At 50.5% G+C, this 60948-nt stretch overlaps 3 protein-coding genes across 8 annotated transcripts; 2 read left to right on the plus strand and 1 right to left on the minus strand.

Moving 5' to 3' along the window:
• The first annotated feature begins 16620 nt into the window (after positions 1-16620).
• Positions 16621-21902, plus strand: LOC100660618 (tubulin alpha-3 chain). Its single transcript, XM_010598886.3, has 4 exons — positions 16621-17266; positions 18160-18308; positions 18631-19311; positions 21170-21902. The coding sequence occupies exons 1-4, from the start codon at positions 16930-16932 to the stop codon at positions 21464-21466; spliced, it is 1464 nt and encodes a 487-aa protein (XP_010597188.2). The 5' UTR covers positions 16621-16929; the 3' UTR covers positions 21467-21902.
• A 929-nt stretch (positions 21903-22831) lies between these two features.
• On the minus strand, positions 22832-33897 carry LOC100657763 (mitotic-spindle organizing protein 2B). 2 transcript variants are annotated; one of them, XM_023559385.2, is made up of 4 exons: positions 33704-33897; positions 33388-33536; positions 32431-32595; positions 22832-23100 (listed from the first exon to the last, which is right to left on the minus strand). In XM_023559385.2, exons 1-4 carry the CDS (start codon positions 33865-33867, stop codon positions 22943-22945), a joined length of 636 nt encoding a protein of 211 aa, XP_023415153.2. In that variant the 5' UTR covers positions 33868-33897; the 3' UTR covers positions 22832-22942. The 2 variants fall into 2 exon arrangements, with proteins under 2 accessions (XP_023415153.2, XP_064128447.1); XM_064272377.1 differs by lacking the exon at positions 32431-32595 and having other exon boundaries at positions 33704-33890.
• Positions 33898-34347: 450 nt separating this feature from the next.
• On the plus strand, positions 34348-60676 carry SMPD4 (sphingomyelin phosphodiesterase 4). Of its 5 annotated transcripts, XM_064272372.1 has the most exons (20): positions 34348-34553; positions 36471-36554; positions 38161-38247; positions 39110-39252; positions 39397-39472; positions 40035-40143; positions 40328-40380; positions 41105-41256; positions 44185-44317; positions 45067-45138; positions 48258-48344; positions 50807-50952; positions 51558-51648; positions 52153-52253; positions 53453-53616; positions 54297-54502; positions 55722-55955; positions 56216-56347; positions 56516-56644; positions 56819-60676. In XM_064272372.1, the coding sequence occupies exons 1-20, from the start codon at positions 34479-34481 to the stop codon at positions 57146-57148; spliced, it is 2604 nt and encodes an 867-aa protein (XP_064128442.1). In that variant the 5' UTR covers positions 34348-34478; the 3' UTR covers positions 57149-60676. The 5 variants fall into 5 exon arrangements, with proteins under 5 accessions (XP_064128442.1, XP_064128443.1, XP_064128444.1 ...); XM_064272373.1 differs by lacking the exon at positions 48258-48344 and having other exon boundaries at positions 34349-34553; XM_064272374.1 differs by lacking the exons at positions 48258-48344; positions 50807-50952; positions 51558-51648 and having other exon boundaries at positions 34350-34553.
• Positions 60677-60948: the final 272 nt, after the last annotated feature.

Consider the following 60948-nt stretch of genomic DNA (forward strand, 5'->3'; position numbering starts at 1 on the left):
AGCTTAGTAATGAAGTCATTCTTGAGGTTCACCCTTCAGCCAAAGATTCGACAGGCCCATAAAACAAAATGAGACTAACGGGGGACAGCAGCCCAGGGGCAAGGACTAGAAGGCAGGAGGGAATGGGAAAGCTGGTAATACGGAACCTAGGGTCAAGAAGGGAGAGTGTTGATATATCGTGGGCTTGAGAAGCTAGTTTGTTCTGTAAACCTTCATCTAAAGTACAATAAAAAAAAATGGTGCTGGAAAAAATTGGATTTCCACGTGCAAAAAAATGAATCCGGATCCATGCCTCACACCACACACACAAAAAATTCAAAATGGATTAAAAACCTAAATGTGAAAACTAAAACCATAAAAGTCTTAGAAGAAAATGCAGGGGCAAGGCTATCAGCCCTAGCTTTAACAATGGATTATCTAGTATAATAACAAAAGCAGGAACAGCAAAAGACAAAATAAATAAGTGGGACCTCATAAAAATTAAAAACTTTTGTTCATCAAAAAGACTTTACCAAAAAATTGAGAAGACAAGCTACCAGTGGGAGAATATCTTTGGAAGCCATATATCTGACAAGAATCTAAAAACCAAAATATATATAAAACTTTGACAACTTAACAACAAAAGACAAATAACTCTATCAAAAAATGGACAAAGGACTTGAATAGACATTTCACCAAAGAGAGTTCAAATGGCCACCAAACGCACGAAAAGATGCCCAGCATCATTAGCCACCAGGGAGATGCAAATCAAAACCACAATGAGATATGGTTTCACTCTCACTAGGAGGGCTAAGATCAAAAAACAAAAACAAATAAACAACAAAAACCCAGAAAATAAATGTTGGTGAAGATATGGGGAAATTGGAATCCTTATCCATTGCTGGTAGGAATGTGCAATGGTATAGCTGTTGTTGAAAACTGTGGTGATTCCTCAAAACACAAAAAATAAACTACCATATAACCCAGAAATTCCACTCCTAGGTATATAACCAAAGACTTGAACGCAGAGACTCACAGACTGGTACACCAATGTTCATTGCAGCACTATTCACAATAGCCAAAAAGTGAAACAACCTAAATGCCCATAAATGGATAAATGGATGAATGGATAAACAAAATATGGTACACATGTACAATGGAATACTACCCATCCAGTAGGAGAAATGAAATCTTGATAACAAAAACCAAAAAACCAAACCCAATTCTGACTCATAGCGACCCCATAGGACAGAGTAGAACTGCCCCACGGGGTTTCCAAGGAGTGGCTCGTGGATTTCAACTGCTGATCTTTTGGTTAGCAGCTATAGCTCTTAACCACTGTGCCACTAGGGCTCCAGAGTTATTATATGATCCAGCAATTCCACTCCTAGGTATATACTCAAAAGAACTGAAAACATATGCTCACACAAAAACTTCTACATGAATGTTCACAGCAGCCTCGTTCCTCATAGCCAAAAAGTGGAAACAACCCAAATGCCTATCACCTAAAGTTGGATATACTCAGTAAAAGGCAGTATATGCATACAAGGGAATATTATTCAGCTGTAAAAAGGAATAAAATGTCATACCACAATATGGATAGGGCTTGAAGACATTATGCTGAATGAAACAAATCAATCACAAAAGGACAAATATTGCATGACCTCATTCATATAAAAAACAAGAACAAGTAAATATATAGAGACCAAAGGTTATTAGTGGTTACCAGGGGCAGGAGGGAGGGAGAGATGGGGGCGAGGGGGGATTATTGCTCATGGAGCACCGAGTTTCGGTTTACTGTGATGGAAAAATTGCATTGATTAAGGATAGGGTTGCAAAGCCAATTAGTTAAGTGCCGTCAGTAAGCACCTATGAAAAATTAAACTGGTAGAAGTATTTACAACAAGGAGTAGCAGCTGAGGGTGCTTATGTACAGTCAAAAACCTCATGGGATTTGGTTCCTGGCTTTGGAGATGTAGGGTTATGGTATCATGGGACATCCCAGTGAATTGGCTTGTTTAGTGCTTCTGTTCCACCTTCTAGTTTGTTTTGTAGTGCCTGGGGTCTTAAAAGCTTGCAAGTGACTATCCAAGATACAACAGTTGGTCTCTATTCACTTGGAGCAACAGAGGAAGGAGAGTCAGGAAGAGCAGGATGATATAGAATGTGTGGCTATTCACCTCCATGAACAACTGCCCCATCTGCCATGAGACCAGAAGAGCTAAATGGTGCCCGACTATCATTACTAAAAGTTTTGATCAAACAGACTATAGAATAATCCTCATCAAAACAGGGGAAACGCAGAAAGAAATTTCAAATTCTCATGGGCTGCAGATTTTCTGGAGCCACAGGGGCTGGATGAATCCCTGAAACGATTGCTCTGTGATACCCTTTAAACCTTAAGCCACAAATATCCCCTGAAGGCTTTCTTAAAGGAAAAACAGTTCAGCTTAACTAGTAAAGAATGTCTGCCTTGAGCATTGTACTCTTGTAAGATCTATCTCTATGGGATCAAATTGACAACAGCAACTCAAAAGATTAGATCGGAACATTTGAGGGCAGTGAGTTTATACTAACGGAAGAGGAACAATTCAGAAAAGGAGGGTAAGAATGGTTGTACAACTCAAAGAATATGATCAATGGCACTGACCGTACATGCAGAAATTGCTGTATGTTCTGCCGTGTAAATTCTCTACAATGACAAAAGTGACATAAGTAAAAAAAAGAAGTCAGAGACTGTCTTTCCCCAATAGGGCCCCCTCTCTCTTCCGTGCCTCTCGTCAAGGCTCAGAAAACCCTGGTGGTGTAGTGGTTAAGTGCTACAGCTTCTAACCAAAAGGTTGGCAGTTTGAATCCACCAGGAGCTCCTTGGAAACTCTTTGGGGCAGTTCTACTCTGGCCTATAGGGTCACCATGAGTCAGAATTGACTCGACTGCAATAAGTTTTTTTTTGGTCAAGGCATAGCCCCCCAACCTGGAAGCCTGCTTCATTGCCTCCTTCCACGCCTCCAAGTGTGCCCTGCTTCGAGTTATAAAATGATCTCCTGCCTTAAAGACATAAAAGTTTATTTTCTCATTTAAATAAAGACAATTAACAGACACAACTACTCCAATTACTAGATAAATTTAAAATACATTAAAAAAAAAAAAAAAAACCGTTGCCCTCGAGTTGATTCCAACTCATAGCGACCCTATAGAATGGAGTAGAACTGTGCCATAGAGTTTCCAAGGAGCGCCTGGTGGATTCAAACTGCCAACCTTTTGGTTAGCAGCTGTAGCACTTAACTACTGCGGCACCAGTGCCTTTCAATCTTCTTACTTAAAAGGGAATTATCTTTTATCCTAAAACGTATATCAATGAAGTTACATGTACTGAGCCAAAAGGTCAAATTCCTGTCTTCGCAATGTCTTTAGCAGATTGCCTGTGATAAATCACATTCTTGTTTAATGCTTATTCAGTGATGAAATTGTTTTCATTCTTCTTCTACCTTCGTAAATTTTTTTCTTTTTTGTCAATAAAAATTGTATAGTTTTAGTTTCCCCAACACATGCCACATGTGACCCTCGTGTCCTCATGTCCTACCACCTCCTGGCTTTCCCCTTTCTGTTAGTATCCAAATGAGATCTCTCAAGTCAGCTCATGGGGGTTGCAGTGGTCACAAAAGGAGCCTCACATTTCTCCTAAGTCAATCCTTATTGCCATCTTTTTCTCTGTTTTTACTAGTCTCCTAAAATTTCTGTCTTCTCTGTCCCCATTCTGGAACCTCCACCTCAATCTGCTATGCTCCCCAGGGCCAAGAGTACAGCCCAAAGTCTACCAGTCAAAGCCCACCAGTATGTTGCCATGTACTGCTCTCCAAACTCACTCCCACTCCTCCTCACTATAAATTGGCTTCTTAACCCTTGCTTCTTCCTGAGCTCCAACCCTGACAATGGCAGTTACGTCTGTCCCTGCCTAATCCAGCCCTTACCAGGGGTGCAGTCCTTCCCTCAGTTCCTGTCAGCCCCTCTTCCCATGGCTGCCCCAGGCTTCCCTGGGAAAAGTCCCATATCTACCTGTTTTCCAAACACCACTCCCTGGAAGCCCCAGCGACTTGCCTGATGCTTCTAATCCCCAGACCACACTCTTTCTGGAATCTGCCAGAGCCAGGGAAGAGCAGGTAAAAGAAGAGTTGGTCCCTCTGAATCCACTGGGGGAAGGGGTGCTCAAACCCAGACCTTTTACACTGCCATTGTTAATGTTACCCCATGCCTCCGTTGATCTAGCAATGGTAGGAAAAAAAAAAAAACAAAAAACCCAGTTGCCATGGAGTCAGTTCCAACTCCTGGGGACTCCATGTGTTAGAGTAGAGCTGCTCCGTGAGGTTTTCTTTGGTGTAAACTTTATGAAGAGTCCATAGGTGGCACAAACAGTTAAGTACTCGACTACTAGCCTAAAGGTTGGCAGTTCAGAACCACTCGGAGGAGCCTTGGAAGACAGACCTGGTGATCTGCTTCTGAATGATAGCAGCCTTGAAAGCCCTATGGAGCATCGATTCCAACTCATGGGCCTATTCAAGCTGTTTCCCACCCGTATCTCTTACTGGAAAGCCAAACTCCTTGGTTTGGCCGTGGTCACAGGAGCACCGCCTAGCAGCTCTGGCATTAACCACTTCACAGCAGCCCGTGTACCTGGCAGAACTTTTCAGCTCTCAGACCTCCTTGCCCCACACCCCCCCGTCTACCTCACCCACCCTCCTCTCCTGCCCGGCAAATTTCCCACCATTCTTTCTTAGACACCCCTCCACTCCAGGTCTCTAAGTCTCTGGGAGGGCTGAATTAACCCCTCTTCCCACTTTCCATTTGGAATTTATCACAGGGTCTTGCAAGAACCCCTGAAGACAGACCTGGGACTTAACATTCTTACAAACTGGAACACTAACATTAGCACCAGCAAAAGGTTGTTAATCGAATAGCCCCTATATACATGTGCACCATTTTAAGTTTGCAAAGCCCCTTCATAGTTAACTTGTAACTTCTGACATCCCTTAAAGCTCTGTAATATGACAGCATTTTACAGATGAACATATGGTGCTCGGCCAGCATAAGCTACAGCTGCGGCGGGGGGGGGGGGTGCCTTCTTTCGCCAGCTTTGGCCTTTTTGCAGTCCCTTAGCAAGCATCAGTACAACCCCACCGCTTCCTGCCATGGCAGCGTGAGTCTTCTCTGGGGCCACCACTTCCCGCCCAAAGCACCGACCAATCAGAAGGTTGCACTTTACAGGGTGACGAAAAGTGGCCAATCACATTTGGAGTTCCAGGCCCAGGGGTGGGAGCCAATGGCAGCGGAGTGGGCAGTGAGCCAATCAGGGCGTTGCCTGGGCCTGGCGGGCGGGCAGTTGGCTGCTGGGGCGAGAGGCTGAGCAGCGGTGGGAGCCGCACCATGGTGAGCAGGGGTCCTGCGGGATAAGGGATGGCCAGGAGGCACGGGGGTCGTGGGGGGCAGCCCAGGGGGGCCGTGGGTGGGGGGTGTGAGTTGGGGGTGACCAGGGCTGCAGGGAGCCTCGGGAGGCAGGCCTGAGGCGGCAGTGGGTTGTGGGGCGTCTAGGAGGCCTGCGGGGCCATGGGGGTGTGGGCCCCCCGGAGTATCCCCCATGATGCAAAGGCGGGTTCGGACAGGGGCGGACACCAAGTGTTGATCCAAGTGTTGGGTGCTCACTGCCCTTGTTTCGGGGCAGCACCGAGGACCCCTTCTCTACTGTTGCTTTCGGAAGCAACATCCGTCTCTGCACTTAAATCCCTCCTGCTTCCCACTGCTGTGCTGCAAGCTCCTCTAGGACACGTAAAAAAAAAAAAAGTGTGTTTAAAAAAAAAAGGTGCCGAACCTAAAAATAGCAATGATCGAAAACAGTATGTGCTGAAAAATCTTGATTCCTCCATTAGATTTTTTTTTTTTTGGTTACACTCCCATTTTTTTTTTTTTAAAGCAAAAAACCAAGCAAACAAATAGATTAGGCTTAATTCCCCCTTTCTTACGCCAAAAGTAGCACTCGGTATACATTTTGCTTCTTGCATTTTCATTGCGCTCAAAAAAATTTGCATCTCTCCATCAGCAAATAAAGATCTGTATTAGTTTACAGCTGCCTAGTAGGTGTCTCAGTGTGTGTCTGTACCACAGGTTATTCACTGTTTTCTATTGTTGGGCATTTGAGTGGTCTCCAGTCTTTTACATATAAAGCTGCAGCGAGTGACTCGTGCTACACCTTTTCTTACGCGTGTAGGTGTAGCTGGGATGGATGCCAGAAGCGGGACAGCTGTGATTTTGTAGATATTGTCAGGTTCATCTCCATCAGCAATAAATGAGAATTCCCGTCTTTGCATGGCAGGCGAGGCTTCTACCTGTAATCTGTGCATTTTTGTATTGGTACCTATAAGCAATTGTTAAAATAATACATCAATAGTTCACACATCAATGGGGCCCAGCCAGCACCTCTGTTATTGAGCACATGAAAAACAAGGGGTGCACAAGAGACAGCTTTATCTGGAGAAAGGCCAGAATGACGCTTCAGCAGGGTCTTACAAAGTCCAGTTCGAGTTTCACTTGTCCCCAGTTAACTGAGGCAGATGGCCAGCCAGTTATCCCTAAGCCTCAATTTCCTTTCCTGATATCTGAAGTAGCTTCCAAATGTTATAAAGAGTGTATAATTATGTAATGAGTCAAGCCAACCTCTGCATTCTCCCTTTGTAAAGTTGGCTTTGAGGCCTCTCTGATTGGTCATTGCACAGCATAAAATCTATCAAGTCCGTTGTGTGGCCACTGTGTTTTGAGTGCCTTCCAACCTAGGGGGCTCATCTTTCAGCACTGTGTTGTTGTTGTGTGCCTTTGAGTGGATTCCGATTCCTTGTTAGGGTGCCATTGAGTTGATTCTGACTCATAGCCACCCAGTGTATAACAGAACGAAACAGTGCCCAGTCCTGCACCATCTTCATAATTGTTGCTATGCCTGAGCGCATTGTTGCAGCCACTGTGTCAATCCATCCCACTGAAGGTCTTCCTCTCTTTCACTGACCCTCTACCTTACCATGCATGATGTCCTTCTCCAGGGACTGCTCCCTCCTGATAACATGTCCAAAGTATGTGAGACGAAGTCTCGCCATCCTTTCTTCTAAGGAGTATCCTGGCTGTACTTCTTCCAAGACAGATTTGTTCATTCTTCTGACAGTCCACGGTATATTCGGTATTCTTTGCCAACACCGTAATACAAAGGCATAAATTTCTTTGGTCTTCCTTGTTCATTGTCCAGCTTTCATATGCATATGAAGTGATTGAAAATACTGTGGCTCGAGTCAGGTGCACCTTAGTCGTCGAAGTGACACCTTTGCTTTTTAACACTTTGAAGAGGTCTTTTGCAGCAGATTTGCCCACTGCAATGCATTGTTTGATTTCTTGACTGCTACTACAACGGGTGTTCATTGTGGATCCAAGTAAAATGAAATAATGCCCCTACTGCCTTATAGAGTTTCCAAGGATGTAACCTTTATGGGAGCAGATTGCCAGGTCTTTTCTTCCTCAGAGCTGCTGGTGGGTTCGAACTGCTGACCCTTTGGTTAGCAGCCACGTGCTTAACCGTCATGCCACTTGGGCTCCTTTTTCCAGCACTATATTCGACAATATTCTATTCTGATCCATAGGGTGATCCACTGGCTAATTTTCAGAAGTAGATCAACAGGACTCTTTCCTAGTCTGTCTTAGTCTGGAAGCTCTACTGAAACCTGTCCACCATGGGTGACCCTGCTCATATTTGAAATACCAGTGGGATAGATTCCAGCATCATAGCAACACACAAGCTACCACAGTATCACAGACTGACAGACGGGTGCTGAAAATGTTTTCTTAGAGTCAAATTATTCCAAGTGGAAAAAAAAAGGATCTTTTATTATCTTCAGGATTAGAAGAAATGTGTGCATTTCACCATTTTTAGGGGCCATTATTTTTAGCAAAGGCTTTGTCTTAAAAAAAGAAAAAAATACCATGGGATTAATTAATCCTTTCCAAAGAGGTGCGCAGCCACTGTTAGTATGATATGGTCTTGTCAAGTAGAAATTCCTAAATATGATTTTAAAAGTTTATAGTACTTAGTTATAAGGTCACTATGAGTCAGAATCGACCCAATGGCAATAGGTTTTTTTGGTTAGTTGAACTAACTTAATTAGAAATTTTTGTCTGGGGTAAGTGGTGAGGAGTTGATGTGAATATAACCTAAATAGAACTTAACACTGGGAAAATGTCCATTCCAGGTACTTTTCCATTGTGTTAGAAGGGTTTGTCTCTCAAGATGAATTTAATGATAATCCCAACAGCAGAAATTTTTTCTGAAATTGTGGATAATATATACATCAGAAAACATTTACCGTTCCAACATTTTTAACATGTACAATTCAGTGACATCAGTTGTGTTCCCCTTGTTCAATCCTCACTGTTACCCATTTCCAAATAGAAATTATCTTACTTTATGGATCCTGAACTCATCACAAAGTTGATTATCTTCTGATTTGTCCCTGAGGGCAGGCAGCCTCTGCTGAAAACTGAGTGATTTTTTTTCTGGCTCAGTATCCCAGTTTGGCTGGAATCAGAATTAGACTATTAGCGTGACTAAGCCGCTTGGCTTAAGCTTATTAAGGACAAAGCCAAAAGCAGAATTTCTAGGGTTCCAGAATATTGCCCTTCTGAGCTAGGAGGTCACAGTGCTAGGTTAGGAAATTAGAGACAACTCCAAGTTGGTTGGTCTTTCTGAGCTGTGCATTAGTCCCTGAGTGGTGCAAATAGTTAATATGTTTGGCTGCTAACTGAAAAGTTAAGGGTTCCAGTCCACTGAGAGGCATCTTGGAAGAAATACCTGGCAATCTCTTTCCAAAAAATTAGTGATGGCAACTGTTTTTTTTTTTTTTTTGCTTTAATGTGGTCGTCATAGAAAAATAATATCCTTGCTTAAAATCAAATGGATCATAATATACCTCTTTTATATTTGTTCTGTTTATCTCTTCTTGAGTGAGCTTTCGAAGTATGTTTAAGGAATTGGTCTTTTCATCTGTGTTGTTGAGTTTATTAGCATAGAGATGCTCATGACATTCTCTTACCTCTTTAATATTTGTAGGATTGTGATATCCTCTTTACATTGCTGATAGTGGTAATTTGTGTCTTCTCTTTTTACAGTTCCTTCTGGCTAGAGGTCTATCAATTTTATTCTGCCCAGAGGACTAGCTTTTGGTGTCATTGATTTTTCTGTTTTGTTTTCCATTTAGTTTTCTTCTGCTCTTATCTTTATTATTTCATTTCTGCTTAACTTGGACCATATTTGCTCTTCTTTTTCTAGTTTCTTAAGGTGGAAGCTTCTGGATTTTGAAGATTTTAGGAGCGTTTTTGTGTCCATGCTCGTGAGAGGTATTGGTCTATAGTTTGCTTATATGTAAGTCTTTAATTTTGGTGTCAGGGTAATTCCGATCTCACAGAATGAGTCCGAAAGTGTTCCTTAATGTTCTGGAAGAATTCGTATAGAAGGTCAATGGTTTTAGACCTTGTTACTTTTTCTGATATAAGTGTTTTATATTATAAATTTCCCTTAAGTACTGCTTTTAGCTGCACCCCATGCATTTTGGTATGTCGTATTTCATTTTCATTTCATTCAAAATACATTCCATTAATGGGGGAGAAACAGCTCAGAAAAGGAGTGTCTTAGTTACATAGTGCTACTAAAACAGAAAAGGTAAATTTTATTTTAGGTATATTTAACCACAATTAAAAAAAAATTTAAATGGGAAAACAGACTAGGAAAAGATTTGTAGTAATGATGGGGGAGGGAGGAGAAGCAGTTAAGCAATTTTGCTTCCACTCAAGGATTGGATTTATTCTCCTGTCTTAAGCAATGGCTCAGAAAATCAGACAAAATACAAATGTGAAACAACAGTTTTTAGTCATTGAACAGCAGGTAGCAGAAGACAGTGACTCCCCAGAGCAGAGTGGTTAAGAGCTACAGTGAGCTATGGCTCCTAACCAAAAGGTTGGCAGTTCGAACCCACTAGCTGCTCCATGGAAACTCTATGGGGCAGTTCTACTCTGTCCTGTAGGGTCGCTGTGAGTTGGAATTGACTCCACGGCAATGGGTTCTGTGTTTGTTTGTTTTTTTGTCCTGAGTCAATAAGGTCCCTGGGTGGTGCAAGTGGTATGTACTCAACTACTAATTGAAAGGTTGGTGGCTGGAACCCACCCAGCAGAACTGCAGAAGAAAGGCCTGGTTATCTGTTCCATAAAGATTACAACCAAGAAAACCTTATAGAGCTCAGTTCTACTCTGTAACACATGGGGTCACCATGAGTCGGAATTGACTTGATGGCAGTGGGCTTGGTTTTTGTTTTTATTGAGGCAGTAATGCCCTTCTGAGGACTCCATTTAGTGCCTTGTGAGTTAGGAGGTCTTCCTACTCTGGCTGGTGGGAACATGAACTGTTCTCAGCCATACGTGAGCTCCAGGAATTGTTTTGCCTGGGCCTTCCCTGGCCTTGTCAATTCCTTGCATACATGTGCTGATACTGGAGTATCAGTACTTGAGTACTCAGCTGTGGACTCAAGTGGAGCTCTTTACAGATCTCCAGAGAGCTCTTGCTGTGTAGTTGTCTCTTCTCTGGCTCTCCGTGAAGTCTAGCTGCAGTGGCCTCTCAGATCACTGGATCCTGTCTCCTCAACTCAGGGAGATTGCTGGGCTTTATTTGGGTTTCCTCTCTGCTGCAGCCTGGGAACTCCCCAGGCCGTCTGCTGGGGCGACTGTAAGGCTTTCTCAGTTTGTCTCTCTGCTCTGGGGAATCACTGTCTTCTGCTGCCTGTTGTTCAATGACTGAAAACTGTTTCACATTTATTTTGTCTGATTTTCTGAGCCATTGCTTAAGACAGAGAATAAATCCAATCCTTCAGTGGAAGCAAAGTTGCTTAACTGCTTCTTCTCCCTCCCCCATTATTACTACAAATTTTTTTCTAGCCTGTTTTCCCATTTAAATTTTTTAAAAATTGTGGTTAAATATACATAATATAAAATTTACCATTTTAAGTGTACAATTCAGTGGTGTTAAGAACATTCACAATGTTGTATAGCCATTACTACTATCTATTTCCACATCTTTTTATCATCCCAAACAGAAACTCTAAACCCATTCAACAGTAATCCCCATTACTCCTTTCCCTATCCTCTGGTAACCTCTGTTCTACTTTCTATCTCTATGAATTCGCCCATTCTAAGATAACTCATGTAAGTGGATTCACCCATTATTTGTCCTTTTGTGTCTGGTGTATTTCATATAATAAAGTCTTCAAAGTTTATTCATATTGTAGCATGTATCAGAAATTTGTTCCTTTTTATGACTGCATAATATCTCACTGTATGGATATACAACATTTTACTAATCCATTCGTCTGTTCATGGATACTGGGTTGTTTTCATCTTTTGACTATTGAGAATAATGCTGCTATGATAGTATCTGTTTGAATCTCTGCTTTCAAGTCTTTTGGGTATATACCAGAGAGTGAAATTGCTGGGTCATATAGGGTCGCTATGAGTTGGAATCCACTTGACGGCACTGGGTTTTTTTTTTTTTTTAATGGTAATTCTGTTTTTACCTTTTTGAAGAAAGGCCAAACAGTTTTCCATAGTTGCCGCGTCATTTTATATTCCCATCAGCAATGCATGAGAGTTCCATTTTTTCCACATCCTGCCAACACTTATTATTTTCCGGTTTTTGATGATAGCCACCATAGTAGGTAGGAAGTGGTATCTCATTGAGCTTTAGATTTACATTTCCCTCATGGTTAATGATGTTGAGCATCTTTTCATGTGCTTATTGGCTATAGAGAAAAGTCCATTCAAGTTCTTTGCCCATTTTTTAAATTGAGTTGTTCGTTTTTCATTGTTGTTGAATTGTAAGAACTCTTTATATGTTCTGGATATTAAACCCTTATCAGACATATGATTACTGAATATTTTTCTCCCATTCTGTTGGTTTTCTCATCACTTTCTTGGTAAAGCCCTTTGAAGCAGAAATTTAAAAATTTTTGATGAAGTTCAATTTATCTCTTTTGTTTTTTGTTGCTCATGCTTTTGGTGTCATATCTAATAATCCAGTGTCAAAAACTGGACCCTAAAGCATTATCCTGAATTTTTCTTCTGAGAGTTTTATGGTTTTAGTTCTCACACTTAGGTCCTTGGTTCATTTTGAGTTAATTTTTACGTATGATGTGAGGTATGGCTCCATCTTCATTTTTTTGCATGTGGGAATCCAGTTGTCCCAGCACCATTTGTTAAAGAAATTATGCTTTCTCCATTGAATAGTCTTAGCAACCTTGTTGAAAATCAATTGACCATAGATTTATGGGCTTATTTCTGGACTTTGAATTCTATTCCACTGGTCTGTATATCTATCGTTATACCAGTACCAGACTATTTTGACTACTGTAGCTTTGTAGTACATTTTGAAATCAAGAAGTGTGACATCCTACTTTGTTCTTTTTCAAAATTATTTTGGCTACTCAGGGCCCGTTGCAATTCCATATGAATTTGAATTTTTCCATTTCTGCAAAGAGGGCCGTTTGAAGTTTAATAGAAATTGCATTGCATCTGTAGATTGCTTTGGGTAGTATTGCTGTCTTAACAATATTGCATCTTCTAATCCATGAACACAAGTTGTCTTTCCGTTTATTTACAAAAAAAAAAGCCCATTGTCATCAAGTCTATTCCAACTCATAGTGACCCTATGGGACAGAGTAGAACTGCCCCATAGGACTTCCAAGGAGTGGCTGGTGGATTTGAACTGCTAACCTTTTGGTTAGCAGCCAGGCTTTTAACCACTGTGCCACCAAGACTTCTTCCATTTATTTAGGTCTTCTTTAATTTCTTTCAGCAATGTTTTTTTTATTTTTCAGTGCACAAGATTTCTACTTCCTTAGTTAAATTTATTCCTAAGTGTTTTATTCTTTTTGATGCTATTGTAAATGGAATTTTTCCTTAATTTTCTTTTTGGTCTGTTTATTGCTGGTGTACAGAAACACAATTGATTTTTGCCGTGTTAACTTTTATCTTACAGTTTTGCCAAATTTATTAGCTCTAACAGGTTTTTTGTGGATTCTTTAAGGTCTTCTATATATAAGATCAGCCAGAAACCCTGGTGGCATCGTAGTTAAGAGCTGCAGTTACTAACCAAAAGGTTGGCAGTTCAAATCCACCATGCAGTCCTTGGAAACCGTATAGGGCAGTTCTGCTCTGTCCTGTAGCATCGCTATGAGTTGGAATTGACTCGATGGCAATGGGTTTGTTTTGTTTTTGGGGGGTTATATGTAAGATCATGTCATCTGCAAACAGATAATTTTACTTTTTTCTTTCTAATTTGGATGCCTTCTATTTCTTTTTCTTGTCTACCTTCTCTGGCTAGAGCTTTTAGTACTATATTGAAAAGAAGTGGTGAGGGCAGTCATCTTCCTCCTGTTCCTGATCTTAGGGGGAAAATCTTTCAGCCTTTCATCATTGGTTATGTTAGCTGTGGGTTTTTCATATATGGCTTTTATTATGCTGAGGAAGTTTTCTTCTGTTTCTACTTTGTTGAGTGTTTTTACCATGAAATGGTATTGGATTTTGTGAAATGCTTTTTCTGCATCGATTAAAATGATCGTGTGGTTCTTCTTCATTTTATTAATGTGGTGTATTGCACTGATTAATTTTCGTATGTGGAGCCACCCTGCATTCCTGGGATAAATCCTACTTGGTCATGGTGTATAATCTTGTAATATGGTATTGGATTCAGGTGTGCTTTTATTTTGTTGAGGATTTTTATGCCTATATTCATAAGGGATATTGGCCTGTAGTTTCCTTTCTTGTCATGTCTTTGCCTGGCTTTGGTGTCAGGGTAGTGCTGGCCTCATAAAATGGGAGAGGAAGTGTTCCCTCCTGTTTTTTGGAAGAGGTTGAGATGGATTGATGTTAGTTCTAATGTATTTGGTAGAATTCCCTAATGAAATAGCCTGATCCTGGACTTTTCTTTGTTAGGAGGTATTTGATTACTGATTCAGTCTCCTTCCTTGTTTATAGGTCTATTCAGATTCTGTTTCTTCTTTAATCAGTTTTGGTAGTTTGTGTGTTCCTAGGAATTTGTCAATTTCATCTAAGTTGACCAATTTGTTAGTGTACAATTGTTCATATTCTTTTATATTTTTGTAGAATCGGTAGTGATGTCCCCACTTTCATTACTATTTTAATAATTTGAATCTTCTGATTTTTTTTTTTAGTCACTCTAGCTAAAGCTATGAGTTGGAATTGATTCAACAGCAGCAGGTTGTTGGTTGGTAGCTAAAGCTAAAGGTTGATCAATTTTTATCATCTTTTCAAAGAACCAACTTTTGGTTTCACTGATGATCTTTCTATTATTTTTCCACTCTCTATTTCATTTATCTGCACTCTGATCTTTATTATTTCCTTCCGTTAGCTTTGGGTTTATTTTGTTACTCTTTTTATTATTCTTCAATCTGTAACATTAGGCTGTTGATTTGAGATCTTTTATAACTGTAAATTTCCCTCTTAATACTGCTTTCACTGCATCCATAAGTTTTGGTATGCTGTGTTTTCATTTTTATTTGTCTCAAGGTATTTTGTGATTTCCCTTTTGATTTGTTCTTTGACCCATTGGTTAAGAGTGTGTTGCTTAAAACCAGAGACACCATCAGCCTGAGACTGGAAGAACTAGAAGGTGCCCAGCTACCACTGATGACTGCCCTTACAGGAAATGTAACAGAGAATCTCTGATAGAGCAGGAGGGCAGTGGGATGCAGACCTCAAATTCTCGTAAAAAGACCAGACTTAATGGTCTGACTGAGACTAGAGAGACCTCGGAGGTCATGGTCCCTGGACCCTCTGTTAGCCCAAGACTGGAACCATTCTAGAAGGCAACTCTTCAGACAGGGATTGGACTGGGCTATAAGACAGAAAATGATACTATTGGCTCAAGTAGACACATGAGACTATGTGGGCAGCTCCTGCCTGGAGGTGAGATGAGAAGGCAGAGGGGGACAGGAGCTGGTTGAATGGACACAGGGAATACAGTGTGGAGAGGAGGAGTGTGCTGTCTCATTAGAGGGAGAGCAACTAGGAGTACATAGCAAGGTGCGTATAAGCTTTTATATGAGAGACTGACTTGATTTGTAAACTTTCACTTAAAGTACAATAAATTTTAAAAAAAGTGTGTTCCTTAATTTCCATGTATTTGTGAATTTTCCATTTTCCCTTCTGTCATTGGTATCTAGTTTAATTCATTGTGATCAGAGAAGATAATGTTGTATGATTTCAGTCTCTTTAAATTTTTTAAGACTTGTGACTTGTTTTGTAGCCTAGCCTGGAGAATAATGCATGTAAATTGGAGAAGAATGTATATTCTGCTTTCATTGGGTGGAGTGTTCTCTATGTGTCTGTTAAGTCTAATTGATTTATAGTGGTGTTCAAATCCCGCGTTTTCTTAATGATCTTCTGTCTTGTTGTTCCAGGAGTTGGAATCGACTCAGTGGCAACAGGTTTGGTCTGGTTGTTCTGTCCATTACTGAAAGTAGGGTAATGAGATCTCCAGCTATTATTGTGGAACTGTCTGTTTCTCTTCAAATCTGTCCATTTTTGCTTCGTATAGTTTGGGCTTCTGTTGTTAGATGTATATATGTTTATAATTGTTTTATCTTCTTGTTGGAGGGAATCTTTTATTGATATAGAATGTCCTTTCTATAATTTCCCTCTTACATTGATATTTTCATTTTGTTCATACATTGTTTTCCTGACATCCTTTAGTTCTCTGGTTTCCTTGGGCACACTGAGCATATTTAACACAGTTGATTTAACATCTTTGACCAGTAGTTCCTATATCTGATCTTCCTCAGCAGTGGTTTCTGACAAATCCCTTTTTTTTCCCCTGCACATGGGCCGTACTTCCCTGTTTCTTGGTGTGTTCAGTGATTTTTTTGTGTGGCGAGATGGACATTCTGGAGATAAACGTGGCAGCTCAGGAAATCCGATGACCTCACTCCTCAGGCATTGCGGTTACCTGATGAACGCTGCGGTTGTCAGCTTCTTTAGTGACTTTGTCAAACTGTGTTTGTAGAGTGTATGTTCTAATTGCATGTGGTCATTGACGTTTCTGTCCCATTACTTCTGCAGTCAGCCGATGTTGTCCGTTGCCATCGCGTCAACCCTGACTCATGGCAGCTTCATTAGTAGTCCAACGCTTAACCGTTTGTGCCACCCGAAGACTCTGTAGTGAGCCAGTAGCCTGACAGATTTCACAAAAAAGCAAAGGGAAAAAAAAAAAAAAAACAGAAAGGGTACACTGGCCCTTTAAGCTGCTGCTACTGTGAGAGGCAGAAACTGTGGCAGCCTTCTGCACAGGTCCCTCAGGGCACTGCCACACCACCCAACTGTGCCAACAGTGCAGCCCCACAGCCTTGGAGGACAAGGTTCCCACTGCCTGCTCAGCCGTTCTAGGAATATGGGCCATCATGCCCTCCCCGACAAAGGGACTGATGGTGGCGGTTGGCACGTGTTATGTAGGAAAGATCAGCAGCCTGGCTCTTCATCAAACCACGGCCCTGGTTGACTGAAGTGTCGGATCAGGTTCCAGAGTTCCAAAATGGCTTAATTCCAATTGCTCTTTCCAGTGTAATGCTGTTTGGTGGAAAGACCAGCCTCTTTAGCTTCCTACCCTATCACCTTAAATGTCATCCCCTTGACTACTTCTTTGACTTATTAATTTTGAACGTTATTTATTGATCCCTAAGAAGATGAGTTTATAATGGCTGTATTTCTATTCACAATTCATATGTGTCTCTATCCATGGTAGATAGGCAGGTGTTCAGATATAAAAATGGTCAGAAGATCCTGCAACGTCATATCCAAGAAAGCCTTTAGATGCAGAAATGTTTTGCAGATACTGATGTACCCTGTCAGTTTTTATATGCATCTCACATCATTTCGAATTGCCTTGAAGATGAATGGGTTTTCCTTTCGTGTTCTGCTTCACAGCGCGAGTGTATCTCCATCCACGTGGGGCAGGCAGGTGTCCAGATTGGCAATGCCTGCTGGGAGCTGTATTGCCTGGAACACGGAATTCAGCCCGATGGTCAGATGCCAAGTGACAAAACCATCGGCGGTGGGGACGACTCGTTCAACACGTTCTTCAGTGAGACCGGGGCTGGCAAGCACGTGCCCAGGGCAGTGTTTGTGGACCTGGAGCCCACCGTGGTTGGTAGGTCCTCGGGCACGAGATGGCAGCTTGCCTGGGTGGTGGGAGAGCCGCGCTAAAGCCCCTTGTGTTCCCCTTTGAGTCCCTTTGCAGAAAGGACAGGACCCACAGGCATTGTTAGGGGACAAACTGAAAGTGTCAGTGGCTGAAGAGTCCGTGGGACGCAGCCTCTAACTTAGGAAGGCCTACCCCTGGGGAAGGCTGCTGTGCCAGCAGTAGAACGGGCTGATGGGAGAGTCACTCAGGCTGCCTCCTCCCGGGCAGTGGCTTCTGTAGACCCGCCTGCTCAGTGTGGTGGGTGCTGGCTCTGTCCTTCATGCTGTGCACACTCGTGCAACAGTCTGGACCTGGATTTTGGGATTAAAAGTCTAAGTTAGAAGATTCCTTTGGTTTCTCCACATCAGAAGCCCAAGGTGGTTTCCAACAAGAGCTGCCAAGAAAGCAGCTTTCAGGGGCCACCCACAGGTGACAGAATGCCACTTTAAAGCTAGTAGGACCAAGGCCGCATATGGGGCCCTGGTGGGACTGCTTGGCAAAAATCACGCTGACCCAGTGACTGTCTGGTATTTAGGGGATCTTTAAATCCTACCCCTTGATGCAGCTACAGGTGTAAGAGAAGTGTGGGACTTCCCGCGTGCGTGCGTGCGTGAGAGCTGTGTTTCCCTTCACCTGAACGGGTTGAGCCGGCTTTTGTCCTGGGAGTTGACTTCACTGCCCTATAGCCATAAACTGCATCTGTGCTTTGCGAATACACAAGGAACGTTTTCTACATGACACTTAGGCTGTTGACCTATGAGGAATAGCATCTGCTTGTAGACTTGACTAATCTCCAATCTGTCCATCTTGGTGAGCACAATAAGCCTTAGAGGCTCACAGAGCGTGTGGTCTGTTTGCAGATGAAGTGCGCACGGGGACCTACCGGCAGCTCTTCCACCCGGAGCAGCTCATCACCGGCAAGGAAGATGCAGCCAATAACTATGCCAGAGGCCATTACACCATCGGCAAAGAGATCGTCGACCTGGTGCTGGACCGGATCCGCAAACTGGTGAGGAGAGAGTGCTGAGGAGGGCTTCGTACAAGTGTGGTCCTGGACGAGAGGGTAGGCTCGGCCTGTGAGTGGGTGGTCATTTTGGCAACACTTGGGCCGGAATTGTGAGTCCAAGTGCACTTGCAAAGGTCTTCCTTTAAAGTGTGCATTGAATTAGATCCATAGAGCCTCATTGTCTCCTGTTATTTGCTCTGTGTGAATAGCATTGACTGTGGAAGGTTTGAATCTGTGTATACCACAGAGGGAAACAGAGGGACCTGACTAGTGGCGGCTGGTGGTGGCTGTGCAGGCGCTGCTCACGTTGTCTGCTCTCTCTCAGGCGGATCTGTGCACAGGCCTGCAGGGCTTCCTCATCTTCCACAGCTTCGGGGGAGGCACCGGCTCGGGCTTTGCGTCTCTGCTCATGGAGCGGCTCTCGGTGGACTATGGCAAGAAGTCCAAGCTGGAGTTTGCCATTTACCCGGCGCCCCAGGTCTCCACGGCCGTGGTCGAGCCCTACAACTCCATCCTGACCACCCACACGACCCTGGAGCATTCCGACTGTGCCTTCATGGTGGACAATGAAGCCATCTATGACATCTGTCGGCGCAACCTCGACATCGAGCGGCCCACGTACACCAACCTCAACCGTCTGATTGGGCAGATCGTGTCCTCTATCACGGCCTCCCTACGATTCGACGGGGCCCTGAATGTGGACCTGACGGAATTCCAGACCAACCTGGTCCCGTACCCCCGCATCCACTTCCCCCTGGCCACCTACGCCCCGGTCATCTCGGCTGAGAAGGCCTACCACGAGCAGCTCTCTGTGGCTGAGATCACCAATGCCTGCTTTGAGCCGGCCAACCAGATGGTCAAGTGTGACCCTCGCCACGGCAAGTACATGGCCTGCTGCATGCTGTACCGGGGGGACGTGGTCCCCAAAGATGTCAATGCGGCCATTGCCACCATCAAGACCAAGCGCACCATCCAGTTTGTGGACTGGTGCCCAACTGGATTTAAGGTAGGAGTGGGTGGTAGTCGTATCTGGCAGAATGCCTCAGATCCTGTGAGATAATGCTGTCCCTAGAATCGTGCCCTCTAAGGAGATGGTCCCTTGTTCCATAGCCGCCAGGCTCTTGGTCATGAGTTAGTGAACCAGAGTGATAATTTATTCAGTACTGTCTTTTGAGCTTCCTTTCTGACCCATCACCCTATATGTATATCTGTGGTGAGCATTTTCTCTGAACACAACAGGAAATTTCCTGAAGGACTTTTGTGCCCATTTTTGGATGACAGTATTAGTGTAGGAAATGTAGGTGGATCATAGAAAGGTAGGAATTTTCAGGGCATCTTGGAGGATCATGTGGATAGTGGATATGTTTGAAATTGGGATGTCGTATACGTTAGCTGATTGCTGTCACTAAATCCCACTTCGTTTCATATATACAGAGAAGTTAAATCTAAGTGTCATGTGGGGTATTTGACTTAAAGAAAAATTATCATCAATCGTCTGGTGAGGACAATGATGACGTCTTTATTTCCCTCTGGGTAGGCCTAAAAATTCTGACCTGGATTTGCCTAAAACACAAAATTTGCCCCAGCCTCTTATGTGATCCATGGGGGAAACCTTACTGTCATTTTCCAGCTTTTTCTAGTACTTGATTCCTAACCACTATCCCTTGGAAACCCTGGTGGCATAGTGGTTAAGTGCTACAGCTGCTAACTTAAAGGTCAGCAGTTTGAATCCACCAGGCGCTCCTTGGAAACTGTGGGGAAGTCCTACTCTGTCCTACAGCGTCGCTATGAGTTGGAATCGACTCAACGGCAGTGGGTTTGTTTTGTTTTTAACCACTATCACTTATTTTCCTCTTGGAACTGTGCTTCTTTGGGCTTGCTTTTTGTGCCTCCTCCTCTGGTTCAGACCTTCCTTGCTTTGGGGGGATGACTGCAGTAGGTTCTGGTGTTTGCTACTCCAGGGTTCTTTCCCTCTAGTTCCGGGGTCAGCCTGGGTGGTAAGCCAACCGCCTGATTTTGCAGATAACGTTTTATCTGCACACAGCCATGCCTGTTCATTTGTGTGTTTGCTTGCGGCTGCCTTTGTGCTATAGAATCAGAGTTGGAGTAGTTACCACAGAGACCATATGGCCTGCAGAGCCCAGTGTGCAGTCTCGCCCTTCACAGAACACCTGCTGGCCTCTGCTGCATTGGGTCCTCTGTGCTGCTGCAGGTCATCTCTGTAGACCTATGACACTTTCAGTGCCTCCTTCCAATTCCAACCTCAACATGCCACCCACTCCTTCCTCCTGCTTGACCACACACAAAGCACCTCCTGGCTGTGAAAAGAATTCCTTTGCCCTTTGACAGCTGTCTGTCTCCTTTGCACGGGCCTGTTTAAAGGCAGTGGGGTGTGATCTTCTTGGCGATGTCATCACAGGTGTGTACTCTATCTAGGTGGAAAATATCTCAGCCACAGAAATTGATCACCATCATATTGAGGCCTGTGGAGAAAATAATCTAGAAAGAATACAAAGCAGTGTTCACTTTCAGAAGGAAGACAGAGTCCCTTCACATGGGCGTCTATCCACATCACTATTTTCCTGGGACACAGGGCCCGTTGAGCAGCAAGCAGCTTGGCCCGGAGCCAGGTGGCTACTCCAGGCTCTTCTTTCCTCATTGTTTCCTTGTCTGAGGAAGCCATTGGCCCTGCTGTCTGGCGTCCTGCCTGGTGCTAGGAAGGGCTCAGTGAATGTGAGGTAAACTGCAGGTTCTCCCTGGTAGACAAAGGGTACCTACCTGTGTCTTCTGTTTGAGTAAACGTAGCTGCCATTTCTGGATGTGATATAGGTTTCATGGACTGTTTGCTCCCCCTTGTGTGACAGGTGGGCATCAACTACCAGCCCCCCACCGTCGTCCCCGGGGGAGACCTGGCCAAGGTGCAGCGCGCCGTGTGCATGCTGAGCAACACCACGGCCATCGCCGAGGCCTGGGCTCGCCTCGACCACAAGTTCGACCTCATGTATGCCAAGCGCGCCTTTGTGCACTGGTACGTGGGGGAAGGCATGGAGGAAGGCGAGTTCTCGGAGGCCCGGGAGGACCTGGCGGCGCTGGAGAAGGATTATGAAGAGGTGGGCGTGGACTCCGTGGAAGCAGAGGCCGAGGAAGGGGAAGAATACTAGATGGAGTGTGGCTGGCTGGTCCCATCCCGCTCTCACTACCCCCAAAGCTGCCTCCCAGCACAGCTGGTTTCCAGGTGTTCCTGATAAAGCTTTTGTGTGAAGCCTGTCTGTTGTGATGCTTTGCTGGAGCACGCTCGGCTCTCTGCTCCCTGAAGTGTGGGTGGGACCCAGAGGCAGCAGGTCACACGTGGTGAGCTGGGTGGTGTCCGTGCTGCCGTTGTTGGCTGCCGTGGCGTCTGCTCCGACTCGGAGACCCCACGCACAACAGAACAAAATGGTGTCTGTGCCCTGTGGGCATCAGGGCTGGGCACACAGCCGTTACACACTTCTCAGAAGCTGGGGGAAATGCTCATTGTTCCAAATCTAAGGCAAAAAGAGTCCCTAAATTTCAGGAAGACCAAGTTAGGTTTTTAATGGAATTTGCCATTTTTCAGGCTTCCGCATTGATGGGATTTGGCGGACTCAGAATGGAGTGTTTCCATCTGAAGTCCCCGGAAAGGCTTGCTGCTGGTGGACGGTGGGTGGGCACGGAACCCCTAAAACTGTGGGTCCAATTTGTAGTGTCAGGGCATTTTTTCTGGGGAAGATTATCTCTTACTGAATTCTCCTTGGCATTCATGACTCACAGGTTAGAACTCGTAGGTTACAAGGAGTGGCTGGTGGATTTGAACTGCAGACCTTTTGGTTAGCAGCCAAGCTCTTAACCACTGTACTACCAGGGCTCCATCCATTATACTTTGGCACCCTATAAATGGTCTTGGTAGAGAGCCTTGCACCTTTGAATTTAAGCAACATATGTTGATGTCTGTTTGTAAAAGACCTAGCGTTGTTGTTAGCTGCTTTTAAGTCAGCCCTGACTCATGGTGACCCCACGCACAACAGACCAAAATGCTGCCCAGTCTCGCGCCATCCCTGATTGGTTGGGGATCAGACCGTTGTGCTCCATAGGGTTTTTGTTGGTTGATTTTCAGATCATCAGGCTTTTCCTCCTAGTTTCTCTTAGTCTAGAAGTTCCACTGAAACCTGTTCAGCATCATAGCAACATGCAGGCCTCCAAGGACAGGTGGGCGGTAGCTGCACATGAGGTGCACTGGCCAGGGATTGAACTCAGGTCTTCCACCTGGAAGGTGAGAAGGATATCGCTGGCCACCACTGCCCCTGAAAGACCTAATCATTAGTTGCCCTCGAGTTGATTCTGACTCATGGAGACTTTGTCAGACCTGAAAGTGAGGTCTGGGAAGGTGAAGTCTCTGGTATTCACCACCAGTGACCAGACACAGAACTAATTCTAAATCACATGGGCCCTTATTTGCCGTGAGATGACCATTAATCAAAAGGTAACAGAAAACATCTTGAACTGGACTGTCAGTTTTTCGGAAAGGTTTATTATCAACTGAAGGAAACCACCAGTGGCCTGCTCTGAGAATGTTGGTGTGAGAGGCCTCCTCCACCCCAGTGGCGCAGGAAGTACCTGTCTCAGGTGCTCCCCCGAGTGGGGCTCTTCCCAGGCCCACCCCCCTTGGGCAGCCTGGTGGCACTGGGCTGTCGGGGCATCCTCTGGCTGGTTCCCTCCCGGCTGCTCCGTTCTGCCAGGGCCGGGGCTCCACTGAGTACGGCGCTGCCTTTGTTTCTCCCTGAGAACACAAACACAGTTGTTAGGAATCAGGGCAACTCCATGGTCACAGCACACCTACCATACCACGCTCCTTGAACAATATTTGTGTCATTAGTGGTCGGGAGAGCAGAAGCCGCAGGTCAGCTTGGGAGGTGAAGTCTGGGAAGTTCCCCTGGCTGCTCTGCACACCTGTCCCAGTGTGTCACACCTGCCAGGAGCTCATGAGCAGGGCCACCTGGAGCTGTTGCAGGCACTATGCATCTCTCCCTCTCCAGGTGTTCTCATCTCTTTCAGAACGTTCACACCTCAGCCACCCGCACGTACTTCCCTGATGAGACTCGTGGTGATGCAGGAAGCACCTTGGTTATCAGGCATCTGTCAGATTTCTGAATTTGGGTTTTGGAAACTTTTTCATACTTGGTTTCCTACTTTTGCCCATCTTTTCTGTTATGTAAGGAAGAGGTTAGGACCTTCTATTAATTTCCCTAAGTTTCATTCTGCTCTTAGTAATTATCGATCAACAACCGTCAACACTTAAAATTAATTTTAAAGTGCAAATACAAGAAGGTATTTTTGTATCCCAAGCTCTGTTAAGACTGCGTGGTGTCAGCAGGCTCAGTTACCTCAGGCCCATCCCAGCCCTGTCAGCTCTATTGACTCCACTCGGGGCTCAGTCTCCAGCCAGTGTAAGCAGGTCAAGACACAGCCCATTTAGGAGTGTGTCCACATTTGAGCCCATCACACATGAACCCCTTTGGCTCTGTTCCAAATGCTACTTGTTCTCTAAATTGTCGAGGTAAGCCAGTGGATACAGTTCTTCTGCTGCAAGGTAGGAGTCACAGTTGGGCCTCAGGAATTCTGCAGATACACAGCAGTCAGGCCTTACTCTAAGGTCCAGCTACTGGATTTCATGGCCGGATTCCTGCTGAGGCTTGAATGCTTGAGCCTCCCTCTGACCACAAGACCGTCACACACAGATACACGTGGCCGTCACATGCAGACAGATGTGACTGGCTCAGATATGGATCTGTGGTGTACTGCCTTAATTCTCCTCCTTGGCCCCTACTCTTTGGGCTGTTGTGCAGACAGCCAGAAAGATCTGCAACCATGCTGGGGTCGGAGCTTTATTGTAAAGAAGGCTCAGAATTTGGACAGCTTATCAGTGAGACAGAAACCCTGGTGGTGTAGTGGTTAAGTGGTACAGCTGCTAACCAAGAGGTCAGCAGTTCGAATCCACCAGGCGCTCCCTGGAAACTCTGTGGGACAGTTCTACTCTGTCCTATAGGGTCGCTATGAGTCGGAATTGACTCGATGGCAGTGGGTTTATCAGTGAGACTACCAGGACCCAGAGGAGGACAAAGCACACCGGGAGGACCTAGAAGGGTAATAGGCTGCCTATGTGGCCAGTCTCCTTTGAGTGCCCTTCTTCAGGCTCTTTGCTTAGGCCTGGTGGGGGCTGTCCTGTAGGTCAGCTCTAACAGCCCATGTCCCTGGGCTGACCCCCAGCCTCACCTGGCTCCTCCTCTGGCCTCAACATCAAGTGTAGTCCAACAGCCTGCAATGGTTGCACTATTCACAATAGCCAAAAGGTGGGAACAACCCAAATGTCCATCAAGAGGTGAATGGATAAACAAAATGTGGTATATCTGTACAATGGAATACTATTCAGCCAGGAAGAGAAATGAAGTCCTGATACATGCTACAACACGGGTGAACCCTGAAAACATTACGCTGAGTGAAGTAAGTCAATCACGGGAGGACAAATATTGTATGATCCCATTTACGTAAAGTATCTAGAAGGGGTAAACGTGTAGAGACCAGAGTTTATTAGTAGTTACCAGGAGTAGGAAGGTGAGGAAAAAGGGGAGTCATTGTTTAGGAAGCAGTGAGTATCTCTTTATGGTGATGGGAAACTTGGCAATGCACATGGTGATGGTTGTACAACATGGTTAATGTAATTGGCGTTACTACATGGAACATGTGGAAAACACTGGATTGGCAAAGTGTTATATATTTTTTACAACATCGACAACAGAACAGCCTGCAATGGTGAATCATGAGTTCTTGGAGAAAAGATGCAACGAGATGTCTCAGGGGCTCATTAAGTCATTGCTGTTTCACAATTTGTCACCTTTTTGAGCAAGAGGGGCCTCTGTGTTTTCGACACTGCAGATCCTAGCTCCTCCAGGAGGACTCAGGCTCATGTCCCATGGTGTCTAATAGTGATACTAAATTCTTCCCATGATTTTCGTAGGGATAGGATGGCCCTCCTTATGAGAATTTCTGGAAAGTTCTTCCTCAAGGAACCAAGGGGATCTTGCTGCCTAGTGGGGTGAGGAGGGTTACAATCGTCCCGCACCTTCCCTTCCTTTGATTCCCCTGCCTCGCGTCTCTGGGCTTCAGACTTAAGTGCTCACATACATTTGATTCAACAAAGATGTAATAACAGGTTCCACCACCCATCTGTTGGTTTGTCGTACTGTGGTGGCTTGCATGTTGCTGTGATGCTGGAAGCTATAACACCAGTATTTCAAATACCGGCAGGGTCACCCATGGTGCACAGGTTTCAGCAGAGTTTCCAGACTAAGACAGACTAGGAAGCAAGGCCTGATGATCTATTTCAAAAAATTACCCAACGAAAACCCTATGGATCACGACAGGATATCGTCCAATAGAGTTCTGGAAGATGAGCCCTCTAGGTTGAAAGGCACTCAAAATACACAGGGAACGCGATAATGGACTCGAGCACGCCAACAGTCATGGAGATGGCACAGGACTAGGCAACTTTTCCTGTCATACATAAGGTCGTCATGAGGCAGAGCCAACTCAATGGCAACTAAAACAATACATGATCCTGAGCTGAGGAGATAGAGCAGAGGAGTGTGTTGGGGGTGAAGTTGGGCCAAGGCGGCCTCCCAGTGACTCATGAAAAAGACACAGCAGGGAGCATTCCTAAACCATCACCACACATTCCCTTTGGTACAAAGTGCCTGTGTTCTGGTCCCCACCAGCTGGTCGGTGGGCGGGGAGCTTCTGCAGCCAGGCGAGGCACATGAGATCTGTGGCCTGACGCTGGGAGCTTAGGTGCCCCACACCCTCGGCAAAGGACATTTCCTGAGGGAACTATGGCTCAGCGTTAACTCACCCTCAGCAAACAGCAGGGCAGGCCTCAGGTGGGGCCTGCCTTTGCAGCCAGCTTTTCTTCAGCCTGCCACATGACAGAGTTACTATCCAGCCAAGGTCCGAAGTTGCCAGCAAAAAGCGTAACTTACACACAGGCTGTGGAACAACGCTGTACTCATAATAGAGAAGAGACAGAGCAAAGTCAGCCTCAACTGTGGTGCCGGTCCCCCATGGCCAGTGAGTATTCCCCGTAGCCAACACAGAGCTGGTGTTCTGCACAGCCCCCTCTAGAGCCACAGGTGAGGGACACTGTTGTCTCCCTACCAGGAACACATCCTGCAGTGGGGTTGGCCAGGTGCCATACGGTACACAATGCACAAAGCTGAGCAAACGTTGACTGTATCCAGAGCAGGGAGGAGGCTACCTGATAAGGAGCAGAACTCAGAGAGAGAGGCTCAGTTCCCAGCCTGCATTATGAGAGAACATGCTGGGCTCAGGGGTCTGGCTGGGCAGTCCAGGTGGGGTCAGAAGGCTGTGCAATAGACCATTTTCCCCTTTTCCCACCAGTTACTTCCCCTCCTCAACATCACAACCAGATCTCTTTCAGAAACTGAAAACAGAGAAGACAAAAGTAGCAAAGAGCAAAAAATGTTCATCTTTAAATCTGACAGGGCCGATGGAAATAAGGACCAATATAACTTTGAGCCACAGACTTGAAGAAAACCATTTAACGTGAATGTAAGCCCCCTCTATCCAGCTCTGTGTGGTTCTCAGAGCCACGTGCTCTCATGGTCAGCAGGGAGAACCATTCGAGCCTCCTCATCTTATATGGGGAGGCTCAGAGCCAAGGAGGGGGAAAAGTGCGGCTGGAGGCCCAGGAGGATGGTCAGGGCAGCGCCTGGGAGTGGCAGTCCTGCTTTGTGAAGCCTGTCGGGGCCGCTCCCTTGAAGCTGGTCACACTGGCCCCCTGGCCCCCTCCTGGTGGGGTTATCAGGGTTAGATGAAAAGACCACAGGCTGGGGGCAGAGTGGCAGTGGTAAACTGGTGCCCACAGGTGGTTCCTTGAGGCCCTGTCACAGACAAGACAGGGTCATGAGCGTTAATGCAGGCTGAGTTGTTCTTTTCAGTCTATGGTGCTGAAACCAGATTGTGGCCACTCAGTATTTTGTGACCTGATCAAGCAAGGGAGTCCATGGGTGGCACAGTTAAGTGCTCGACTACTAGCGATCTGCTTCTGAAAGGTCATACATAGCCTTGAACACTCTATGGAGCAGTTCTACTCTGTATACATGGGGTCCTCACGAGTCGGAAGTGACTAACAATAAAGAAGCGAGGAGTTCCTGGGTGGTGCAAATGGTTAACGCGCTCGGCCACTCAAAAAGGTTGAAGGTTCAGGGGCCTTAGGAGAAAGGCCTGGCAATCGATTTCTAAAATACCAGCCACAGAAGACCCTATGGAACAGTTATACTCTGACACATATGGGGCTGCCATGAGATGGTGTCAACTCAATGGCAACGGTTTGGTTTTTTGGTTTAATGAAGCAAAACCCCAAAACACACCAGCCTGTCAGCCAGGCAGGGGGTGCCTGAGGCCATCTGGCCATTTGCTTTTTTGGTGGGGCCTACGTGAGCCCCAACTGACCACCCCCTGTACACTGCTGGCAGAGCCGCTGAGGCAGGAGTCCTTATAGAAAGCCCCGAGGTGCACTGTGCTCCTGTTCTGTCCTACCGTCTTCCAGGGAGGACCACTGCATGGTGACATGTGCCAGTGGAGTGCCAGGGCAAAACATCAGACTGACTAGAGTGTCCGCTAGATGCATGTTTGTGTTAGGATGGAAAAGGATGGCAGGAGGGGAGAGCAAGAAAGCACCACAGGGAGGTGAGCATCTAGCAACCCCCAGGGCCACTGCCATGTCCCAGGAGCACGTGGAGTGTCCTAGTGGGGGCCTGTGTGTTGCCCCAGGCAGAATGCACAGCTCTCCCACAAGGCCAGTGGGCCAGGCCCGGTGACCAGAGAGTGATGTCCTGGGTGTCCATCTCTGCTGCTGCAGAGTACGACGGCAGGCCTGCGCTGCCGCCCTCGGGCCATACTCCCAGCACACACGCAAACGTGACAGCAAAGACAGACATGCAAAACGTGTGTGGGGGCCCTTCTAACTTCATTTAGACAATTTCCTGGAAGGGTGTCCCAGTGACCCCTCTCCACACAAGCACACACGGCTCTTATTGGAGCAGCGCTGCCCAGTAGAAATACGATGCAAGCAGCATATGTAATTTCTAATTTTCTAGTAGCCACATTAGAAGCCTGGGTGACACAAGCAGTTTGCAAGCGGCTGCTAACCTAAAGGTCAGCAGTTCAAACCCACCCGGTGGCTCCACGGAAGAAAGGCCTGGCAATTTGCTTCTGTAGGATCACCATGAATCAGAATTGACTCGACAGCAAAAAGTCTGAATTTCGAATTAGTAGTCACATTAAAAAGTAAACAGGTAAAACTAAAGAATGTATTTTAATTAACCCAAGATAACCAATGCTATCATTTCAACATGTTATCAATATTAAAAGGATTAATGAGCGGCCACAGGCTTTTTTTGTGCCAATTCTTTGACACCCATTGTGTGTACTATACTCACAGCCCATCTTGGTTCCGAGAGGCTGTGTGTGGCCCTGCAGCTCCCTTACTGGACAGTGCAGCTCCATGGAAGTTCACGGCTTCCACACCCCAAACTTCGTCCTACGTGTCCTGGGTGGGCATCTTTTTAAACATATAGTTTTCCTATTAACTTAAACAGAACACTCAGCTGAATTTGACTTTTTCCCCCTGACAACTCCAGGCCCCCACCATGACAACCATTGCCTCCCTGTGGTTTGGGGTTTTGCAGTTTTCCCTTTTCTGCTGGGGAGCCGGAAGGGGCATGAGTGAGTTCGTCTGTGAGTCCCTGCAGGCCACTTGGATGGCCAGGGGACAGGAGTCCAAACAACCCTGCGGTGCCTGCTGCAGCTTACTGCACCCACCTGACTCTTCAACCTGAGTGGGCACCAGCTCGTGGCTTGTCGCCCAGAGTAACTCCACACACAAACACACAGTTCTGTAGGAAACTCAGGGTCAGTTAACCTCAGCATCCCCAAATCCTCCTCACCGTCCCAGGCCACCAGGGTCACTCTGACAGCCCCCTCTATTTCTTCCATCCCAGATCCCAGTATGACCAGGGCAGCTGGTAGGTCTGAGAAACAGGTCCTGTGACACATGGGCCTCAGAGGTCTTGATGCTCCCACTGGTGGCTGTGTGTATTGGTCCCAGCATACTCCTGGCATGGCCCCTTATTATGGACTGAATTGTATCCCTGCCCAAAGTATGTACTGGAGTCCTGACCCCAGTACCTGTGGATGTGATCCCGTTTGGGAGTAAGGTTTCTTTGTCATGTTAACGAGGCAATTTCAGGGTACCGTGTGTTCTAAACTCCTGAGTGTTCTCAGGAGCAGCAGAGACACAGAGAAGCAAGTCTGAATATGGGAAGACAGATGCCACATGAAGCTCTCCAAGGAACTGAGGAACACCAAGGCTACAGAAGCTGAGACAAGAACCTTCTCCCAGAATTGACCGAGAGAGAGAGACCCTCCCCCTAGAGCTGGGGCCCTGAATTTGAACTTCTAGCCTCCTAAACTGAGAAAATACATTTCTGTTCTTCAAGGCCACTACTGTGGTATCTCTGTCATAGCAGCACTAGGGAACCAAGACACCCCTCATCTGCCCTGATCCCCCCTCCAGCCCCACTGCCATATAATAAATTACTTAATAAGGCCTTTCTCACTACGATCTAGTAACTCCCACCCAAGTGACTGGGCAGGACTGTGTAATGGGGTAATTGTGGCCCACCAAAGGGACTGGTCAGTTTTGCCATTTCACTGAATTTAAAATGAGCCGCCCCAGAGGTGGGAAAGAGGACCCCACCACCACCAAGGAAGAGCAGCCAGAAGCCAGCACGTCCTTTGGACCCACGATTCCTGTGCTGAAAAGCTCCTGGAAATAGGACAAGGAGAGAGAGACAATGAGCTGTAACTGTGAAGACAGTGAGAAACAGAGGCAGCAGAGACCCGGCAGCCCGAAACGGCTAGGTGGGCTTTGTGGCCCACTGAGAAAGCAGAATGCCTCTGGGAAGAGGCCTAGGGCCAGGGAGAGGTGTGCCTGCCAGCACAGCCGGGGAGAGGCTGTCCTGATGGAGGAACTATCCTGAATATTCCTGAGCCTGGATAGTAACTGTTATTTCTCTAATAAATCCCATAATCATGAGTATTGTCCGTGAGTTCTGTATGGCCACTGCAATGAATGATCGAACGTAGCAGAAAAGTAGAGAGTGCCGTGGAAGGACAGTTGGTGTCAAAATTGGTAAAGATGGCAGGGAGGGAGGTTGTCTGGCCTCTGCCTCATGGGAGTCTGCCTTGTGCTGTTGATCTTGGTTCTCCTTCCCCCTTGTGGGGTTGAAGGAGGTCGGACACCGCCTCCACATCATTTTTTACACCCTCTAAGTCAGCCAGCCCCAGGGTTCCTCCACCCCAACGCAGCCGAACCCACAGAGCACCTCAAGAACTGTGTTCTCGCCAGGGCCCAGCACAGCCTTGAGCATCTAGACCAGGGGTGCACCTCAGGGACTGAGCACTCTGGAGACCCAGCTCTCCATGTTGCTCCTGCTCTCATCCCTGGAGCCCCCACTGTCACATGGCGCTCCCAGTGTTCCCACTCATACAACTGTGCCACACTGGCGGCTGCCACTCTTCACCCTCCCCAAGACAGCTCTCTTCACTGTGACCCTGACCACTGGGAGGGTCCGCTGGCCCCATCTCCCCTCACTCAGACACCCTGCTTATGCCTCCCACTGGGCGTGCCTCCCTACCTCAAATAAAACCAGTGCCTCCCCTTCCCCTTCACTCCACCCCTCCTCCCTAGATCTGGTGGTGGCATCTCCCCTCACCAGCCTCCCAGGTCCCTCCTCTGTTCACATCCCTAGATCCAATGGCCCCCAAGCCTTGCTGACACAACCCCTGATATGCTTCTTGACATTCCACCCTCCTCCTGTCACCCCAGGTCAGGCCTGGCTCCCCCAGAGGCCGGGAGGTGCTGCATTCCCTGCCCTGCCGTCCCACATTTGGCAGGGAGAGTCCCTGGAGGGTTACAGGGTGACATCTGCCACTCCAGCTGGTACTGAAAGCCTGCCTAGTGGCCCTGCTGACCATCCCTCCCCCAGCTTAACCCCTGAACTCCAGCAGAGCTGCCCAGGACTGGACTTGGCCCCACTGCCACCCCTGTCTCTTTGTCCATCCTGCCTCCCTACTGTGCCCAGCACCTAGGTTTACAAAGCATAAGTACTCTGTCTCCTCCAAGAAGTAGGATGCCCTGGCCCAAGGCAATGTTCTGCTCCCTCATCGAAGCCTGGCAATCCACCCACTCCTGCTCCTATCATCGGCCTTCCCTGCACCTCCCTGGACCTGAGCAGTGAGGCACAGGAGGGTGGCTGCTGGTCTGTGGGGAGGGCCTCAAGAAGGGAGGTGTGGGAGACAGCCATGCCCTGAGCTTCCGGTGGCACCTGCAATAGCTAGGTGGGGATGCGGGGAGGGGCATGAGGGAGGCACAACACCAGCACCCTAGGGGACCTCAGGCCCTCACCACCCCCTGGCTCTAGGACCCCAGTCTCATCATACCACCAGGCCTGGAATGTAGCCTGGCTCAGACACCAGGCAGGAAAAGGGACTCGCAAGCACAAGTCAGTCATGCACCACTGCCAGGGAAATTGGGGGACGGACCAGCATCTCCACCTCACCCTCCGGGAGGTTCCCCGAGGCCTAGGAGCCTGTCCAGGTGACAGCTTCCGAGAGGCTGAAGCATGTCCAGGCCAAAGGCTGTGCTTGCCACAGCACCCATGCTGTCCTCAGGCCTCTCCCTGCTTCTCTGCCTGTTGTCATCCCTTGGAGTCTCACCTAGCTAACACCTAGCGGGATTAGCTAGGAGGTGTGGGGGTGCAGGTCCCTCCCCCTAACACCTGTCTGAATGCATGGCCTCCAAGTTCTGCAGGTCATCTCTAACCTTGAGATCGTGCCCTCTGTGTCTACACGGTGACACGGCTGGCTCGTGGTACTGCCCTTGCAGCTTGAGGCTGATCTGGCCGGCTGGGGCCACAGCCATTTCCACGGAAATGAGAGCACCAACCCCCAGAGATAAGCCAATAAACGCAACCTGCAAAAGGAGAGAACAGGCAGCAAGAGAACCGGAGGGAACCAGGGGGCCCCGGAGAGAGAGGCGAGAGCGTGGCAGCCGGGCCGTGGAGCAGAACCGGAGAGGCCGCGGGAAAGGAGGGCCTTGCAGGGGGGCTACTGTTCTTGGCAGAGAGAAGGGAGGCCTCTGGAGGTCGGAGAGAGACACAAAGAGAGCAGACAGAGCATGGTCAGTGTGGAGGCTGGAGCGCACATGCCCAGGGCCTGTTAGGACGGGCGCAGGCACCCAGGGCCCTGCACTCCCACCACCCAGACACCAGCCCCTTCCCAGGACGCCCGTGCAGTGCCCACAGGCCTCTGGGCAGGGAGGAAGCCCTGGACCCCTGTCACTTGCCTGGGAAGTTCTACTGAGTCTCATTGAGTCTCCAATGGCCACGGGGGGCAGAAACGACACACACGGAGGGTGATTTGGAGCAGGCACTGTGGTTCCAGCACCTATGCACCCCACAGTCACCTCTGCATCCCCGCAAGCTGGGAGTGCTGCATGTTCTAGAAAAGCTAGGGGCCACTGTAGGCCCCCACCCTGCAGTCCAGACCCCTAGGAAGGGCCTGGGCTGGAGTGCGGCATGAGCAAGGGGGTGCCAGGAAAGCTTCTGCCTGCCCCACCCCCCGAGGACAGGGACCAAAACCATCTTGTCCCCCGTGTTTGTGAAATGAAGGTATAGAGAAGAGGCGGGAAGAGTGCTGGGGATGCAAAGGGTCCAGAGGAGCGCTGGCCTGCTTGGGCTGCCCTGGGGCACCCTCCCCGAGCACCCCAGATTTGGAGGTGCCCCCTCGAGGGCAGCAGCGATCACGGAGCAAGCCCTTGCAATGGGCCCTGCGGCTCCAGAAGCAAAACCAACAGAAAGGCCTGGCCGCTCCGCGCCAAGCCTCTACGCACGTCCTGCCCTCTCCCTGTGCCGGCGGCCCCAGCTCTGACCTCGAGTATCAGGCACGCTGGCCGCGGGCAGAGGAAGGGCTGCAGGGTCCGCGGGCTCGCTCGCCAGCCTCTGCCCGGCACACATGGACTGGAGCATCTGGAAAACAGCAAGCGGGGCCACGTTCAGCTTCAGCAGGTCGACCAGGATCCTGGCGAGAACAAAAAAGCGGGCGCAGTGAGCCCACTAGCCGGGGCCGGGCCTGCTCGGCGCGCCCGCAGGACCCCATCCCTACAGTGGCCGCCAGTTAAGGGCGGGACTCCTCCAGGCCAGCGGAGCCGGGGTCGGCCGAGCGCCAAGCCTCCCGCACCCGCTCACTTGAAAACGTCGGGGTCGATGGCGCCGCCCGCCGCTTGCGCCAGCTCGTAGAGCTCCATCTCCTCGGCGCTCAGCACCTTCTTTCGCCGCAGCACCAGCTTCTGCAGGGCCGCCTCCAGCCCCGCCGGCGGCCCCTGCCCCGGCCCGGAGCCCGGCGCCGCCATCAGCGCGGCGGGAACTGCGCGCGCACTGGGCGCCCGCGCCTCGGCCCCGCCTCCCGCGCCACAGCGCCCCCTCCTGGCCGTTTCCGCCGCCAAACCTGCGAGGGCAGGGGGGCCGGGACTCCGTCCGTGCCGCCATCCGACCCCGTAGCATTTATTAAGCGCCTATTGTGCATCGGCTAGGGGGTCCCAAGATGAACCGCCCGGATCCGCTCCTGGGCGATTCCGGGCTAGACTGCGTTGGTCGTGCTTGTTCGAGTATCAGCGCTCAGTCCAGTGTCGAGCACATAGTAGGCGCTCAATAAACGCTTGCTGCGTCTTCTGCGCCACATGTAATCGTTAGGTGCCTGTTCACCACTAGGAGGCGCTCCTCGGTGGGCCTAATAAGCGACCTCTGCTTATGCGCACGCGCACTCCTGGCCAGGGAGATGGCGCACGAGCTCCCGCGTATAGGGCGCAAACGCCCCCATTGCGCACGCGCATTTCGTGGCGGACTCCCACAAACTCAGGAGGCCTTACCTCTGCGCACGCGCATTTTAAGTCAGGTTCATGAAGGGGTAGCAGCGCGTTTCCCGCCTGGCCAGGGCTGGGGGTGTAACATCACGCGCAGTTTGATGACGACACTTAGGCGCTGGGTTTCGGAACGGCGGCGTTGGGCCCTGAATCGAACGGCGCTGTGGGCGCCCCAGGTGAGTGGTGGGAGCCGCCCGCGAGACATCCCTGCACCGTGGCGGCTTCCTGACGTCCCTGCCGAGGCCCACCGGGCGTCGCCGCCCCTCCATGAGCCCCAGGACTCGGGCTGGATCCCAGCGTCTCTGCACCGGCCGGGGCGGGCGGGGGCGGCCTAGGGTCGGGGCTGCACCTCTATGTCACTTATTCGGGCGGCTCGCACACCTGTCCCGGTAGGTGCTCGGTTAACATTCGTTTAACGAGTTCAAGGAAGGAGAGCTTCGAGTTAAAGCTGTGCCTTGTGGCTCAGGGAGTGGTGTGGGAGGAAGACTGGGTTTGGGTCTCAGCCCGACCCTTCCTTCCTATGTGACTCGACTGCTCCAAGCTTCAGTTCTCCTCTGCAACATGAGGGCCCGATGCCCACTTCACAGGACAGTTGTGAGCGACAAACGGGAGGATGCCGCTGCTTCGCCTAGGGCGGGAGCAGCTACCGGCCTCAGAACAAACCCCACAGCAGGGTGTGAAGCAGCTCCTGAAGAAAGTGGGTGTTTAAGGGGCGGGATAAAACAAACGCTTGTTGCACAGTCGCGGAGGGGTGTGACTGGGAGGAGCGTGGATGCTGCACGCTGGGAGGACAGAGTGTGCGGGGAAACAGCCTCTTGGAAAGATCTCTGTTTGGGGCTTATTCCTTCAGCTTCCCCTGAGCAGGGTGGTGCTTTCACTTCGTGTGGAAGGCTCTACCCTTTTCAAACAGTCCGGGATTTTATGCTGCCTTGATCGTTTTGGAGTAGTAAACAGTGTTTTCTTGATCAAATGGTTTATGACTGAGGCGTTTTATTTTAATTCATTCTTAAACCTGAAACTGGTAGCTAGCTAGAACTGAGAAACGAAAAAGCCTGGAAGTGTTCATATTGCTAAGACCCCAGCTGCCTACACCGCTTCCTTGTACCCAGCCTCTCTGCCTCCAAAAGCCGTCAAGGGTACTCGGGCAGGCTTCCCCCCTACGCAGTCGAAGTCTGGGTTTTTTTCAGTTTCTGTCCTGGGTGAGTGAGATTTTCTGATGGCTCATTCAAAGGCTACCTTGGCAGAGCTTGCCCTTCCCTCCTTTGGTTTATTCCCGTAAAGCACAGGTAATATAGACAGTGTTTAACTTTGTCTCTGAGAGATTTGGAAGGTCTGTGTATTCGAATCTGTGCTTAGCCATTTACTAGCTGGTGTGGGTAAGTGACTCAACCCCTTTGTCCCTCTGTTTGCTAATCTGTACTGACCTCATACGGTGGTTGTGAGGATGTATTTGCTGCTGCTGTGTGGCAGACTTAGCTTCAAATAGCACCCTTTTAGTATCTCAAAGTTACGTAGTCAGAAGTACAAGTGGGCTTGGCTGGGTTCTCTGCTTAGGGCTTTATAAGACTTTGTTCTTACCTGGAGGCTCTGGGGAAGAATCTGCTTCCAAGCTCATTAGGTTGCTGGCAGAATTCAGTATCTTCCAGTTGTAGAACTACAGTCACCATTTCCTTGCTGGCTGTCAGCTGGAGGCTGCTCTCTGCTCCAAAATCTGCCTGCATTCCTTGTTAGGTGGCTTCCTCCACCTTCAAAGTAGCTATGGCATATCGAATCCTTCTCATGCTTGGAATTTTCTGGCTTCCACTCTGTTACCAGCTGGAGAAAACGCTCTGCTCCGGGATCACGCTCTGCCCACCTGGGTAATCTCTGTATCTAAGGTCAATTGACTTGAGCCTTTACTTACATCTGCAAATTCCCCATGAACTTGGGTCTGAAGCTGGCCACCCTGAACTGCATAAGAATGACATTTCTGTAAAACACGGGATGTGGTGGTGCAGTGTGTGTTGGGTTATACAGACATTCTCATGGGCATTGCGAATGTACATAATCTGTTGTGTAGTAAATGTTGAGATCTCATTTTTGTTTTTTCACAGTGGTTTCCTAAGACGGCCATCTTTGACTCTCCACGGGAACCTGCCATGGCGTTCCCTCACTTGCAGCAGCCCAGTTTCCTACTGGTAAGTATCAACGGCCATGTGAGCGAAGGAACTTAAGTATTCTTTCCATTGACAGGAAGAACTCTCCAGTGGTTGTTTTCTTAGGGCCCAGTGATGGAAATAACACTGGACTCAGAGTTAGAATCTTTAAGCTTGATGCTGTCTGCTGTTGGTGTAGGACCTTGGGGTTCCTCAAACTCTGAGCTCTGGTGTTGATGAATTGATTTAAATTCCTATTCTTCCTGTTCCCTGGGCATGGGGAAGAGTAAGCAAGGAGGATGGACGTCAGAATTTTCATGCCCTTAAATAATTACACAAATATGAGATGGTTTGATAAAGCTAACTATCACCATCGAAGGAGCCTCTGGGTGATGTAAACGGCTAATGCATTCAAATGCTAACCATAAGGTTGGAGGTTCACGGCCACCCAGGGGTGCCTTGGAAGAAAGGCCTGGCCATCTGCTTTCGAAAAATCAGTCATCGAAAACCCTCTGGAGCACAGTTCTAGTCAGACACACATGGGGTAACTGTGAGTCAGAGTCAACTCGATGGCAACTGGTTGGTTGTCAGTGAAAGACGAACCCTGCTGTGCTGGGGGAACTGGAGCTGAGCTTTGAGTATTAAGCGTGATGCCAAGAAGTTGGTGTGAGACAGTACTGGTGATGAAGGGTGAACCCTATTTTCCTATTTTGTTTCTAATTTCAGTTCCCAGGACATACTTTCTGTAAACACTTGTTTGGAAGGGCATTCTTCCCTGGTGACCAAGGCCTAAACAGCCCAGGTTTCCATCTCTGATCGAGGCCCATGGTCCATCCTCTTTTAGAGTTGGATAGGGCTTTAGCTATCCTTGGGTCAAAGGCCTTGTGGTTAAAATCTTGGCTTTCCTTCCTGGTCTCAGTCCATTTGCAGAGAGGCCTTTCCTTCACGCGGTTAAGATGCCACCTGCTCCCCTCATCCCACAACTTTATGTTTAGTTCCTTAGTGCTCGTCCTGAATGTTTTCTGGCTACTACATTGCTTTGGTGGTTAGTGTCGACTGTTGGCTGGAACTGTCTGTAGTTTTAGCCAGTTCTTTACTTAGTTATCTACTATATAATGGATAATGGAGTAAAGAAAGTATCTGCCGATGCCTTCATGTTCTTGGCCATTCTCACCGCTGTCACATTTATGTAAGTTCAAAGGCAGTCAGCCACGTGGGAAATTTCCAATTTGTGTTTACAAACCCTGAATTCTCCAGGGCCTGGGGCGGGGGCAGGGGCTCCATACACAGTAACTGCCCTCTCCTGCCCCTGGAGCTAAGCCTTTTCTTGGGGATCGTGCAGGAGTCAGTTTTGTCCTGATAGTATGCAGTGCCCTGAGGTCACTGGTGATGCCTCAGGGAGGCACTGGGAAGCAAGCCTGAGAGCTGCTGGTCGAGAATGCATCAGGCTGCAGCCTCGCTGCTGGTGGCCTCTTCTAGGCCAGTTGGGCAGCATGACCTGATGAGTGGAGGTATGATGAGCAGGCTGGTGGTTGTGTGTCTAGCTCCTGCCTATTGCTTGGCTTTCTGTTTTGCCTTAAGTCAGAATATCAGCAAAAGCCACAAAGTGAACACACTTATGATTTTTCCCATTTGTTCTGTCTTCCAGGCTAGTCTGAAAGCTGACTGTGTAAATAAGCCCTTTGCACAGCGGTGCCAAGACTTGGTTAAAGTCATTGAGGATTTCCCAGCAAAGGTACAGTGTCCCTCTTGGGACTTGTTTTGCACACTCATTGAAAAGTCTTATTGTTGTCCACGATTCCTACCTCTGAGCACATCTGCCACAGAGGCCTGTCCTGGTACTGTGACTGTTCGGTTATGAGCAACCAGGGGTTCTCCACTGCAGGTGCTTCTGTCTCACAGGAGACACTTGGTAATATCTGGAGATATTCTTGGTTGTCACAGTTTGTGGGGGGAGAGTACTGCTGGCATCTAGTGGGTAGAGGCCGGGGATGCTGCTGAACATCCTACGGTAAACATCCCCTCACAACAAAGAATTATCCAGCCCCAAATGTCAGTTTTGCCAAGGCTGAGAAACTCTGATGTAAATACTTAAAATATGAATTTAAATTACATTCAGAATTGTCAAGTAGTAAGTGTCACTAAAAGCCCAGGAAGCTGACCTGGACGGGGAGTTAATATTAAGTGACAGTAAGTCATAGTTCAGGAGCTCACTCTCAGAAAGGATGTTGCTACTCTTTTTAATAGAGCTCTCATCTGATCAGAATTTTCTGACATTTAAAAACAATCATTTTGCTGTAGGCTGATTATATAGCTGGCCTAGATATAAAGCAGTACTACCTGTGTGCCACGTAACCACAGAGAAAGAGTCCAGTGCTGCCCCTGCGTTGGCACCATTGCACCACAGGCTCTATGGGTACAAGCCTTGGACTGTGGGTCTCTGAATGGGAAGTGACATCCTCAAAATGAGCACAGGGCCACCAGGGCAGGTGGGCAGCACATGGTGCAGGACTGGAGCCGGGCGAGTGGCTCTGTGTGGTGTGCCTGGTCCTGGTCCCCATGAGCCTCCTGGCACCCTCACCAGCACACTGTTCTAGGAGCTGCACACCATTTTCCCATGGCTGGTAGAGAACATTTTCGGCAGTCTGGACGGCGTCCTCATTGGCTGGAACCTCCGCTGCCTACAGGGGCGTGTGAACCCTGTAGAATACAGCATCGCAATGGAGTTTCTAGACCCTGGGTAGGTAGGTGTGTCGCCCGGGAGGTTCTGGGTATTTCCTCATGGTAATCCTGCTTTTAAATCACTCTGTTTCTTAAGAAACAGGTCAAGGTGGTTAGAAATTCACCTGCCTGTTTCTGTTTACCTGTTTAATTTTGCGCTCAGTGGCCCAATGATGAAGTTGGTTTATAAACTGCAAGCTGAAGACTATAAGTTTGATTTTCCAGTCTCCTACCTTCCGGTAAGCATGTGTTCTGTGGTGGCAAGAACGGTGCCTGGGGCAGAGCAGGCTCTGCACGGTGGCTGCAACGAAGTGGGTGTGCAGGGCCTGGAGAGGCTGTGACACTGGGCAAGAGAACATCACTGTGTCTGTTCAGGGCCCAGGAGGCATCGCAAATTAGAACTTAAACAATTGCTTTGATTGTTTTTTAAAGATAATTCCAAACTCTGCAAATGGACTGGCGGGCGGGGCCTGTGACCTGGCTGCTTTGCTCTTCTGAGCCTCCAGTGTATCAGGGCAAGTGGAGGGACGACCTGCTTCATGGCTGTAAGAAGCAAAGCCGGCAGGGCTCATCACGCACCTGGCAGGGCTCAGAGCGAGTGGGCTGCTGCCCTTGCTGGTTTGCGAGCTTTGTGAGGATGATGGGACTCTTAAGCAAGGCTCTTTGCTCAGACACCACCCACAGCAAAGGCATAGCAGGCTCTGTGCTGGTCTCCTCCTCAGCAGCTTCCCAAAGGGCTGTACCTGGGGGAGGGGAGATGTGCCTGGTGCCTGCTCAGGAGCCCCCGCCCCCTCTCTACAGGGCCCCGTGAAGGCGTCCATCCAGGAGCGAGTCCTCCCCGACAGCCCTCTGTACCACAACAAGGTCCAGTTCCCCCCTAGCGGGGGCCTCGGCCTCAACCTGGCACTCAGTATCCTTTGTGTCCTGCAAGTGGGGAGGCTGAGGGGGCCCAGCACACAGTGGGCGCTGGGGAGGCCTAGAGCACAGTGGGGGTGCGGGGTCTCGGTGCACACTGGAGGATGGGGAGGCCCTGGTGCACAGTAGGGGGTAGGTCCAACAACCTCTGTGTATTGGCTCCTTGATGCTGTCGTCAGATCCATTTGAGTATTATATATTCTTCTTTGCCTTGAGCCTCATCACTCAGAAGGTACAGGAGGGAACTCTGGGCAAAGTGCTTTACTTCAGTCCTCTGGGGTAGGGCGGACTCTCATTTCTGAGGAGAGCAGATGGGGCTTGGACTCTGTCTGGGAGCCAGCTGCAGCCTGTCTCCATTTCTCTTTTCCCTCTGGTTGACTCCCTGCCTCACTCCTTGGGCTCACTTTTCTTCCAGCCTTTGCTAGGCCCGTGGTCCTGCTCTTGGGCACTCATCCTTTAGTGAGGACCACAAATCTGTGGGCAGACCTGACCACAGAGCAGGGTGACCTGGCCCCCTTCGAGGGGTACAGGCTGGGGTGGGGCTGGGGGGCTGCCAGAGGACAGTGCTAGGCCTTTCCCATTTTCCTCACTCCTTTTTCCATTTCTCTCTCTCTCACTGATTCAGTCAGTGCTTCATGTTTTTCCCTACCTGGTATATCTGTGCTGAGTGTTTACAGTTTGGTGGGGAAGACACTTGGGCAGAACTGAGAGAAAAACTATAAGACAAGGCCCTCCCAAGGGGTTGTGTCCTGGCCTACTCAGCAGGACGGGGGTGTCCTAACTGGAAGGTCTGGTTAGGCCTTGAGTCGAGGCAGCTTCTTTTCTCCTTAGCTTGACCCTGGGTGCTTGTGGCCTGGCCCCAGGACTGCAGTGTGTCATACACAGGAGCTCTGGTGGTGTGCAGCGGCCAGGGTGGCACCCAGAGCTACATGCTAATGACATACTTGCTTTTCCAGCCACTGCCCTTGTCCCTCCATGTCCGGACTTCAGACTGTGCTTACTTCCTCCTGGTGGACAGGTACCTGTCGTGGTTCCTGCCCATAGAAGGCAGCGTGCTCCCCCCACTCTTCTCCAGTCCTGGAGGGTCTAGCCCCTCGCCCGCTCCCAGGTAAGGCTGCCCTGGCCCTTGGCTACCTGCAGTAGGTGGTCCAAGAGCTGGGCCTATCCCTGCAGCCAGCTGTAAGGGCTGGCCCTTCCTACAGAGAGTTACATAGTCAGACTGCTACCGTTTGTCCAGGGCACTGAGCCTTTCTTGTGCCTTAGTTTCCCTAGCATAGCCAGGGGCATGCCAGTGGTCCATGGCATCACAGATGCCCTTGGGTCTTCTGGCTGCATCAATAGGGCCTTGGTCTAGAATGGCAGCTGGCTCGTGCTCTGCCCTCAGCAGCACCCTTACCCTGGTGAGCAAGATGGAGAGGGCATGAGGCTGAGTAAGGAGAGTTGACGAAGGCTCTGGGACTGTTTCCTTTGGAGAGAAAGAACCTGTAGGCGAGGCCTCAGAAGGGTCGTCCCTGAAGGGCAGTCTGGGTGCTGAGCCTCTGTTGGCCCATGCAGGCGGGCCTGAGGTCATGTGCAGTCAGCCTCGGCCTGAGGAGGGTGCATGGGGCCTCTCATGCTGTAGCACATGGGGACTGACTACTGTCCCCAGAAGGTGCTCTAGCCCCAGCCACAGCTGCCTCTGCTTCCCTGACCTCCTTACTTAGATAGTCCATCTCCTTCCCTGAGAGCTGCAGGCAGGCTGTTCTTGCAGGTGCCAGCTCTGCCCACATCTGCTGGCATGTCCGCACCAGGCCGGACCTCACCAAAGACACTTTTTTCACCCATGTATGTGGACAGATGCCCACAGGAAGAGGTGGACTGAAAGGATGAGTGGCAGGGGCTGCTCGGGCAGGCAAGTGTCTACAGAGGCCACCGTGCTGGTGACGCTGCAACCCAGGAGGAGGATATGGAGATGGGCCGAGGGCACGCTCCTCGTAGGATCTGGGCCTGGTTCTGTTTGCTGTAACCTTTTGGAATAATTTCAGACTCACAGGGAAATTGTTGTGAATAATATAAAGAACCTTCGTAGACCCTATCCCCAGATTTCTGGACAGTTGACACTGCTACACTGGTCTTATCCGCTGCGTTAACCTCTGTGTGTTGTTTTTTTCTGAACTACTTGAGTAGGTTACAGACACAATGCCCTGTTATCTCTTAATATCTCAGCGTGTATTTCCTGAAAGCGAGCGCATACTGCTTCACGAGCACAGTACATCTGTCAAAATCAGGAGATTTGTGTCCCTACAGGACTCCCATCTAATCCTCAGACCCCATTGGATTCACCAGTTCTCCCAAATAATACCTGGCTCTGTCTGGCATCCAGTCGAGGCCCACTCCATGTATTGCGTGTCTATGTCTGTAGTCTCTGGTCTCCTCATCTTTTCTGACCGTGGCACCTTCAAAGAGTGCAGATCTCCAAAGAGGCTAGATTGCTGCAGAATCCCCCTTGGCTGGGCTTTGCCAGTGTTTCCTCCTGAGTAGATCCAGGTCATGCTTTGTTTCCAGGAGCACTGCAGCAACGACATGGGCTGTTCTCAGGGCATCTTGTCTGGAGGCCTTTGGTATTGTTTGTCCTATGGCTGTCAATGTTAGCTTTGATCACTGGGTTAACGGCATCTTGGCCAGGTTTTTCCACTGTAAAGTTAAAGCAGAAAGATTTAGCAAGACTATGTAACTATCAGGTAGTTGAATGTTCATCTACTAACAAAAGGGTGGCAGTTCACGTCCACCTAAGGCAGACTTGGCGATCTCCTTCCGAAAGATCGCAACCACGAAAACCCTATGGAGCACGGTTCTACCCTGACACATGTGGGGTTGTCATGGGTTGGATTTGACCTCGCAGATCACTTGTCTGTCAGTTTGTCATACTGTGGTGGCTTGTGTGTTTGCTGTGATGCATGGTATTTCAAATACCAGCAGGGTTACCCATGGTGGATAGGTTTTAGCAGAGCTTCCAGACTAAGACTAGGAAGAAAGGTCTGGCAACCTACTTCTAAAAATTAGCCAGTGAAAACCCTGTGACAGAACATTGTCTGACATAGCCTGGAAGATGAACTGCCTAGGTTGGAAGGCACTAAAAATACATGGTGACCACAAAAATGGACTGAAGCATACCAGCAATCATGAGGATGGCACACGACTGGGCACCATTGGGTTCTGTTGTGCATGGGGTTGCCATGAGTTGGAGCAGACCCGTTGGCAGCTAATAAGCCTTAGCGTTCCCGATGGTCTTCGGCCAACTCAGTTATTGCTTGGGTGGTGTCCTGGATTGAATTGCATCTCCCCAAAATATGTGTCAACTTGGCTAGGCCGTGATTCCGAGTATTGTGTGGTTTTGTGATCTGATTTGATTTTTTTGTAATCTGATGTAATTATCCTATGTGTTGTAAATCCCAGTCTCTATGACGTAAATGCGACAGGATTAGAGACGGTTAGGTTAATGAGACAGGACAGGTTGTATGTTGAGTTAGTCTCTTTTGAGATATAGAAGAGAATTGAGCAGAGAGGAGAAGGACCTCATACCGAGAAAGAAGTGCTGGGAGCGGGGGATGTCCTTTGGACCTGGGGTCCCCGCACCATGAAGCTCCTAGACAAGGGGAAGATTGATGACAAGGACCTCCCCCTAGAACTGGCAGAGAAAGCCTTCCCCGGGAGCTGGGGCCCTGAATTCAGACTTCCAGCCTCCTGGACTGTGAAAGCATCAACTTCTCTTCATTCAAGGCATCTGCTTGTGTTTCTGCTATAGCAGCACTGGGTGACTAAGACGGGTGGCCACCAAATGGCAAACTTCTGACTTCACCAGTCCGTATCTCCTAGTTCGCACTCTACTGTAAGGGTGACTCTTCTTCCATTGTGTATCCACTGTGTTCTTGTGGAGTTGGGGTTGTTACGTGATTCAGCAGGTTTGTGATCTGTCACTGTTTATTTTGATGTCCAGATGGCCCCTGGCTTGGCTATCGGGAGCCCCTCACGTGGGCTTGTTTTCTTGTCTCCTCAGGACACCAGCCATATCCTTTGCCTCCTATGGCCTCCATCACACCAGCCTCCTGAAGCGCCACATCTCCCACCAGACATCTGTGAACGCAGACCCTGCCTCCCACGAGATCTGGCGCTCCGAAACCCTGCTGCAGGTGAGTGCCGGGGAGGCTGTACCTGCTTCCACCTTGACATGGACTACTTGACCACCTTCCACTGTGGCTCTGAATTGTCAGTATTAACTGTTGTGAAGTTTAGAAAAGCTTGACACAAAATTTACCCACCCTTCTCATATGTTGTTGGCAGTGTTTCCTATTCCAACTTTATTCCTTGTCCACAGAAGTTTTTGTCTTTTTTTTTCCCCCGTTCTCGTGGTGATGTTACCGTTGCATAGTGTTTTAGTTTCCAATGGGTCCGTGTTGAAGCTCTCCCTGCCCACCCACTGAGGCTCTCCTGCACATCACTGGAGCTGTTTCCTGTGATCACTTTGTGGGGAGTTAGACCCACCCAGTGATGTCTCCTGGAGACCTTTCCGTGACGCTGAGCTGAGGGGCTTGTGAAGCCTCCACTCGGGCCAGCAGCTCAGCAGCCCTGTGCAGTCTGCCTGTGAGGGCTCCAGCCTCAGTCAATGACTACCTGGATGTGGACAGGGAGGGGTTCTGTCTCTCCCACCTCATGTGTAACTCTGGTGTGTGCACTACTATGCTTTGACAGGTGACCATGTTATATTCACAGCAACCCCAAGAGGTAGGAACAGCCAGCATCATGTCCCCGTTTGCAGAGAGGGACCGTGGGGGTGGCTCTGACCGTACACAGCTGATGTGGGTTGTGCTGGCCCTTGACGAGGACAAGTGGCCAGGACATGGCTTACAGAGACAAAACAGCCACCACCACCTTTTCGCAGGTGTTTGTTGAGATGTGGCTCCACCATTATTCACTGGAGATGTACCAGAAGATGCAGTCCCCTCATGCCAAGGTAGGTCTGCTCAGGCCTAGGCGTGCCTGACCAGTCTGGTCCTTCTGTCCTTGAGCAGAGTTAGGTCTGGAGGGCTGGATGGTGGGCAGCTGAGACCCACCATCTCCCCTCACACCAATGCCCAGTGAAAGGTGGGTTTTGTTCTCAGATGCTGAGGTGGGTCTGCGCCCCAAGGGCTGGGCAGCTGAGGTCAGGATGTCTGTCCTCTCCAGGGCCAGCACCAGGCGTCTTCTGGAGCCCAGCCTTGATGGTGGGAACAAGTGGTGGGGGGATTGCTCTTGCTCTGGGAGCTGGGGCTGGCTCCTCTGGGAGGCTTGTCTGTGCCTGCCCCCTCTCCCATCAGCAGCGCCTCCATGCTTGCCCGCTAAGGTAGTAGCTCAGCCCAGGCAGACCCCCGCCCACCCGGGTGACCAGTTCGAGCCTCTCCTGCCTGCCCACACTGCCCTCTTACCTTCTCCAGAGCACCAGCAAGCAGCTGTCTGGGTGTTCGGGGCCTGTGCCCTCCTGCATGTGGCCTGCCACCTCCTCCTCCCCTCTTCCTTCCTGTCCGTTCCCCTCTTCCTCCCCAGGCAGCTCAGTCATTTGCTGAGGTGTGGGACTGGCAGAGTGCCTGGAGTTCAGGGCAGTCTGGTTCTGGCATCCCCACTGGACCTGTCAGGTTATTGGTTCTGTCATTCAAGGGGCCAGGGTGGTACTTAAGAATCACACTTCCTGAAGCAGCTGGGATTCTGCCTGCTCACGCCCCTGCTGAAGGCAGCATCAGCCAAGGCTCTGCTGCTCACGGGTTCTGTATATCAACTTGGATATTGTCGCTGCTGGACACAATTCTTAAGGATTTCCTTAAGAATTAAGAATTGATGGCGGGTAAAGTTAAAACTGAAAATGGTGTCTGTTAACCTACCTCTGTGGTTCTCGGGGATCCCATTGCCTTGTTCATGATGCAGAGCCTCTGGTACCAGTTCCCACACCCAGTGCTGTGCTGGGCAGAGGTGGGTGCACAGGGGACCCCAAATCTTGCCCTTGGCCCCAGATGGGAGGAGGCGGGCAGGTCTAACAGCTGAGGATGCTGCCTGAGCCTCTCAACTTACAGAGCACCTGTGACGCCCTTCCTGCTTCTAAAGCAGACAAGTTGCACGCTCCCGACTGATGCATGGCCGTCCTGGCTGACCATGGAGGTCCTCTGAGCCCCGGCTCTCCCTGGGCTCCTGAGTGCTTTTTCTACTGTGCATATGGCTGGGTCTGGCTGGCCGTATGCTGCCTTAGCTTCCGTCTGCTTGTTCTGTCTTTGGAGCAAGGAGAAGCAGCCCCACTCAGTGTCGCCCTGCTGGGAAGGTGCCTTCTGAGCTGTGGGTACCTGTGCGGGGTTTAAGTCCTCAGGGCACCGGGAGGGGCAGTGAGCTCTCCCTGCTGGGGATGCTTCCCTTCTCCCCACGCTGCTTCCTCTGCCAGATCGTGGGGTGAGCTGCTCAGGTGATAGCATTGGGGGAAGACTGAGAAGTTCCCCCCAGGCGCCCAGAGAGGCTCCTCCCTTTGCCTCCTCCCATTTGGACAGAGGAAAAATCCTGAGAAAACTGGAGAAGCCAGCTGTGCAGGTCAGCCTCACCTGAGGCCCCACACACTGACTCAGGCCCTGGGCTGCACCAGCTGCATGGTTCCTGGGGTCACTTCTCTCTTCCTGACCCTGTGGGTACAGGAGTATAGCTCCAGGAGGCCCTGCGGGGGGCCTGAGCCTCACTCAGTCCCCCAAGGCCTGGGCCTCCGTTCCACCTCTGCTTGCCAAGCACCACCTCTGGAGTTCCTGCAGGCAGTTGCACCAGCATGGTCAGGCTGGAGAACTCTGCTCCATTTCCTCACTGTGCGCTGGGGCTAGCTCTGCACGGCCGTGCTGCTTAGCAGTGCTCTTTCCCGCCCTGCCTGGTGTGTGTCTGGCTCCTTGCCATCTGGCTCGAGGGTTCTGTCTCTCCTGTGTGAGATGGGGTAGGGCATGCTGCTTGGACAGGGGCATGGCCTTGCAGGGCGGGACATGTGGTGGGCTGGCTGGGGGCTGCGTCTGGCTGAGGGGGTGGCTTCTTCAGGCCTCAGTGTGGCAGGACGGCCCACTCCCCATCACAGCTGCCACCCCATGTCTAGCACTGTCCCAGCCACAGGGCTCCACCTGCCGGGTACATGTTTTCTGGGCTCCTGCCGTTGGACAAGGAAAGACCATGTGTATTAGAGATTGGGAGATTCCTCGTGAGTAGAAGAGTCTAGTGGTCCTGAAACAAGAACTAATAAGTTACTTACACCATCTCTGAGTAGAAGCTTACCCATAACGCTGTACACTGTGGGGCTTGGCCATGCTCTGCTCATTGTGCCTTGCGTACCTCCTGGGCTGAGCCTGTGCCCCTCTGAGTTGCCTTTAAGAACCAGCCCCATCCCCTTGGTTCCCAGAGAAAAGGAGGGTACAGTGATCGGGTTTTAGATAGATAGGAACTTGTCATGGCTTATGCTGGTTTGGTAAATTTCTCCTTAAGACAACCCAGGGAAAGCCACCAAACTTGTGTTTTTTTCCACGGGTAGAGAGGCCTCCATTGGGAGCTGGCCCCTCAAAATTTCTCTTCTGAACCTGGGCCTTCTGGGCCCTTGTGCTGGCAGCGTGCCCCAGTGAGCGTGCCTCAGCTCCTGGTGGGCTGCAACGTGGACATGCTCACACAGTGCAGTCCTTCAGGGTGAGGCCCCTTCCGGAAGGAAAAAGTCATCTGACCTCTTGAAGCTAGAGAGGCTGCTAGGGGCCTCTGAGTGATCCTGAGGGTCTTTGGCCTGGCAGGGCCTGGCTCTCACATGGGGGCCCCTCTCTCACTTTGCTGAGCCAGGAGGGGTCACAGTTTGGGCCACTTGGGGAGTGATGTTTCCCCACCTGAGGTGGCTGGGGCTGTGGTTGTGTGGATTATCACTGACTGTGCTTTTGTTTTGTTTTTTCTCCTTACTTCTGGGCTTACTCTCACTTTTGTCTCTTTCTCCCACCTTTGCCTCCCCCTCCGGTCCCCCCCCCCGTCCCCGGCCCTCCCTGCCCTCCCTGCCCTCTGCCCTCTGCCTTCCTGCTGCTTCTCTTGGCTTCTCTGCTCTGTTTGTTGTCTCAGCTGGAGGTTCTGCACTACCGACTCAGTGTCTCCAGCGCCCTCCACAGTCCTGCCCAACCCGGCTTCCAGGCCCTCCACACCTACCAAGTACCGACCGTTTTGTTTGTTCTGTTTACTCCTGTCTGTGGTGCCGTCCGTCTGCTGAGCATCTAGTCAGTGCAGGAATAGAACGAGGCCAGGGAACAGGTCTTGAATGATCCGGGTCAGCCTTCAGCCTGGCCCTGTGGGAGGGAGCGCCGCCTATGATCCTTAGGGCGGTGGGGCGCAGACCCAGACTCCACTGCTGGCCCCTGGGGCAAGGGTGCTGGCCATGCAGCCCTTACAGCGGTCTACCTCACTTTCCCGGTGCAGAGCCTCTGCTCATGGAGCTCCCGGGCGCCTAGCTGGTGCAGGTCCTTCTCCGCGTGGAAGTGTCACCTAGCTTGGCCTTAGCCCTGTGTATGAAGCTAAGAGACTAGGGAGAACATGGGGCCTGGCCCCACCACCTGAAACCGCCAGTCCCGGTACCAACTGGCCAGGTCTCTACCAGTCTTAGCCAGCTGCTTGTAGGCCCTCAGTGGTGACCTGGGGAAGGCAGTGCAGGCTGCTTAGGCAGAAATGGCAGGTATGGGGAGGGATTCAGGACCAAAGGTGGCAGAGCTTTGTGGTTGGCTAATTTGTGAGATGGGTGCCCAGGAACTGTGGGGCTGGGGCCCTGCTATGCCCAGGTGGCCGACCAGCTCACTGCTCGTGGAATTGCACAGCAGTTGTGTGTGTATTTTAGTACAAAACTAGAAAACATGTCTTGAGAGTCAAGCGTTGGGATAGAGTTGGTGAAGGCAGGCTTCAGTGGGGGTTCGCGCACATCTGAGCAGCCTCATTGTGGGGAAAGGAGGTCCTGGGGGCTGGTGGGGTGGCCAGGGAGGGTGTGATGTGGGGAGCGGTGCAGTGGGGGCTGTTTCTGGCCCCTGTTGGGGGGTTACGTCAGCTAAAGCTTCCTGGGCTTGTCCTCCTCCTCCGAGTGTAGGAGAGGCGCCCTGATATGAGAGAAGAGACCCTGGGAGGGCAGCCCAGAAGGGCAGCACTGAGCCCCGGTAGCGGGGCCCAGCGAGGTGTGTGGGGAGGCCAAGGCAGCCTTGGCCAGAGACTCCCAAGGGGGATTGGGCTTGGAAGTTTGAGGACAGGATGTTTCGCTTGACAGGCTAAGTGGGAAAAGGGGCAGAGGGAACCCCAGTGCACTGGTGGAAGGTGGGCAGTGGTCTCTAGACCCCCTGGAAGTGGGGAGAGGTGTCAGGAGTGAAGGCCACATGGCACCCTGAGACGGGGAAGGGTAGCTTTCAGCGCATGCAGAAGGGGAACAACTCAGGACCCTGGGCTGGGAAACGAAACTTGAAGAGGACACCTCTCGGGGGGTGGAACGGGCTGTCATTGATGTCCCAGAGAGCTAATTTTCATCGTTGTTATTAAAATATTTCATATTGCTCTTTAAAAATAGAAGTGATTTTCCACCACAGTCCCACCCCTCGCGTGTGTCCTCTGGGCCTGCAGAAGCATTTTCATGGTGGGAGAAAGTAGGCATGCGGGTATAGCATCTAGTGGTTCCTCGGGGTGCAGGCCATCCCACCTCAGCCTCATGTGTGGTTGGATGAGGCAGACCAGGGCTCCTCTTCAGGTGTGCTGAGGCCCCAGGGGGCAGTGGGCAGGTGAGGTGGGAGGAGCCAGGGGCTGACATTCAGGGGGTCCTGCCGCCCCCACTGCTTTTTCCCTGCATGACCGTTGCCTGAAGGCTCCCGCCCACATTAAGCTGCTGAGCAAAGTGGACAATCTCCATGGTGGCAAGTGGCTCTCTGCCTCAAAGGTCCTGAGTTTACTTTGTGGTGGGTCAGAAGTTAGGCTCACAAGATCGCGGGCCCCCTTGTCTTGGGGGTTTTAGTTGACCACAGGTGACGAGGGAGGAAGTGCCGCCGCATGTGCCCCTCACAGGCTAGAGCCCCTCCAACCCTTGTCCAGAAGAGGAGCTGGTGGAACGGGTTGGGCTTGTAGCAAAGAAGTAACAGGGATGTTTACTGGGAACGGAGAAGCCATGGCCTGGTGAGTTGTCTACAGGACCGGGAGGCAGGCTGCAGACCCTGAGTCCAGAGTACAGGTGGGACGCTAGCCTTCCCCCCTGTAACAGTCCTCATCCTCCGGCTGGCCAAGAGGTGAGGACCCCTGAGGAGACGCACCCAGGTGGCAGTGACTGATGTCACCCACAGGTGGTACACAGCTATGCATTGTGAAAATGGGAAACATTCTCCAGACTGGGTTGTTTTATCGAGCCGTCCACTAGGGATGTCTGTGCAGGCACTGGGTCATCATGTCACCACCATCGGGGCAGTCTCAGTTCAGACCAAGCGGTGTGGCATGCATGTGCAGGTACTAGGGCCAGGGTGGCTTGGGTAGTAGGCCCATACCTTTGGCTTGGGTGACGCAGCCTTGAGGGAGTGGGTCTGGTCACATGTGGGCCACTCATCGGGGGTGCAGGAGCTCCCCAGACTGTCCCGGGCCAACATGTCTCTCCTTGACACCAGGAGTCGTTCACGCCCACCGAGGAGCACGTGCTGGTGGTGCGGCTGCTGTTAAAACACCTGCATGCCTTCTCCAGCAGCCTGAAGCCAGAGCAGGTCTCGCCCTCCGCCCACTCCCATGCCACCAGCCCCCTGGAGGAGTTCAAACGGTGGGTGTGGGCTGTAGAGGCGTGGGGTGTGGGCCCAGCCTCTTCCTTGTCTGTCAGCCTGGTCACCCACGATGGGGTGGGGCACTTTCCTGCTCAGGGACGGCTCCCACAGGGTGGGGCATGCTCTTGACTATCCCTGATCTGTCTCCTCAGCCCGACCTGGCCCCAGAGCCTCAGCTACACAGGTGGAGCTGTCGGGGCCTCTCCCCACAAGGCCTGTGCTGTGCTCTTTAGTGGAGAGAGCCACATTGGCCAGGGGCAGTGGGGAGCCTTTCCTCCTGCCCAAGCAGGGCGAGAGTGGGCCTCGGCATTTGTGGGTTTCTGAGGAGCATCTGAGGTAGCTGACGGGCTGTGCGTGCTCTGCTCACTCGGTTTTTCCAGGCTGGCTCAGCACCTGCTGTGTGGCCTGGAGCATTCCCTAACCTCTCTGAACCGCAAGTTCTCCCTCTGAAGGGGCCTAAAAGGGCTGCTAAGGTCATGCGTGCCCAGTCCCCACCTGGTAGGTGGGCCCTCGGCACGTGGGGGTCCCTGGGCTCACATCTGCACAGGTTTTCCCTCTGCTGGGCAAACCAGCCAGCCCCAGGCTGACCCAGCTTCCCCCCCAGGGCTGCCATCCCACGCTTCGTCCAGCAGAAGCTCTACCTCTTTCTGCAGCACTGCTTTGGTCACTGGCCCCTGGATGCGTCGTTCAGAGCCGTGAGTGTCGTCCCTGTGGTGCCTGTGCTCACTGTGTGTCCCTGCTGAGGTGTGGGGCTGGGGGCCATGGGGCAAGATGTGAGACGGATGTGACTGCCATTACGGAGGCCTGGAGGGGACCTGGGTGGGTCTCAGTGTTTTGCCCACCTGGGTTTCCAAAGCCAGCCTTCTGGTACTGAAAACCTGTGCCCTGACTCTGAGCTCAGTTGTTTGAGCTGGGTGGCTGCAGCCTCCTAAGCTTCACTCCCTGGAGCTGCACTCAGCTCCCGAGGCTGGACCAGCGGGCGAGCCTTACTACGGAAGGCTAGTGTGAGGTTAAATCAAACATCACAGGGACTGCCGAGCCCCTCCAAGCCCTGTTAGGGGACACTTGTCTGCACCTCCAATGAGGTCATGCCCTGGTCCCGGCAGAGCCAAAGGCCCACGGCAAGGGGGTAGGCCTTCTTCCTTCTGCCCGTCCGCGTGCCTAGCCACCACCCACTGGGGACTCCTATCTCTCACCAGGTCCTGGAGATGTGGCTGAGTTACCTGCAGCCGTGGAGGTATGCTCCTGAGAAGCAGGCCCCGAGCAGTGACACCCAGCCCCGCTGCGTGTCAGAGAGATGGTGAGTCGGAATCCCCTCCAGCCCAGTGACTGCGTGGCTTCCTCACAGTGGGCACTGCATCTGTGGGCGGGGGTGGGGGGGTAACTGGGGGCCCAGGCTGCCTCAGTGGGGCTCTTCTCTGAGTCCCTGTGGGGTGAGCATAAGCCACCCGCAACTTGACCATACTCTGTTGGGCCCCAGAATTGTGCAGCCTGGGCCTGAATTGATCCCCTGGAAATGTGGGTGGTCCTCTTCCCCTGCCCTGCTCTGTACCCCTGCCCTTCACTGTCTCCTCTCGGCTCAAATGCACATTTAAGGTCTCATCCATCCCACAAGCCTCCCCCACTCCTTCCTCTCTGGCCTCCGGGTGTCATCTTCCCTACCCAATCCTCACGGCCACCCAGTGGCTTCTTGTCAGCGGCCTCCCTCTGCCGGCCACCTGGCATCCCCATGACTGCCCTCGGACTGCCACCCTGTGGCCCAGTCTCCCCTGGCTGACTTCCCCTTTGTGCTCTCTGGTGTTTCTTTCCTTTGCTCCTGTTCTGTCTTGGGCTCCTGGGGTGACCTCTGCCACATGCGGTTCCAAGCCTGTAGCTTTGGTCCTTTTGGAAGGGGGCCTCGTTCTTGTGCGTACATCCTTGTGTCTGTTCTGTTTTATTGTGGTGAAATACACAGGATAGCATTTGCCGTATGAGTGATTTTTACATGTAAAGTTCCGTGACATGAATTACATTCACTGTGTTGTGCAGCCATCACCACTATCCAGTTATGGTTTTTTTCATCACCCTTAACCACACCTCCCCGTTTCCCCTCCCCCAGCCCCCGTTAACCACCAATTAATTAGCTTTGGTCTCTTAGGTTTTTCGCCCATTCTAGAAATTTCATCTAAGTGGGATCACACAGTATTTGTCTACTCGCGTCTGATTATTTTGCTCCACGTGATGTTTTCTGGTACATCCATGTTGTAGCACATATCAGGACTTCGTTTCAAGGGACCTCGTTCTTGTTGGGGATTCTGTCATCAGTGGGCCTAGGTCTCATCCTTCTCACTTGCCCACCCACAGGCCCTCTGAGCTGTCATTCCCAAGACCTTCTTTATCTGAAAACCCAGGGAAGGGAAGCATTAGTGGGCAAGGGCCAGTGTGGCCCCTGCCTCCAGTGGGAAGGTGGGCACAGGTTCCATATAGGCTGACCCTGACCCCTGCTGCACTGGTCCCCAGGGCACCCTTTGTCCAGGAGAACCTGCTGATGTACACCAAGCTGTTTGTGGGCTTCCTGAACCGCGCGCTCCGCACCGACCTGGTTAGCCCCAAGAATGCGCTCATGGTGTTCCGGGTGGCCAAAGTCTTTGCCCAGCCCAACCTGATGGAAATGATCCAGAAAGGTGAGTAAGCCCTTAGCCCTGGGCCAGCTGGGTCCCAGTCCTGGCAGCATCTGGGTCAGGCCTGCAGCTGGTAGGATGCAGCACCTAAAGAGGGACCCAGGCTTGTATGGACCCCAGAGAAGGCTGGCTTGGAGACCTCTGGTGCACGTTGGCATGGTGAAGACTTGTGTCAACCCCTAATCCTCCCCTTCCTTGGTTGTTCAGATAAAGAAGGTCTTGGTAATGACAGTTGAGGGGGCCTGTGAGTGGGTATGCTTGGCTGGTGCTCTGGCTGTGCCAGAGGGAAGGAGGGCGCCGTGGCACTGTGAGCTGTCTCCTCTGGAACTGCTGTTTCTCCTGTGACTCCTGGGGGTGTGTTTGGAGGCCATCTTCTTGGTCCCTCTCATACTTTTTGTCTCTTTCTCTTTGTGAGAGTTTGTCTTGCTCTTGAAACTGGAGAGGATGAGTGTCAGGCGCCAGCCCCTCAGGTCCTGCCATCCCTCTTTCTGGCTTACAGCCAGCCCATATGCTAGCCACCTACCTAGTGTACAGTGCTGCTGATGTAGGACCCACTGGCCCCTTCAGAGGGCACATGGTGCTCTCTGCTCCTCACAGCCTCAGCAAGTACTCAGGACTATTGCCAGTGGCTACTCGGTTTCCTGTGCCCTTTGAACTTAAAGCAGACTCCTCTCTATCCCCAGGAGAGCAGCTGTTCCTGGAGCCTGAACTTGTCCTCCCCCACCGCCAGCACCGCATCTTCATGACGCCCACATTCACCGGGAGCTTCCTGTCGTCCTGGCCACCTGCCGTCACCGACACTGCCTTCAAGGTGAAGAGCCATGTCTACAGCCTGGAGGGCCAGGACTGCAAGTACACCCCGATGTTTGGGCCCGAGGTCCGCAGCCTGGTGAGTGAGGTTCTGGGAATGCACTCAGCCAGGGTCTGAACCCAGGGAGGGTCGCAGTGCAAAGGAGTGAGGGTCACAGGAAGAGGAGGGAGGAAAGCTGGATAGTCTTGACTATGCCCCCTCCTTCTTTTCCAGTGAGCCTAACTTTTCTCTGAAAGGCAGCATGTGTTAGAAATCTTTCCAATTTAGAAGCCTTTAAAAATCCTTCTCCCATGAGGTCAGCACAATTGGACTAAACCAAAAACAAAGAAGTTTCCTGAATAAACTGAACGCTTTGAAGGCCAGTGTAGCAGGGGCAGGGGTCTGGGGACCATGGTTTCAGGGGACATCTAAGTCAATTGGCATAATAAAAGCTATTAAGAAAACATTCTGCATCCCGCTTTGAAGAGTAGCGTCTGGGGTCTGAAACGCTAGCAAGCAGCCATCTAAGATGCATCAATTGGTCTCAACCCACCTGGATCGAAGGAGAATGAAGAACACCAAGGACACAGGTGATTACAAACCCAAGAGACAGAAAGGGCCACATAAACCAGAGACTACATCATCCTGAGACCAGAAGAACTAGATGGTGCCTGGCTACAGCTGATGACTGCCCTGACAGGGAATACAACAGAGAACCCCTGAGGGAGCAGGAGAGCAGTGGGATGCAGACCCCAAATTCTCATAAGACAGACTTAATGGTCTGACTGAGACTAGAAGGACCCCGGTAGTCATGGCCCCCAGACCTTCTGTTGGCCCAGGACAGGAACCATTCCCGAAGCCAACTCTTCAGACGTGGATTGGGCTGGACAGTGGGTTGGAGAGGGATGCTGGTGAGGAGTGAGCTTCTGGGAACAGGTGGACACTTGAGACTATGTTGGCATCTCCTGCCTGGAGGGGAGATGAGAGGGTGGAGGGGGCTAGAAGCTGGCAAAAGGGACACGAAAAGATAAGAGTGGAGGGGGAGAGTAATTGGGAGTGTGTAGCAAGGTGTATATGGGTTTTTGTGTGAGAGAATGACTTGATTTGTAAACTTTCACTTAAAGCACAAAAAAAATTATATAAAAAAAAATCCTCCTGTGGAAGCTGAGCCCTGCTGATCCCTGGTCTGGGTACACACAACCCGTCCAGGCTTCCCTCAGGCCACCTCTGCCTGGGTGAATCTTGCCCATCTTTCCTGCTCGAGCTGGGGGCCGTGGTGGTCCCTCCCAAACTGTTCATGTGCACATGCCCCTGGCAGGTCCTGCGTCTGGCTCAGCTCATTGCCCAGGCCAAGCAGACGGCCAAGTCCATCTCCGACCAGTCTGCCGAGAGCACAGCCAGCCGCTCCTTCCTGTCGTGGCTGGGCTTCTACCCTTTGGACACCAGCAGCTCCTACCCGACCAATGACCTTGATGAAGTGGGGCAGGACAGTGTACGCAAGACAGACGAGTACCTGGAGAAGGCCCTGGAGTACCTGTGCCAGATGTTCCGAGTATGTGCTGCAGGGCTCGTCGTCCATGGCCCAGAGTGCCACCGGTGCCCCCTGTGGCCAGATGTCCTTCCTTCCCCCATGGCCAGCACTGTTCCCTCCTCTTTCCCTGCTTGCCTACACCACAACTGGCAGTTACAGGTCCCACTCTCTTCATAGATGAACCCAGTGTAGCTTCTATCTTGGGGGAATATCATGTCTGTGCCATGCTCATGGCCTGATGGGGTGACATCTCATCTCTTGGTGCATGTGTCTCCTGACAGCTTAGCGAAGCCCAGCTGGCCCAGCTTACACTTGCCTTGGGGACGACACAGGACGAGAATGGGAAGAAGCAGCTTCCAGATTGCATTGTGGGAGAGGATGGGCTGGTGCTCACCCCTCTGGGCCGGTATCAGGTAAGAGTCTAGGACACAGAGTAGGCAGCCTGGAAAGGGCCCACGGCCCTGTTGCCTTTCACCCCAGGGAGGGAGGCCTGCTTCTCTGGATTGTCTACCAAGAGGTGCTTTCTGAAATGTCCTTGTGGCCTGCTTTCACCTGGTGCTCATCTCTCCTGTGGTCTCTAGATCATTAATGGCCTGCGGAGGTTTGAGATCGAGTACCAGGGCGACTCAGAGCTGCAGCCCATCCGGAGCTACGAGATCGCTGGTCTGGTCCGCGTGCTCTTCCGGCTCTCCTCCGCCATCAACCGCAGAGTGAGTGGGGTGGGTGGCATCTCACATTGTGGGGAGTGTGTGGCCCTCTGAAGGCTGAGGCTGGGAGAGGGTTTGGCCCTCCAGTCCCAGGAGTGGCCTCGCTGCCTGCACGCCTGTGGGATGGCTCCAGCCAACTACCTTCCTCACGCCATCTGTGCCTTTGTTTGTGCTCAGTTTGCAGGCCAGATGGCAGCCTTGTGTTCCCGGACCGACTTCCTGGGCAGCTTCTGCCGCTACCACCTCACTGAGCCTGTGCCGGCCAACAGGCACCTGCTGAGCCCTGTGAGACGGGCACACGCTGTCAGCCAGGCTGGGGGCCCCAGGCTCAGCCTGCGCTTCCTGGGTAGCTACCGGACGCTGTTCTTGCTCCTGCTGGCTTTCTTTGTGGCCTCCCTGTTCTGCATCGGGCCCCTGCCCTGCACCCTGATCCTCATCCTGAGCTACCTGCTCTACGCCTCGGCCATGGCGCTGCTCACTGAGTGGGGGAAGCCACACCAGGCCTGACAGCCGACTCGCTTCCAGTAGAAAGAAACCTTCAGAGGCCCCTGGGGAAGGTGAAGGAAGGGCAGAGGCAGCCCCGTGCAGTCTTCTGTCACTTGCGAGCCTGGACACAGTTGTCTTCACACTTGTGGGGGATGTTTCTGGCAGCAGTGGAAGCACCTGAAAGTGGCCATGAGCTGAGAAAGGAGACCATCCCAAGACACTCCACCACCAGGTCACATCCCATGTGTTGCTGGAGGAAGAGCCTACCGGGACAAACTGCTGACACCACTCTGAAGGACGCCCTTTAGTCATTGTGGGACTTAGCTCCTCAAGCTCAGGAGCTGTGGGCTGCCAGCGGCTCCTGCCCTTCCCCAGAGGCCTGGTGCAGCCCTGGCCTGACCCATCTGCTGTCCTTAATGTGGTCAGATGTGCATTGTGACACCAGGACAAGATTTTAGCCTCTGGCTCCAGGGAAGAATCAAAGTTTTCAAAAAGGATTCCTGAGGAAATCAGATTATGGCTCTCCTCTGACTCCTAAGTGCAGAGCTGCGCTTTGCCGCCACACCTGGTAAAATGAGGGTCGGTTTTCCAAGTGGAGCCACAGAATTCCACTTCTAAAGAGATGAAGTCCTCCACGAGCCCAGGTGCTTCCTAGGGAATTTTAGCCTTGGGCTCCTTGGCCCCCAGGTCATCACACCCCCCACTTCAAGGTGGCCCAACATCACTGCCGCTATGTCACAGGCGGGACCTTCGTCTTCGGGAAGCATTGTCAACACACCCAAATTGATGGAGTCTGATCTTAGCGGTGTGTGCTCTACAACCAAAGATGGTCAAAAGCAGTGTTCATATCATCAGTAAGATCAGGTACTTAAAGACACAAGCTTTTAATAAAACAAATTCAGATACGACACCGATATGTTCATCCTCAAATACAGTCCCCACAGGGTCTTGGGCACCTTCAGTTATCCCACAGAGCAGCTCCATTTGACCTTAAACCAGGCCTTTAGTTTTTGTGGTGGGTTGTGTATTTTTTGTTTTTCAATCCCATAAATTTTCGAAAACATAAATAGTGGGCTTCCTATTTTGATGTAAACTCAGAATAATGGTATTTTGGAGCCTGGGACCAAAAAGCAAATCTGACATGTACCTGACCATGAATCTTGCTCCAGGAGTCTTCTGGTTTCAGGGCTCAGTCTGCAGAATTTCACTGCACAGGGCCCGCTGAGAACTCAGGAAGTCTGCAGAAATGGCCACTGGATGCCCGTCATCCCTTTGTCCCTTTGTTCACAAGTCTGGTTATCTGGTCGTCCTTAGCGCTCCTTGCCCAGGGCTCGGGAGTTTCCTTTACAGCAACAACAGAACACAGGCAGGTTTTAATTCTGAAATGCCTGCAGTGGAAAAGGGTGGGGATGTAGCACAGTCCCTGCTGCTCTAAGCCGTGTGGACTTGACCGTCTACTCCACAGCAGATCAGAGCATGCCTTAGTATGAAAGGCAGCAGTCCTGGGACACACATAGGTCATTCTCCTGTGGCTTTGCGTGTACCAGATCCGGAAGCTCAGCAGGTTGTGTGTGCTCACCAGCCCCGTGTGAGTGCATCACCAGGAACACTGGAAAACCCAGTTACTGGAGAACTGAGCGTGACAGCTCACACTTGAGCATTCACTGAACGGCAGCGTGGTTCTATCAGAAATCTGCAGCCTGGAGTTGGCCAGCCAGACAGCAGCAAAGGCACACGCTCCCCTGACCACCCCCAGGCTGCCCACGGAGATCTGCAGCCCAAGAGAGAGACATGGATCTCATCATGTTCTTGACACTGGCCTCAAGGGAAGTGGGCACTGGCTGACCCAGCCAACCTGCCTCAAACCATCCCTCAAAAAGGTGGGGTGGCCTTCCCCAAACAGCTGTCAATTGTTAAATGTCCCCTATCCCCTTGGTAGATCAGTTGCTTTTGGTCACAACTGATGGAAATGGGATATTAGATTTTCTGCAAGTTCAGCCTTAACAAATTAACTGGTTTTTGTTACCAGTCCCATCCAGTCAAGAGAAGGGGTATGAGGGTGCATTGCAAGATGATGCCCTGAGGTCAGATAATGACACCATCCCCCACAACACCCACTTCGTGCCTTCCACTGACAAATGTATACATCTCCCTCCCACCCCAACCTCTATGGTCCTACAGTCATCCACCACCCATCACCCTCTCGCCATCATTTCTTTCTCACTCGTTTTTCTTCACCCAAAAACATATTCAGAACTCACAACACCCTAAACAAAAACAAAATACTCCATTTTATCCATTTGTTAACCATGAGCCAGCCACCTGCTGGGTGCCACACTCGCCTGTGCCTGGGACACCATGGGGAAAAGGCAGGACCTACCCACAGCTCCCATGACCTCGCAGTGCAGAGCAAGCAGAATTCAAAGTCTGGGAATAAGCAACCTGCGATGCAACATGACAAGCAGTAGTCAAGGACAGGTAGTTAGGCCTGAATGCCACTGTGTTGCGGAAGAGCAGCTGGGAGGGAACAGGACTTGTAGGCACTTGGTGGCTTGGGCCTGGGGAGTGATGGGTTGTGGCAGGAGTTGGGGGGTGGCCAGGTGAGGTAAGGGTGATGGGACTTCTGTTTTAAATCAGCCAAATTTATGTTTTGTAAAGATCTGTCACTACAGATTTGAGAAAGGACTGGCAGGGGTAGGGGAGTGGAGTGGAAGCTGGGGGACCCTGCGTGGAAGAGTGGGCCCAGGAAGGGAGGAGTGGAGGCTGAGCTGGGACTGGTAGAGCCAACCGGCCAGGCTGGAGTCAGGCTACAGGAGCTTCCCTGATTTGTTTCTGCCCTGACTCCGCTGAGTGTGATCTTGCCCCAAATGGTTGCCAGCAGGGACCCTGTGTTCCATTCCTCCAGGTGAGTCATCTACTTTGAGGTCTACACCCTGGGGCTATCAGGCTCTGCGTAGTACACAACCTGCGAGGCCCTGAGTGGGGTGGCCTGGGCAGCCAGAATGACATTTTACATCCCAGTTCCATTGACTGCCAAGGACTCAGACACAGCATAGGGTGTGTGGCCTGCAGACCTTCATGCTATCTGCTTTGCTGAGAACACACTTTCTCAGCCCTTGGTGGGACACTTGCCTCCTGACCCTTTAAGACCATATTCTCCCTGGCACCATGGGTAGACTCCCTTTCTGACAGGTAAACTTTCCTAGTTAGGATTTGTCTCCTGCCACCGTCCCATGTGCCATCTCCTCCTCTCATTTGCACTCCTTTTCCCCATTAAGAGTGGCTGACCACACTGGCTGCCCAGGGACCTGGCCTGAACAAATTGCCCACATTCACTGTTATTCTCGGGGCACCTCAGGTGATTAAAAGTCTTGTCCATCTTGAGAAATTTGAGGTATTATCCCATTCAGTTACTTTTTTAAAAATGATTTTTTTTTTCATGTTTACTCTTTAATGTTAAACTTTTCAAGACATGGACAACTTTGAGGAATTCTGTTCTGAATGCCAAAAAGAAAAACTGCAGAAACAAAGGTCATGAAAACATTTAAATATCTGTGATGTTATGGTTGTTTGTCAACTTAGCTGGGCCATGATTCTCAGTGGTTTGGCAGTTAATGGTATAGTTTGGTAGCTAAGTGATGATGTAATTACCTCCATAATGAGATCTGATATAATGTAGGCACCTGCATGATGAGATCTGTTAGGAGCAGCCAGTCAGTTGAAAGGCATTTTTCTTTGGGGTGTAGCTTACATCGGATATAGGTGGACTTTCTGGCAAAGCATGTTGGCTTTTGCCCTGGATTCTGTAGCTGGCTTCTGTT

This window comes from Loxodonta africana, chromosome 19, assembly GCF_030014295.1.
Source record: "Loxodonta africana isolate mLoxAfr1 chromosome 19, mLoxAfr1.hap2, whole genome shotgun sequence".
NCBI lineage: Eukaryota > Metazoa > Chordata > Mammalia > Proboscidea > Elephantidae > Loxodonta > Loxodonta africana.

Excerpts from the sequence above, each read along its gene's own strand:
- LOC100660618 (XM_010598886.3), top strand. The coding sequence starts at position 16,930 with ATGCAGAAATGTTTTGCAGATACTGATGTACCCTGTCAGTTTTTATAT. Across the intron at positions 17,267-18,159 it reads CCTGGAGCCCACCGTGGTTG|ATGAAGTGCGCACGGGGACC; the intron begins GTAGGTCCTCGG and ends GTCTGTTTGCAG. Across the intron at positions 18,309-18,630 it reads TGGACCGGATCCGCAAACTG|GCGGATCTGTGCACAGGCCT; the intron begins GTGAGGAGAGAG and ends GCTCTCTCTCAG.
- LOC100657763 (XM_023559385.2), bottom strand. The coding sequence starts at position 33,867 with ATGGCGGCGCCGGGCTCCGGGCCGGGGCAGGGGCCGCCGGCGGGGCTG. Across the intron at positions 33,537-33,703 it reads ATCGACCCCGACGTTTTCAA|GATCCTGGTCGACCTGCTGA; the intron begins GTGAGCGGGTGC and ends TGTTCTCGCCAG. Across the intron at positions 23,101-32,430 it reads CCTGTTCTCTCCTTTTGCAG|GGAGAAACAAAGGCAGCGCC; the intron begins GTTGCGTTTATT and ends TTGTGTTCTCAG.
- SMPD4 (XM_064272372.1), top strand. The coding sequence starts at position 34,479 with ATGACGACACTTAGGCGCTGGGTTTCGGAACGGCGGCGTTGGGCCCTG. Across the intron at positions 54,503-55,721 it reads GGCCCGAGGTCCGCAGCCTG|GTCCTGCGTCTGGCTCAGCT; the intron begins GTGAGTGAGGTT and ends TGCCCCTGGCAG. Across the intron at positions 56,645-56,818 it reads CCTCCGCCATCAACCGCAGA|TTTGCAGGCCAGATGGCAGC; the intron begins GTGAGTGGGGTG and ends GTTTGTGCTCAG.